General features: G+C 42.1%; 2 protein-coding genes across 4 annotated transcripts; one reads left to right on the forward strand and one right to left on the reverse strand.

Annotated features, from left to right (window-relative positions):
• Window positions 1-15,001: 15,001 nt before the first annotated feature.
• LOC139562746 (AP-2 complex subunit alpha-2-like) lies at window positions 15,002-37,699 on the reverse strand. Of its 3 annotated transcripts, XM_071380728.1 has the most exons (24): window positions 37,498-37,699; window positions 36,102-36,170; window positions 34,105-34,247; window positions 33,723-33,916; window positions 33,417-33,546; window positions 33,040-33,141; window positions 32,754-32,862; window positions 32,453-32,603; window positions 32,165-32,333; window positions 31,861-31,998; window positions 31,503-31,685; window positions 28,857-28,954; window positions 22,156-22,387; window positions 21,586-21,759; window positions 21,254-21,424; window positions 20,697-20,884; window positions 20,451-20,522; window positions 20,218-20,300; window positions 20,020-20,109; window positions 19,349-19,472; window positions 19,054-19,170; window positions 18,849-18,918; window positions 17,799-17,933; window positions 15,002-16,452 (listed from the first exon to the last, which is right to left on the reverse strand). In XM_071380728.1, the coding sequence occupies exons 1-24, from the start codon at window positions 37,562-37,564 to the stop codon at window positions 16,375-16,377; spliced, it is 3,087 nt and encodes a 1,028-aa protein (XP_071236829.1). In that variant the 5' UTR covers window positions 37,565-37,699; the 3' UTR covers window positions 15,002-16,374. The 3 variants fall into 3 exon arrangements, with proteins under 3 accessions (XP_071236829.1, XP_071236831.1, XP_071236832.1); XM_071380730.1 differs by lacking the exon at window positions 21,254-21,424 and having other exon boundaries at window positions 19,349-19,471; window positions 20,019-20,109; window positions 37,498-37,698; XM_071380731.1 differs by lacking the exons at window positions 20,451-20,522; window positions 21,254-21,424 and having other exon boundaries at window positions 37,498-37,698.
• Window positions 37,700-50,593: 12,894 nt separating this feature from the next.
• LOC139563102 (tryptophan 5-hydroxylase 1-like) lies at window positions 50,594-58,646 on the forward strand. Its single transcript, XM_071381384.1, has 11 exons — window positions 50,594-50,787; window positions 52,358-52,513; window positions 53,151-53,343; window positions 53,704-53,804; window positions 54,388-54,455; window positions 54,709-54,905; window positions 55,094-55,229; window positions 56,603-56,729; window positions 56,844-56,939; window positions 57,045-57,178; window positions 57,309-58,646. Exons 1-11 carry the CDS (start codon window positions 50,686-50,688, stop codon window positions 57,481-57,483), a joined length of 1,485 nt encoding a protein of 494 aa, XP_071237485.1. The 5' UTR covers window positions 50,594-50,685; the 3' UTR covers window positions 57,484-58,646.
• The last annotated feature ends 2,302 nt before the right edge of the window (window positions 58,647-60,948 follow it).

Consider the following 60,948-nt stretch of genomic DNA (forward strand, 5'->3'; position numbering starts at 1 on the left):
ATGTCAGCCCATCTAGCCATGTAAGACAAGAGAATTTAGACTCTGCACTGACGCCCTAACCTCTTAATTGAATGGTGTAGCAATCTAACCATCCCATAGCTCATTAATCACTTGAAAAAATGGCCATTAAATGGTCATTCCCACTTCATTCACTGCCACTCCTTAGACTCACCAGGGTAAATATTTACGCTGGTCATAGCAATGGTTGCGGTGCCAAAATGTGTAAGCATCACGTTTCCAAGAACAGGATCTGGATCCTGGCACTCATGAATACATGTCCATTTAATAAGTATTAAAGCTGTATTTAATGTCATTGATGTGATATAATTATCATTTGAAACTAATCATTTGATGGGAGACCTCCCTGATATGTAGGTCAGTAGGCCTTATATTTAGCCATGAGTTATCATAACAACAATTTCTCAAGAGCAGTGCAAAGGAGAATTATTTAATCAAGCCTGCTGTAAAACAAAAAATATATACACTACCAGTCAAATGTTTAAGAACAACAACTCATTCAAAGGTTTTTCTTTCTGTCACGCCCTGACCATAGTTTGCTTTGTATGTTTCTATGTTTTGTTTGGTCAGGGTGTGATGTGAGTGGGCATTCTATGTTGTATGTCTAGTTTGTCTGTTTCTATGTGTTTGGCCTGATATGGTTCTCAATCAGAGGCAGGTGTCTGTCGTTGTCTCTGATTGGGAGCCATATTTAGGTAGCCTGTTTTGTCATTGTGGGTTGTGGGTGATTGTTCCTGTGTCTGTGTTTTTCCATACGGGACTGTTTCATTTTCGTTCTTTCACTTTGTTGTTTTTGTTCAGTGTTCTATTTTCTTTATTAAAATATGAACACTTACCACGCTGCGCATTGGTCCTCCGATCCCTCAGAAGAGGAGGAAGACGAGAGTTACACTTTCTTTTTATTATTTTCTACATTGTAGAATAATAGTGAAGACATCAAAACTATGAAATGACACATATGGAATCATGTATAAACCAAAAAAGTTAATCCATTGAATGAGTAGGTGTTCTAAAACTTCGTATTTATTTGTACAGTGAAGCTAAAATGTTTAATATGGCTCTATACTCCAGCATTCTGGATTTGAGATCAAATGTTTTACATGAGGCAATAGTACAGAATGTCACCTTTTATGAGGGTATTTTCATACATATTTGTTTTACAGTTTAGAAATGATCAGCAATGTGTCCCTCTCTCCGATATTTTGCACGCAGAGCTTTTCATTTTAGTTAGAACCCATAGGTCTGTGGTTAGAACTCCATGGGTGGAGTGGGGATTTCTTTCTGGGAGGAGATTGTCAGAGTACATTGCGTGTCACTGAGAGCCAGACAAACCTGGGCGTTAGTCTATGTATTTTTTGTAACCAAGCAGACAAAACAATATGTTGCCATAACTAAACAAAGTGTGGTAGCTACATATGCTACATTTTGTGTGATGTTATGATGTTGACAACTGAAAAAAGCAACAAAAGAAGTTTGTTGCATATCTTAACTTTACAAGTGGGAGCTTTTCATTCCCACTTTAGATGTTAATGCCGTTACCTAAACAAGGCTTTGTTAATCTCCCAAGAAGTAACAATATTCTTCAAATGTTTGTTTTTTTAAAGAGTTTTTGCTATACATACTTTATACGTAGCTATAAAGAATTTAGAAACCTCAGATTTGTTTGAGGAATTGTGGAATGTTCGAGCATAAGTTCGTACTTTGGGTTCTATCACCAATGACAAGGTACTGGTTCAAAAGCCCTACCCACCTCTAGATACACAGGTGGAGTGGCTGCCCGCAGGGAGTGTCAGGAAGCAGTGACTCAGATTTGTTGCAACAGTTCTGGACATTAGACCTTATGTGGTGAAACACTTAACATATACGTCTGTTTGCATATGCAATTACACAGTCTCCGCTGGGTGTCCATACTTCAATATTTGTCTGCCCTTTTCTTCTGCAAATATTTGTAGCTCATTGGTGCCCTCCAAGTTACACATGAATTACACTTGGTGAGCAAAAAAAAACTTCCAATCTCTCACACTAATATTAGCATACACCACTTTGCCAAAATTACAGTCCAACATTATCTTTAAAACATATAACAAAAAAATAACATGTATGTAAGTTGTAACAACTGGACAGATGGATAGACCGTCCGACCAACAGACAGATCTCACCCCTGGAGCATTGTGGGAGTCAGGGCAAGGGTCATGTGGCTAGGACCTCACGCAATGAAGGTCGAAACCCCTCTTCCTCAATTGTATGTGGCTGCTTTAACATATACGTACTCTATACGTACTCAACAACAGTCTAATGTTGAAAAACAATTATAGAACATGTCTCATTGTTACAATGAACCCATTACTATCTTGACTTCTCATATATGATGCTTGGAAATGTGGATTTTGCATGTTGCTAGGATTTTCTCTCTCAAGCTCAGTTGGGACAACATCAGGTTACAGCATTACCAAACAATGATAAACTCCTTCAACCAAGTTGTATTGGACATGGGAAATTATAGACTGAACAAAAATGCAAAAGCAACATGCAACAATTTCAAAGATTTTACTGAGTTACAGTTCATATAAGGAACTTAAGCAACTGAAATAAATGCATTAGGCCCTAATCTATGGATTTCACATGACTGGGAATACAGATATGCATCTGTTGGTCACAGATACCTTAAAAAAAGGTAGGTATAACGTATACACCAGGAGTCAGAAAGCAGGTGCAGAAGGTGAGTTTAAAACTGAACAGATATAAAAGAACAAACATGGGAAGCGTGCTGAACGTGAGAGAAAACCAATAACATCTAAGGACTGATGACAACTGAGGGCTAAATAAAGGGGGAGAAATCAGGTTATGAATAAAGTCCAGGGTGCCTAATGATGGGACGCAGGTGTGCGTAATGATGGTTGCCAGGTGTCCGTAATGAAGAGTTAACAGTACCGATGGTTAGTTAACCGGCGACGTTGAGTGCCGGAGCGGGAGTAGATGGGACACTCCTCTTCAATGGCTGTGCGAAGTTGCTGGATATTGGCAGGAACTGGAACACGATGTCGTACACGTTGATCCAGAGCAAATATGCTCAAAACATGCTCAATGGGTGACATGGAACGTCTCTTATGACCGAAAAGAGCTTCTGGACATCAGAACTGCGATCGCTCACCTCAAACTGGACGACGAGTTCTTCTTCAATGAGTCAGACGGGAGGGATATACTACTACAGATACCCGACCAGGCCCAGATCCCTGTGATTCCCTGGAGAAGGAAACTGAGATGTACTGGAAAAAGATCAGGGTGCCTTGCGAGGATCAGGTGACAGGTGGCTAATCTGCCCCTGCCTTCCTTCCTGTGAACAACAGCTGGTGCACGATATCTATGTTTTGCTCGCCTGAGGTAGAGTATCTCATGATAAGCTGTAGACCACACAGCTCCTAGTGGACAGGGACTTTAATGCAGAGAAACTTAAATCAGTTTTGCCTAATTTCTATCAGCATGTTAAATGTGCAACCAGAGGGAAAACAATTCTAGAACACCTTTACTCCACACACAGAGACACGTACAAAGCTCTCCCCCGCTCTCCATTTGGCAAATCTGACCATAATTCTATCCTCCTGATTCCTGCTTCCAAACAAAAATTAAAGCAGGAAGCACCAGTGACTCGGTCATTAAAAAAGACGTCAGATGAAGCAGATGCTAAACTACAGGACTGCTTTGCTAGCACAGACTGGAAGATGTTCTGGGATTCTACTGATGGCATTGAGGAGTACACTGCATCAGTCACTGGCTTTATCAATAAGTGCATCGAGGACGTAGTCCCAAAGGTGACTGTACGTACATATCCCAACTAGAAGCCATGGATTACAGGCAACATCCGCATCGAGCTAAAGGCTAGAGCTGCCGTTTTCAAGGAGCGGGAGACTAATCTGGACGATTATAAGAAATCCCACTATGCCCTCAGACGAACAATCAAACAAGCAAAGCATCAATACAGGATTAAGATTGAATCATACTACACCGGCTCTGACGCTTGTCGGATGTGGCAGGGCTTGAAAACTATTACGGACTACAAAGGGAAACCCAGACGCGAGCTGCCCAGTTACACGAGCCTACCAGACGAGCTAAATCCCTTTTATGCTCGCGTCGAGGCAAGTAACACTGAAACATGCATGAGAGGATCAGCTATTCCGGACGACTGTTTGATCACGCAGCCGATGTGAGTAAGACCTTGAAACAGGTCAACATTCACAAGGCCGCAGGGCCAGACTGATTACCAGGCCGTATATTCTGAGCATGCGCTGACCAACTGGCAAGTGTCTTCACTGACATTTTCATCCTCTCCCTGTCTGAGTCTGTAATACCAACATGTTTCAAGCAGACCACCATAGTCCCTGTACCCAAGAACAGTAAGGTAACCTGCCTAAATGACTACAGACCCGTAGCATTCACGTCTGTAGCCATGAACTGCTTTGAAAGGCTGGTCATGGCTCACATCAACCCCATTATCCCAGAAACCCTTGACCCACTCCAATTTGCATACCGCACCAACAGATCCACAGATGATGCAATCTCTATTGCACTCCACACTGCCCTATCACACCTGGACAAAAGGAACACCTATGTGAGAATGCTGTTCATTGACTACAGCTCAGCGTTCAACACCATAGTGCCCTCAAAGCTCATCACTAAGCTAAGGACCCTGGGACTAAACACCTCCCTCTGCAACTGGATCTTGGACTTCCTGATGGGCCACCCCCAGGTGTTAAGGGTAGGTAACAACACATCCGCCACGCTGATCCTCAACACAGGGGCCCCTCATTGGTGCATGCTCAGCCCCTCCTGCACTCCCTGTTCACTCATGACTGCACGGCCAGGCACGACTCCAACACCATCATTAAGTTTGCTGATGACACAACAGTGGTAGGCCTGATCACCGACAACGATGAGACAGCCTATAGGGAAGTGGTCAGAGACCTGACCGTGTGGTGCAAGGACAACAACCTCTACCTCAACGTGATCAAGACAAAGGAGATGATTGTGGACTACAGGAGAAGGAGGACCAAGCACGCCCCCATTCTCATCGACGTGGCTGAAGTGGAGCAGGTGGAGAGCTTCAAGTTCCTTGGCGTCCACTTCACCAACAAACTAACATGGTCCAAGCACACCAAGACAGTCGTGAAGAGGGCACGACAAAACCTATTCCCCCTCAGGAGAAAATATTTGGCATCGGTCCTCAGATCCATCACCGGGCCAAGCCTCCTGCCATCCAGGACCTCTATACCAGGTGGTGTCAGAGGAAGGCCCTAAAAATTGTCAAAGACTCCAGCCACCCTAGTCATTGAATCAAATCACATTTTATTGGTCATATACACATGGTTAGCAGATGTTAATGGGAGTGTAGCGAAATGCTTATGCTTCTAGTTCCGACAGTGCAGTAATATCTAACAAATTCACAATGACTACCTTATACACAAATGTAAAGGGATGAATAAGAATATGTACATATAAATATATGGATGAGCGATGGCCGTGTGGCATAGGCCAGATGCAGTAGATGATATGGAATACAGTATATACATATGAGATGAGTCATGGAGGATATGTAAACATTATTAAAGTGGCATTATTTAAAGTGACTAGTGAAACCTTAATTAAATCCATTTCTTAAAGTGGCCAGAGATTTAAGTCTGTATGTTGGCAGCAGCCTCTCTATGTTAATGATGGCTGCTTAACAGTCTGATGGCCTTGAGATAGAAGCCGTTTTTGAGTCTCTCGGTCCCAGTTGCGCCTTCTTCTCCACGCTATCTGTGTGGGTGGACCATTTTCAGTTTGTCCGGGATGTGTACGCTGAGGAACTTAAAACTCTCCACTACTGTACCGTAGATGTGGATGGGGGGTGCTCCTGTTCTCTCTGCTACCGCACAGCAAGCGGTACTGGAGCGCCAAGTCTAGGTCCAAGAGGCTCCTAAGTAGCTTCTACCCCCAAGCCATAAAACTCCTGAACAGCTAATCAAATGGCTACCCAGACTATTTGCATTGCCACCCCCTCTGAAACGCTGCTGCTACTCTCTGTTATTATCTATTTACAGTCACTTAAATAACTCTACCTACATGTACATATTACCTCAATTATCTCTACACCAGTGTAGATCAATTATCTCTACACCAACACATTGACATTGACTCTGTACTCTTATTCTTATATCTTACTTTTTTGGGGTATTTTCTTAAAACTGCATAGTTGGTTAAGTGCTTGTAAGTAAGCATTTCACTGTAAGGTCTACACCTGTTGTATTCGGCGCATGTGACAAATAACATTTGATTTGATGTCTGTTGAGTATGCAGGCCATGGAAGAACTGGGACATTTTCAGCTTCCAGGAATTGCAACATTGGTCTGTGCATTATCATGCTGAAACATCAGGTGATTAGCAAGAGCAAGAGCACGCCTGCTTCTTTCCCAAATAGGCTATTAGGCCTAGTATAAAAAAAATATCAAAATAAATGTCCTGTAGCTTTTGCAGCCTATAGCTTTTCCTGGGATTTCATGAGAAGAGGAATGCCTATTGCGGAAAGGCTTGCATAGCCTATAGCCTTTTGGGCAAGGGAACAGTTGGAAGAAAGTGGCTAGTGATGTGTAGCCGAAGTAAGACGCTAAATATGATCTAGATATTAGGCTATTCATAAATTAAATATTAGGGCTATAGGCTAAACATTTACCTGTCAAAGCCCAAGAAAAATAACAGTTAACAGATTATGAAATTACAAATTTATAGGGCGTTCCTCCAGGCTGCGCTCAAAGCTTCACAATCCATTAGGCCTAGGCTTACTTTTTTAGAAAATAAAATTATTAAACCTGGGCTACAACAACACAGTGCAATGAGGAATGTATTATTGTTATCAAGTGAATACATAATTATTGTAAACTGATGTAGGCTAATTTGAATATCCCCTCACACATTCACTGCAGTTTATAGCCTAAACTAGAGTTTTGTGCTCACTTGAAAACAATAACGTTCTTTATTACATTGTGTTGTTGTAGCCTAGGTAGGATACATTTCTTGTCCCTAAAAAAATGTAACAATAAAGTTGCTTTTCCATCTGTGTACCGGGAACTGGGAGGGATCACAATCAGCTCAACCTCCGGAGCGCACATAGGGAGCCTAAACTATGTCGTTATGTGATAAACCTTTTTTTCTTTCGCTGTGTAAATTGACTGGATATATTCACTCAATCAATCACATTTATTTATAAAGCCCTTATTACGTCAGCAGATGTCACAAAGTGCCTTACAGAAACTCCGCATAAAACCCCTGCAGTATTAAGTCTAACATTGAGTTTCTGAATTATGGGCTAATATGCATACGCTTCTCATTTAGGCTATATGCTACATCTCGAGCCTGTCTGTCTTCATTGTTCTGTTGCGCAATTGCGCACCTGGCCACTCCGCTGCCACGGATATTCCTTTTAAATCTTGTGGAGTCCCAGGAAAAGCCAGACTACAAAAGCTTGTTGGACACTTATTTCAAATTATTTTCATTAGCCTATCGGAGGAAAGATACGCGTTTGCTGTTGCTTGTTGAATGTAAAATAGGCTACAGCATTAACGGGCGGGGAGTTGGAAGGAGAAGCTAATATTTTCCTAAAGTAGGCCTATCTTAACACTTGGCTACATCCTGACAAAATAGGCCTACACCATATGAGTGGCCTGCTAATGTAACTTTATGGACCTTCGCTAAACTGTCAAGAATGCACCCAAACTGATCGAAATGGTTGCAATATCCGGCCTAGGCCTATTAAGTAATTTTGCCATGAAACAAAACAGGACATATGCCTATGTCATTTGGTATGAGGGCCAGTAGGAGGCACCCTTTCCTCTGGTCTAAAAAAAAATATCCCAATGCCCCAGGGCAGTGATTGGGGACATTGCCCTGTGTAGGGTGCCGTCTTTTGGATGGGACGTTAAATGGGTGTCCTGATTCTCTGTGATCACTAAAGATCCCATGGCACTTATCTGAAGACCCCGGTGTCCTGGCTAAATTCCCAATCTGGCCCTCATACCATCACTGTCACCTGATCATCCCCAGTTTACAATTGACTCATTCATTCCCCATCCTCTCCCCTGTAACTATTTCCCAGGTCACTGCTGTAAATGAGAATGTGTTCTCAGTCAATTTACCTGGTAAAATACGGGTAAAAAAAAAATTAAAAGTAAAAAAACATTTTAATAACCGCTCAAAAGCCTGGCTTTTTGAATGCATATTAATTTCGAAATAACTGCATCTTGCCTGCCTTATTGGGAAACCATTTCAATCAGTTAGCCTACAAGGTCCAGGCACATTAGCAGGACAGTAATATGGTGTGTATTTTGTCATGATGTATCAGCTAACAGAAACATGCTAATACAGGGATTTCTAGTGGCGCACAAATAGCCGCGGGAAGTAGGTGTGCTGAGGGTGCTGCAGTACCCCCTGAAAAATCTGAATAAAAAAAATATTACAAGGGCTGTATTAGCTGAGTGATATACACGTCTGTAGTGTAACAGCTTTAACTTTAGTCCGTCCCCTCGCCCCGACCCGGGCGCGAACCAGGGACCCTCTGCACACATCAACAACTGACACCCACGAAGCATCGTTACCCATCGCTCCACAAAAGCCACAGCCCTTGCAGAGCAAGGGGAACCACTACTTCAAGGTCTCGAAGCGAGTGATGTAACCGATTGAAACGCTATTAGCGCGCACCACCGCTAACTAGCTAGCCATTTCACATCCGTTACACTCACCCCCCTTTCGACCTCCTCCTTTTCCGCAGCAACCAGTGATCCGGGTCAACAGCATCAATGTAACAGTATAACTTTACGTCCGTCCCCTCGGGCGCGAACCAGGGACCCTCTGCACACATCAACAACCGTCGCCCACGAAGCATCGTTACCCATCGCTCCACAAAGGCCACAGCCCTTGCAGAGCAAGGGGAACCACTACTTCAAGGTCTCAAAGCGAGTGACGTAACCGATTGAAACGCTATTAGCGCGCACCACCGCTAACTAGCTAGCCATTTCACATCCGTTACAGTAGCATAGAAAAACATTTTAAAAAATCAGCATCTCCGCTTTGTTAAAAAAAGCAGTTGTACGATTAAAAACAGTATCTTGCAGGATTCAATAGTCGGATTTGTAAGAGTTGTTGCTCTCTCCGTTTCTCTGCGATCATCATTCTAATGGAATGCAGAAAGAACAAAACCCTGTCCTCAAAAATGTACATCAAAAGGTGCAAGGTTATGGCAAAGACCCAAAACATCCACATCAAATATTTGTTCTTGATCAAATAACATGGAAAACAACCACTTTATGTGCATTATTAATTTACCATCCTTACAAATCACTTAATGTAAATGTACATTACTGTATAGTACATAGGCTGGTCATCTAGGTTTGTACCTGTGGACTTTCCATCAGCATGAAGAAGAACAATGCACAATACAGTAATTGAGTACATTGACGCATCAAGTGGTTTGTGATGATGTGGCTCAGTTGGTAGAGCATGGTGCTTGCAATGCTATGGGTTTCGGTTCGACTCCCACGGGGCACCAGTACAAAAAAGTATGCACTCACTACTTTACGTTTCTCTGAATAAAAGGTGGCCATACAGCATTTACTGGGATACGGCCTCTGCAAAAGTCAGAGTTGTTGTCAAGGAAGTAAGTTTGTATTTATACTGGACCTCCCGCCTCCATCAACCAATCATGTCTATACGGAGCCCTCCGCATTGAAACAACATTTGGGTTGCCACAGCAATGCAGTAAGAAGCTCAATATGACCTCTGCATGCCTCCAAATGCTGGTAACCACTCATAAACAAATACATTTAGTTTACATTTTTTTCATAAAGTAGTCCACTGGGCCTTTACTAGTCCTGTATTAGCAGACCAATATAGACGTCTGTAGGCGGGCAAAACAAATATAATCTGCATGGCAGCCTCCCCCACTGGCAAAAAAAGTTGTATCCATAGTTTCAGCATTTGGCTTCCATGTTCTAAAAGCGTTCTAAACTTTGGTGGATTACCTATACTGAACAAAAATATAAACGCAACACATAAACGCAACAAGTCTTGGTTCTATGTTTCATCAGCTGAAATAAAATATTCCAGAAATTTTCCATAAGCACAAAAAGCTTATTTCCCTCAAAATGTAGGCACAAATTTGTTTACATCCGTTAGTGAGCATTTATCCTTTGCCAAGATAATCCATCCACTTTACAGGTGTGGCATATCAAGAAGTATACCTTGTGCTGGGGACAATAAAAAGTCACATGGAAATGTGCAGTTTTGTCACACAACGCCACAGATGTCTCAAGTTGAGGGAGTGTGCAATTGGCATGCTGACTGCAGGGATGTCCACCAGAGCTGTTGCCAGAGAATTGAATGTTCATTTCTCTACAATAAGCCACCTCCAACATCGTTTTAGAGAATTTGGCAATACGTCCAACCGGCCTCATACCTACAAACCCTGTGTAACCACGCAAGCCTAGGACCTTCACCTGCGGGATCGTCTGAGACCAGCCACCCGGACAGCTGATGAAACTGTGGGTTTGCACAACCAAAGAAGTTCTGCACAAACTGTCAGAAACTGTCTCAGGTAAGCTCATCTGCATACTCATCATGCTAACCAGGGTCTTGATCTGACTGCTGTTCAGCGTCGTAACCGATGTCAGTAGGCAAATGCTCACCTTCGATGGCCACTGGTACACTGAAGAAGTGTGCTCTTCACAGATGAATCCCAGTTTCAACTGTACCGGGCAGATAGCAGACATTGTGTGGGGGAGTGGTTTGTTGATGTCAACGTTGTGAACAGAGTGCCACATGGTGGCGGTGGGGTTATGGTATGGGCAGACATAAGGTACAGACAATAAACACAATTGCATGTTATCAATGGCAATTTGAATGCATAGAGATACCGTAACAATACTGTGACGAGATCCTGAGGCCCATTGTCCTGCCATTCATCTGCCACCATCAGCTCATGTTGCAGCATGATAATGCACGGCCCATTGAACACGTTTGGGAGGCTCTGGATTGACGTGTACGACAGCGTATTCCAGTTCCCATCAACATCCCGCAACTTTGCACAGCCATTGAAGAGGAGTGGGACAACATTCCACAGGCCACAACCAACAGCCTGATCATCTCTATGCGAAAGAGATGTGTCGCGCTCCAAGAGGCAAATGGTGTTCACTCCAGATACTGACTGGTTTTCTGATCCATGCACTACTTTTTTTTTTAAAGGTATCAGTGACCAAAAACAGATGCATATCTCTATTCCCAGTCATGTGAAATCCATAGATTAGGGTCTAATGAATTTATTTCAATTGCCTGATTTCTTTATATGAACTGTATCTCAGTAAAATCTTTGAAATTGTTGCATGTTGCGTTTATATTTTTGTTCAGTGTAATTTACCGCATGATGTCACCATCGAAGGCCAAAACTCCATCCCACCAAAACTGGCTGAAATTTCAGGTTGTCTTTTCAAACCGCTCTTAAACCTAAAGGGCATTATAATTTGCACAATTTCAGTGTTATTCCAACCTCATAGTGTGGAAATATACAGAGTGTACAAAATATTAAAGACACCTGTTCTTTCCATGACAGACTGACCAAGTGAATCCAGGAGAAAACTTTGATCCCTAATTGGGGTCACTTGTTAAAATCCTCTTTAAATCAATGTAGAATGATTTTTACGCCTTGAGACATGGATTGTGAATGTGTGCCATTCAGAGGGTGAATTGGCAAGACAAAAGATTTAAGTCCTTTTAAACGAGGTATGGTTATAGGTGCCAAGCACACCGGTTTGTGTCAAGAACTGCAACGCTGTTGGGTTTTTCACAGGCAAATTGACACCTGTGGGAAGTATTTGAGTCAACATGGGCCAGCATCCCTGTGGACCGCCTTCGACACCTTGTAGAGTCCATGCACTGACAAATTGAGGCTGTTCTGAGGGCAAAAAGGGGTGCAATATTTTGAACACCGTATTTAAATCACAGGGAATCACGTTTTTGACTGCACTGGGCCTTTAATGTATGTTTTCAGGGAAGCAAATATAAGATTTTGCCCAAGTATTATGTGCAAGTAAGCCTATACTGAATTTTCACACGTGTGCTTGGGGATCGTATCATGTGCTATTGATGTGCTATCGTGTAGTGGAGGTGTCTGAAATTGTGCATGTTCATGTGGGCTTCCCCTCCTATTTGATTCTACAGCTGTGATAGAACAGACAGATTAATAAAATATATCAGTTTGTATCAAAGTTTATCAGAGGTAGCTGATTGCTATCCAACTTTTGGCATTGTGCTATTGGGTGAGCACTGTTTAACAAACAGGAGTGGTGCTATTGAGTAAATGGGGACCAGGGAGGAACCACAAACCACAGATGGGTGTGGCTTAAAGCCTAGGTCCGGCTGGGACTCTTGACAAGATATCCTGAGGGGTATACTACAAAGCCGGATCAATGAGTTAGCCAGCTAACTTGCCTAAATATTCTGAACTACCTACTTATTTTTTGGAAAGATAAGCTTGACATGGGCATGGTCTAATTGATTCAAAAACCAAAAATACATATTTAAGCTTAGCTTTCAATAGTTATTGTCACGTTCGTCGTCTGGAGGAGAAGAAGAGGACCAAGATGCAGCGTGGTAAGCGTGTATTTTCTTTGTTTTAGTACGGTCAGGGCGTGAGTTGGGTGGGTTATCTATGTTGGGTTTTTCGTTTGGCCTGATATGGTTCTCAATTAGAGGCAGGTGTTAGTCATTGTCTCTGATTGGGAACCATATTTAGGTAGCCTGTTTTCTGTTGTCTTCCGTGTCTGTGTATTCCACACGGAACTGTTTCGGTTTTCAGTAGTTCACTTTATTGTTTTGTATCTCAGTGTTCAGTTTGTTCTACTAAAGATTCATCATGAACACTTACCACGCTGCGCTTTGGTCCTCCTCTCTTTCTCCAGACGAAGATCGTGACAGTTATTTAATAGTAATTTAAGTTGTTTTATCAAAGTTAGCTTGGCCAACTCATTGAGCCTGCTTTGTAGTATACCTCTCAGATGTGTTGGTGATTCTAGAAAATTCCTTAATCTTTAAAAAAAAAATCAGTCAATATTACATTGCATTTGCTACAGTATAACCAAATACCAGTACTATAGATCCCATGTGAAATATAATGGTGAAACATACTAAACATAATAACATTTCAGTAGCGTTTTACATTCCAGGACGGGATTATGTGCTAATAACATGGTAATAGTAGGGTAACAACATAGTTACACTCAATGAAGACATTTTGCCCAGTTACCCCGTAATTGAATCAGAATTATATTATTCAGGGTAAATATCTATGCATAAAATGAAACTGCTCCTCCCTACACATCACGGAACTAATTGTGGCCGTCACATATTCCACTATTAGTCAAGTTTTCATTCAACATTTTCCAAGTGTACAAGCATAGGGCTAACCCTGAAACTCAGCTCCTTTCCTGAAACATCATTAAACTGCTGTGTGAAGAGTACTCTCTAGCGGCCAAGAGATAATAAACCACTGTGTGCTGGAGGAAATGTCTGTTTTTCCATCACGGATAAGTTAAGGGTCCTATACCCCGCTTACCAAAACAAAGAACAGATTCGTAATTCTGATAATCATCGAAACCATCAACATGTCCAGAGTTTGTAATTGAATGTCTTGTTTAAGTTGAACACTTTCAGACACACCAACCACCTATTTTATGAGCATAAAGGTGCTCTCTCTGGCATATAGGAATAACTGGGTTACACAAACCTAATGGCTGCATGTATTACATATACACTGTATATTGCATTCTACCATTTCAATTGAAAAAAGTATAATCTGGTGAATGTTCTGATGGTACACCATCAACAACCTAAAACCTTTGCCAACTGTGTAAATAGCCTATTAAATAAATAAAACATAGAAGAGTTCCAGCCTTTGTTCTAGAAGGGTTCAGTAGTGATGACAGATGCTGGTGTGATTGTGTAATATCTATGATTACACAACAGGTGGGTCTAATCCTGAATGCTGATTGGTTAAAACCCCATTCCAGCCAGTGTCTATTCCACAAGTTCCCACAGGCTAAATCTATGACATTAAAATGCCTATTTACTCTCTTCCATCTGACTGTGCAATCCACTGTCTCATCAGCCCAGCCAGGCACTTAATAAACTTGTTCTCCACAATAAAAAGCATCTAGACATAATCATTTCTTTTAGACTAATATTTCGCTTTCAACAGCGGAGATTTGTATAAAACTTGCTGTATGTCTCTCCAACATTGTTTCAATATTCAAATTCTCCAGCTGTCCCATAGTAATGAACATGTCGGGACGAGACAGAGGCAGCGTTTCTCAGCCAATCGAAATCATATATTAGCTGGCATCAATTTTTATGGATATATACAAAGAAATGTCAATTGAAAAAAGGTCAAATGAAACGAAGTGCAGCTAGTTTTCAGTCTTTCCAGCTTCAGTTTGAAGTGATTGTGTTGGCTAGCTCCTCTGAACAAGTGTCCTGACGAGTGAGCACATTTTCGAAGCCAGGCAAAACCACGCCTGATTAGCTCATTGTTATGGATGTATCCAAATAAATGTCACTAGAAAACGAATGCAAATACAGCTACTTTGCTGTTATTATGGATGTATCCAAATAAATGTCACTAGAAAACGAATGCAAATACAGCTACTTTGCTGTTATTCTGGCAGCACTTTTTGACATGACTAAGTTAGCCATAGTTGGCTAGCTAGCAAGCAAAGGAGAAGAACGTTGCCAGCCAGTATGGCAATGGAACATTTAGAACGAACAACTGGGTCGCGTCCATAGATACAGAACAAAAAGACTGAACTGGGTCTAGCATCCAAACCGATAGAACTAAAGGCCTGCCGGCTTGGGTAGCAACCCTAGATTTGTGACGGGACTATATTTTGTGGAAGGATGAAATAGTATGAATACATTCATAAAAATAACCTTTTTAATCAAAATATGTCAATCATTAATTGAAAATGTTGTTAACCCGTTGTATAAAAGTGCTAATGCCCTCGAAGCCGGTGTTTGGAGGATATATTGGCACGGTTTGCCAGCCCTCGACTTCGCCTCAGACCTAACAACACCAGTGCCAATATATCCTCCAAACACTGGCTTCGAGGGCATTAGCACTTCAACAATAGGACATGTCTAGGTCAAGAGTAAAAGTGACACAATCAACTTTAATTGGCAACACATGTAATATCATTGGGAGCAGAGAAGCCTTGGCCGTTGATACAGATTTAGTTTTTAACCCATATAACTTAAAGGCACTGGGACAGGAAGTGATTCAGTATGTACCTACAAGTTAATCTAGTTAGCCAACAGCCATACGACTGCAAAGGCCACAGGCGTCAAGAAACCCTGTTGTAAATTGGGCGTTGCGTACGCTTATAGTTCTTCAGTGCTCTATTAAATGGCCTGTCTTTAAAAAAATATATATTTCATTAGATACAAAACATGTCCGAGAGACATATTAGATACGAATAACCCCCTGATTTGGGACAGAGAACAACTTTGGTTGGACAAACAATTGTATGCATATTTGAACATAATGCCGCCACTTAATTTCTTAGTGGTTTGTTTTTGAACATAAGCACACACACACATTACTAGCAAGAAGATGATTTCTCATAACAGTCCCTTAATATCTACATAATGACCGCTGCAATTTAAAATCTTATCCCCATACACAAAAAATCGTACACAATGGCTAAGGTTTGCCAATAGGGTCATCACGTGTTCAGGAACAGGGCTTGTTTTCAGGTAAGACAAGAGCAGAGAAGACAGCAGCCATCCTTAGAACTAAATAAGACGACATCTTTTCATGTATGCTTGTGTAACTGTAACCCCGGATCTGAAACACAAAATAGGTACATCTATGGACACAATCATTGCTCAGTTGGAGAAGAGGGTCAGACAATTAAGGCATTTTCTTGCCAGTCCCCCCTGAACTCCAATTCTTCCAGTAAATATGTCTTTAAAGAACAGGGAGAGGACTAAGCCCTTTCCACAACAAAAGCAAAGCCGTAAATATTCTGTGTGCACATGGACATAAGGCAGATTTAACGCAGTGAAATATTCGTAAAGTAAGTGAAAGTCATTTGATATACAGTACATTTATAATAAGTCAAATATAAAAAAAAAATTACACTGTACACTGTATCAATTCCAATTTAAATGAGACAGACGGGAAGGATAAGTGTGACATGTTTGTTATGAACCATGTGGTGTCTTCACAAGTGGCAGGGGGAGCTTGTACAGCTCTGTGGTATATCAGTTAAGACCTGATCTGGAAGCAGTTCAGAATTGTTCTGAGAGCAGATCACACAGGCGCTGTGACACAGTATCTCTGCTTGTTCTTAGTGTTAAGCGGTACATCTGAAAAAATAAGAGAGAGAGAGAGGTTAAATAGGTGAGAAGGCTGTTCATTGACTACAGCTCAGCGTTCAACACGATAGTGCCCTCAAAGCTCATCACTAAGCTAAGGACCCTGGGACTAAACACCTCCCTCTGCAACTGGAACCTGGACTTCCTGACGGGTCACACCCAGGTGGTGAGGGTAGGTAGCAACCCCACCGCCACGCTGATCCTCAACACAGGGGCCCCTCAGGGGTGCATGCTCAGTCCCATCCTGTACTCCCTGTTCACTCATGACTGCATGGCAGGCACGACTCTAACACCATCATTAAGTTTGCTGATGACACAACAGTGGTAGGTCTGATCACCGACAACGTTGAGACCTCCCTATAGGCTGAGATCAGCGACCTGGCCGTGTGGTGCCAGGACAACAACCTCTCCTTCAACGTGATCAAGGAGATAATTGTGTACTACAGGAAAAGGAGGACCGAGCACACCCCCATTCTCATTGATGGGGCTGTAGTGGAGCAGGTTGAGGGCTTCACGTTCCTTGGTGTCAACATCACCAACAAACTATCATGGTCCAAACACACTAAGACAGTCGTGAAGAGGGTACAACAAAGCCTATACTCAGGAGACTGAAAAGATATGGGATGGGTCCTCAGAACCTCAAACAAAATTATACAGCTGCACCATTGAGACCAGCCTGACTGGATGCATCACTGCCTGGTATGGCAACTGCTTGGCCTCCGACCGCAAGGCCCTACAGAGGTTAGTGCGTACGGTCCAGTACATCACTGCGGCCAAGGTTCCTGCCATCCAGGACCTTTATACCAGGCGGTGTCAGAGGAAGGCTCCAGCCACCCTAGTCATAGACTGTTCTCTCTTCTTAACAGCTTCTACCCCCAAACCATAAGACTCCTGAACATATAATCAAATGGCTACCCAGACTATTTGCATTCCCCCCCCTCTTTTACACTGCTGCTACTCTGTTTATTATCTATGCATAGTCACTTTAACTCTACCTACATGTACATATTACCGCAACTAACCGGTGCCCCCACACATTGACTCTGTACCGGTACCCCCTGTATATAGCCTCGCTATTGTTATTTTACAGCTGCTCTTTAATTATTATTATTTTTTACTTAAGATTATTTTATTTTTTTAACTGCATTATTGGTTAAGGGCTTGTAAGTAAGCATTTCACTGTAAGGTCTACAGCTGTTGTATTCGGCGCATGTGACAAATACAATTTGATTTGAAATAGGTTGGTCAAATACCTTGTCTGGATATTGAAAAATAGTTGGTGACAGAGTACTGGGGTGGAGAATAATTCTCACTGGAGGGAGGTGAGGGCTACATACCTGTGCTTGAGTATTAGGCTCCAGTCTCAAGAGGCAGCCAACCTGGGTGGTCTTCGTATGGATGACACCAGCGCCCACAAAGTTGGAGGGGTTTGGATCTACCCCATCCAGCAAAGCAGCACCAAACCCCATTATCTGGAAAACAAAAACAGACACCAGATCAAGGTTAAGACTATCGACAACACAGCCCAACATGCTGACTAGAACGGGCGCTCGTGCGTCATCACGCGCATATTGATTTTGTCAACTCACACAAGACACGATCAGGACACGCATGTTGAAATATCAAAACAAACTCTGAACCAACTATATTAATTTGGGGACAGGTCGAAACACATGAAACATTCATGGACATTTAGCTAGCTTGCTGTTGCTAGCTAATTTGTCCTGGGATATAAACATTGGGTTGTTATTTTACATGAAATGCAGAAGGTTCTTTTCTTCCTGGATCTGTGTAGAATTTTGAGTCACACAAAATTTTGTGTTCTCTACTCTGACAACAGCTGCAACAACGAGAGCATCCTGATGGGTTGTATCACTGCCTGGTATGGCAACTGCTCGGCCTCCGACCGCAAGGCACTATAGAGGGTAGTGCGTGCAGCCCGGTACATCACCGGGGCCAAGCTTCCTGCCATCCAGGACCTCTATACCAGGCGGTGTCAGAGGAAGGCCCTAAAAATTGTCAAAGACTCCAGCGACCCTAGTCATAGACTGTTCTCTCTGGTACCGCACGGAAAGCGGTACCGGAGTGCCAAGTCTAGGTCCAAGAGGCTTCTAAACAGCTTCTACCCCCAAGCCATAACACTCCTGAACAGCTAGTCAAATGGCTACCCCCCAAAAAACATGTGGACATCTTTTGCAACACTCAACACCTTGTAGAGTCCATGCCACACAGGAGGTGTGGTCAGCATGTTACACAGTATTGCTAGTGAAGTCAGGGTGACCTTCATTCAGTTTCTTCACTTCTGTCTTTCATTTCTATCAACAACAACAAAAAACACAAGTCAAGACAAAATCTCCATAGCAATTCTAATCATAAAGGGATCTCACCTTGGCTTTGGTAACCTCTGTGTCCATGGAATGCTTTGCTTTGAAAATCTTTTGTACCTCTTGCTGAGGGCTGTGGGTAGAGAAAGTCAGTCACATACCACTAGCAGTTTCACCCTCAGCTGTTAAGGATGTGTAAGTACACTAGGTTTTACCTTAGTAAATATATATATGACCAAGCATATAGCAGAGATATATGTTTCCTTACGCTCCAAGTTGTTTCCAGCGCTGAAAGAAGTCCTGCGATGTCATCTCTGTAGGCTGGAAAAACTTGTTTAAAGTAATAGGCAGTTTAACAGCAATGTTCTGGAGAGTTCCCCCGTACCTGTGTGTAGAAACAGGAGTAAAACAACGCTCAATAACTGCGAAATCGATACAGTAGCATTTCCAACAACGTTCATGCAAACATTTATCACATATCTAGCAAATAGTTGCACCCTGAAACAAACTCCAATATGCAATGTATTATAAAAGCATATAAAAGGAAGAAAATAAGTTCTTACCTAAACTGAATGTTGAGCACAGGTGCATCCACAAAGTCAGACATACACTCAATGTTGAGTATCTGCTGGAGTTGTGCACCCCCGTCCACAGTGGGGTCTGCAGGCTTGGCATGGACATTCAGTTGTAGGGGAACAGTTAAGAAAAAGGCACAATAGGGAGCAGTAAATGGCCACCCTTAAACAATACATAATACAGTGGGGCAAAAAAGTATTTAGTCAGCCTAGCAACAGCCCCAAAACATCACTGCTCTAGAGGAGATCTGCATGGAGGAATGGGCCAAAATACCAGCAACAGTGTGTGAAAACCTTGTGAAAACTTACAGAAAACGTTTGACCTCTGTCATTGCCAACAAAGGGTATATAACAAAGTATTGAGATAAACTTTTGTTATTGACCAAATACTTATTTCCCACCATAATTTGCAAATAAATTCATAAAAAATCCTACAATGTGATTTTCTGGATTTTTTTTTCTCATTTTGTCTGTCATAGTTGAAGTGTACCTATGATTCAAATTACAGGCCTCTCTCATCCTTTTAAGTGGGAGAACTTGCACAATTGGTGGCTGACTAAATACTTTTTTGCCCCACTGTATAAACTGGGAGGGATTTATTAAAACAGCATTCGGAAATGATTGATGAAAATTACATAACAGCTTCTAGTAAAGGATATGAGCCTGCAGAGTATCTTGGCAGACCACAGAGGCAGCAAAATTCATGAACTGTGTTGATGTCTTGTTACCAAAGAACACATACATCCGACCTGTATGTTGAAAAAAAAGAGAATTAATTCAACCTTAAGATCTAATGGTCAAAACCTGATCATAATCACACTTAGGTGCATATGTATTTTTTGCTGAGGCCTACTCACCCAAATTCTGTCTGAATTCAGACTTCAGTCCGATCTGGAGGAGCTGGTTCTCGTATAGGACACCATTGTTCTTGCAAACAAACCTGGAAGGGAATGGCGCAAGTGGTAAGCATCTCATATCTGGTATCTTGGGATTAATGTACTGTATTGACTCCCAGGATTGGATTCCAACCAGTATACCAAGAGTCCCCCAGCAAGTGTTTTGAACAGACTCCACTGCTGACGTCTCTTACTTGTCTTCAGGTTCCTCTGCAGTGGGCAGAGTGGCGTTGGCATATGCTACTTGTGGAGTATTCGGCAGGAAACTGAAGCCAAGAGTGAGATGCACAGCGAGAATGTAAAGGGCAAGAGGAGCACATTCACACCAGGTTTTAGTAAGCTCCATGACTGATCAATGTAGTTAAAAAGCCCCTCCCTCCCTCCCTCCCTCCCTCCCTCCCTCCCTCTGATATTTGACCCACTGACACACTCTTTCTTACCTGGAGAAGTTCTCATCTGCAACAGGCCCCACTGCCACGGGTGTCTCTACAGGAAAGGCTGCTATGTTTTCAGAGAAGACATCCACCAGCAGGCTTGTCCCCTTGGAGGCAGGAGGGGCAGAGTTTTGTGTGGTGATGGTGCTGCCCAGGCCAAGCAGGTCTGTGGAGGGAGTGGGGGACGCGGCCACCTTAGGAGAGGTAACGGTCACAATTACTTCACTTCGGAAGTTCAAGATCTGAACCCATCAACCGCTCCAATTGGTCTTACGCTGATGAAAGTACAGAGCAACACACACACACCATGCAAAACAAAACAAACCTCTGTGGGAGGATCTATAATTATTAGGACTATACTTAGGACTCAAAAATAAAAATGATCCTTAAAAACCTAAGAGTATATACTGCTAAGTAATCAAGCTCACACAAAAGCAATGCGTCATCTTAGCATCTGGAATTGTCTTTATTCCATGAGCAGATCAGATTACATGATGTTGCTAGGACAGTGTATTAAGGTTAGGGAAGTGACAAGTGAAAAACCCAGCATGAGCATCCAGAACCTGAAAGAGGGGCCCAGCAGAGAGCAGCACAGGGACAGCAGAGGCCTGGGGGGGCATGGGGGTGAGGGGGGCCTGCAGGAGGTAGGAAGAGGAGACCGGACGTGGCCGGTTGGTGGGGGGTGCGGTCGAGGCGGGGGCCAGAAGATCCCCAACAAACGAGAGAGGAGAGCTCTAATGAACAGAGGAGGAAACAGTGAAGGCAGGACAGAACGAGAGAGCTGACAGTTACGGAAGAGCAGAAAACACCAGGACAGAAAAATAGGAAATGTACACACTGAAAGGAGAGAAATAGGAGGCTCTAATAAGTAAACAACACATGACAACAGTAATACCTTGGCATTTGAGGTAGTGCTGCTATGGTCTGCAGTACCCCCATTGGCACTACGTTCTTTGCGGTTCTCATCCAAATCGGGATGCAGGTTTCCTGGTCCCTTCTTCCTCTTGAGTTTGGCCAGTATAGAGGACTCCCTCTCAGGGAAGGGAGGCATCTCCTCCAACACCGTGGCCTTGAGGGGAGCACAGAATGAATGGGGAATGAAGAGCATGACCTGGGGTGGAGGAACTGGAGGCTCTACAGTGTCCTTTTCTGAATTACAGTCTATCTACCAACAAAGATTTTCTGTGGGATGTATTCTGAACAATTAAAAACTAAACAGCTAAGTGTAATATAAAACTGTTGTTTTTAATTACATGAAATGTAAAAGTGTCAATCTTGCCCACCTGCTAGCTCGCTGCCATAGAGGACCACAATGGAAATAAGCATTCAGGCTTTGTTTTTTTATGCTAGTTAATTTTTTATGCATGTAATGTCTCCAGCAGAGCATACTACTACTTGTAATGATCTAATAAATGCAATCAATCAGGGTTATAATGGCACAAATGCAGGGTGGAATGTCACCGACCAGTATGTCAGTGCTGGCGATGCAGCTGAGGCGCAGGTACTCCACAGCACGCTGCTGTAGCTCAACGTCTGCGTTGCGGAGCTGGCTGTCTGAGCGCAACACCTCCTGGATGGTGCCCTTTACCTCAGGGAACAGGTTGATGAACTTGATGTAGGCTGAGAGCAGCAAAGCCCGGGTGGGCACCGAGCACAGGTGAAACTTGGAGTGGAGGAGGTCAAACTGGATGAGTGGACTAAGGAGTTAGAGCAAGAAGGACAATGGATGACACACAGTGAGTAACGTCTGTTCTCAGCTCCAAAGTAGAGGTCGACCGATTATGATTTTTCAACGCCGACACCGATTATTGGAGGACAAAAAAAAAGCCTATACCGATTAAATCGGATGATTAAAAAAAAAAAAAAAATTGTAATAATGACAATTACAACAATACTGAAAGAACACTTTTATTTTAACTTAATATAATACATCAATCAAATCAATTTAGCCTCAAAATAAATAATGAAACATGTTCAATTTGGTTTAAATAATGCAAAAACAAAGTGTTGGAGAAGAAAGTAAAAGTGCAATATGTGCTATGTAAAAAAGTGAACGTTTAAGTTCCTTGCTCAGAACATGAGAACATATGAAAGCTGGTGGTTCCTTTTAACATGAGTCTTCAATATTCCCAGGTAAGAAGTTTTAGATTGAGGTTATTATAGGAATTATAGGACTATTTCTCTCTATACCATTTGTATTTCATATACCTTTGACTATTGGATGTTCTTATAGGCACTTTATCTTATCTACTAACATAGATAGGGCTCTAACTCCTCTAGCTCCACAATGAAATAGGGTGCAGGCCAGGCAGCAGGCTGTTAGCCAACCTGCCAGCTTAGTGGAGTCTGCCAATAGCACAGTCAGTGTAGTCAGCTCAGCCATCCCCATTGAGACTGTGTCTGTGCCTCGACCTAGGTTGGGCAAAACTAAACATGGCGGTGTTCGCCTTAGCAATCTCACTAGGATAAAGACCTCCTCCATTCCTGCCATTATTGAAAGAGATCGTGATATCTCACATCTCAAAATAGGGTTACTTAATGTTAGATCCCTCACTTCAAAGGCAGTTATAGTCAATGAACTAATCACTGATCATAATCTTGATGTGATTGGCCTGACTGAAACATGGCTTAAGCCTGATGAATTTACTGTGTTAAATGAGGCCTCACCTCCTGGTTACACTAGTGACCATATCCCCCGTGCATCCCGCAAAGGCGGAGGTGTTGCTAACATTTACGATAGCAAATTTCAATTTACACAAAAAAAAATGACGTTTTCGTCTTTTGAGCTTCTAGTCATGAAATCTATGCAGCCTACTCAATCACTTTTTATAGCTACTGTTTATAGGCCTCCTGGGCCATATACAGCATTCCTCTCTGAGTTCCCTGAATTCCTATCAGACCTTGTAGTCATAGCAGATCATATTCTAATTTTTGGTGATTTTAATATTCATATGGAGAAGTCCACAGACCCACTCCAAAAGTCTTTCGGAGCCATCATCGACTCAGTGGGTTTTGTCCAACATGTCTCTGGACCTACTCACTGCCACAGTCATACTCTGGACCTAGTTTTGTCCCATGGAATAAATGTTGTAGATCTTAATGTTTTTCCTCATAATCCTGGACTGTCGGACCACCATTTTATTACGTTTGCAATCACAACAAATAATCTGCTCAGACCCCAACCAAGGAGCATCAAAAGTCGTGCTATAAATTCTCAGACAACACAAAAATTCCTTGACGCCCTTCCAGACTCCTTCTGCCTACCCAAGGACGTCAGAGGACAAAAATCAGTTAACCACCTAACTGAGGAACTCAATTTAACCTTGCGCAATACCCTAGATGCAGTTGCACCCCTAAAAACGGAAAACATTTGTCATAAGAAACTAGCTCCCTGGTATACAGAAAATACCCGAGCTTTGAAGCAAGCTTCCAGAAAATTGGAACGGAAATGGCGCCACACCAAACTGGAAGTCTTCCGACTAGCTTGGAAAGACAGTACCGTGCAGTACCGAAGAGCCCTCACTGCTGCTCGATCATCCTACTTTTCCAACTTAATTGAGGAAAATAAGAACAATCCAAAATTTCTTTTTGATACTGTTGCAAAGCTAACTAAAAAGCAGCATTCCCCAAGAGAGGATGGCTTTCACTTCAGCAGTAATAAATTCATGAACTTCTTTGAGGAAAAAATCATGATCATTAGAAAGCAAATTACGGACTCCTCTTTAAATCTGCATATTCCTCCAGGGCTTAGCTGTCCTGGATCTGCACAGCTTTGCCAGGGCCTGGGATCGGGAGAGACACTTAAGTGTTTTAGTACTATATCTCTTGACACAATGATGAAAATAATCATGGCCTCTAAACCTTCAAGCTGCATACTGGATCCTATTCCTACTAAACTACTGAAAGAGCTGCTTCCTGTGCTTGGCCCTCCTATGTTGAACATAATAAACGGCTCTCTATCCACCGGATGTGTACCAAACTCACTAAAAGTGGCAGTAATAAAGCCTCTCTTGAAAAGCCAAACCTTGACCCGGAAAATATAAAAAACTAATCGGCCTATATAGAATCTTCCATTCCTCTCAAAAATTTTAGAAAAAGCTGTTGCGCAGCAACTCACTGCCTTCCTGAAGACAAACAATGTATACGAAATGCTTCAGTCTGGTTTTAGACCCCATCATAGCACTGAGACTGCACTTGTGAAGGTGGTAAATGACCTTTTAATGGCGTCAGACCGAGGCTCTGCATCTGTCCTCGTGCTACTAGACCTTAGTGCTGCCTTTGACACCATCGATCACCACATTCTTTTGGAGAGACTGGAAACCCAAATTGGTCTACACGGACAAGTTCTGGCCTGGTTTAGATCTTACCTGTCGGAAAGATATCAGTTTGTCTCTGTGAATGGTTTGTCCTCTGACAAATCAACTGTACATTTCGGTGTTCCACAAGGTTCCGTTTTAGGACCACTATTGTTTTCACTATATATTTTACCTCTTGGGGATGTTATTCGAAAACATAATGTTAACTTTCACTGCTATGCGGATGACACACAGCTGTACATTTCAATGAAACATGGTGAAGCCCCAAAATTGCCCTCGCTAGAAGCCTGTGTTTCAGACATAAGGAAGTGGATGGCTGCAAACTTTCTACTTTTAAAGTCGGACAAAACAGAGATGCTTGTTCTAGGTCCCAAGAAACAAAGAGATCTTCTGTTAAATCTGACAATTAATCTTGATGGTTGTAAAGTCGTCTCAAATAAAACTGTGAAGGACCTCGGCGTTACCCTTGACCCTGATCTCTCTTTTGACGAACATATCAAGATGTTTTTTCCATCTACGTGACATTGCAAAAACCAGAAATTTTCTGTCCAAAAATGATGCAGAAAAATTAATCCATGCATTTGTTACTTCTAGGTTAGACTACTGCAATGCTCTACTTTCCGGCTACCCGGATAAAGCACTAAATAAACTTCAGTTAGTGCTAAATACGGCTGCTAGAATCCTGACTAGAACCAAGAAATTTGATCATATTACTCCAGTGCTAGCTTCCCTACACTGGCTTCCTGTTAAGGCAAGGGCTGATTTCAAGGTTTTACTGTTAACCTATAAAGCGTTACATGGGCTTGCTCCTACCTATCTTTCCGAGTTGGTCCTGCTGTACATACCTATACGTACGCTACGGTCACAAGACGCAGGCCTCCTAATTGTCCCTAGAATTTCTAAGCAAACAGCGGGAGGCAGGGCTTTCTCCTATAGATCTCCATTTTTATGGAACGGTCTGCCTACCCATGTGAGAGACGCAGACTCGGTCTCAACCTTTAAGTCTTTACTGAAGACTTATCTCTTCAGTAGGTCATATGATTGAGTGTAGTCTGGCCCAGGAGTGTGAAGGTGAACGGAAAGGCTCTGGAGCAACGAACCGCCCTTGCTGTCTCTGCCTGGCCGGTTCCCCTCTCTCCACTGGGATTCTCTGCCTCTAACCCTATTACAGGGGCTGAGTCACTGGCTTACTGGTGCTCTTTCATGCCGTCCCTGGGAGGGGTGCGTCACTTGAGTGGGTTGAGTTACTGACGTGATCTTCCTGTCTGGGTTGGCGCCCCCCCTTGGTTTGTGCTGTGGTGGAGATCTTTGTGGGCTATACTCGGCCTTGTCTCAGGATTGTAAGTTGGTGGTTGAAGATATCCCTCTAGTGGTGTGGGGGCTGTGCTTTGGCAAAGTGGGTGGGGTTATATCCTTCCTGTTTGGCCCTGTCCGGGGGTTTCTTCTGATGGGGCCACAGTGTCTCCTGACCCATCCTGTCTCAGCCTCCAGTATTTATGCTGCAGTAGTTTATGTGTCGGGGGGCTAGGGTCAGTTGGTTATACCTGGAGTACTTCTCCTATCTTATCCAGTGTCCTGTGTGAATTTAAGTATGCTCTCTCTAATTCTCTCGTTCTCTCTTTCTTTCTCTCTCTCGGAGAACCTGAGCCCTAGGACCATACGTCACGGCAAACCGGGCATGATGACTCCTTGCTGTCCCCAGTCCGCCTGGCCTTGCTGCTATTCCAGTTTCAACTGTTCTGCCTGCGGTTATGGAACCGCCACCTGTCCCAGACCTGCTATTTTCAACTCTTAATGATCGGCTATGAAAAGCCAACTGAAAATTATTCATGATTATTATTTAACCATGCTTGTCACTTATGAACATTTTGAACATCTTGGCATAGTTCTGTTATAATCTCCACCCGGCACAGCCAGAAGAGGACTGGCCACCCCTCATAGCCTGGTTCCTCTCTAGGTTTCTTCCTAGGTTTTGGCCTTTCTAGGGAGTTTTTCCTAGCCACCGTGCTTCTACACCTGCATTGCTTGCTGTTTGGGGTTTTAGGCTGGGTTTCTGTACAGCACTTCGAGATATTAGTTGATGTACGAAGGGCTTTATAAAATAAACTTGATTTGATTTTGATTTAGTATTGCCAGTGTAACAGTATAGCTTCCGTCCCTCTCCACGCCCCTACCTGGGCTCGAACCAGGAACACATCGACAACAGCCACCCTCGAAGCATCGTTACCCATCGCTCCACAAAAGCTCCCTCTACTAGGGGAACAACTACTCCAAGTCTCAGAGCGAGTGACGTTTGAAACGCTATTAGTGCGCACCCCGCTAACTAGCTAGCCATTTCAGATCGGTTACACCAGCCTAATCTCGGGAGTTGATAGGCTTGAAGTCATAAACAGCGCAATGCAAAGAGCTGCTGGGAAACGCACAAAAGTGCTGTTTGAATGAATGCTTACGAGCCTGCTGCTGCCTACAACCGCTCAGTCAGACTGCTCTATCAAATCATAGATTTAATTATAACATAATAACACACAGAAATATGAGCCTTAGGTCATGAATATGGTCAAATCCGGAAACTATAATTTCGAAAATAAAACGTTTATTCATTCAGTGAAATACAGAACCGTTCTGTATTTTATCTAACGGGTGGCATCCATAAGTCTAAACATTCCTGTTACATTGCACAACCTTCAATGTTATGTCATAATTACGTAAAATTCTGGCAAATTAGTTCGCAACGAGCCAGGTGGCCCAAACTGTTGCATATACCCTGACTCTGCATGCAATGAACGCAAGATAGTGACACAATTTCCCTTGTTTAATATTGCCTGCTAACATGAATTTCTTTTAACTAAATATGCAGGTTTAAAAATATATACTTCTGTGTATTGATTTTAAGAAAGGCATTGATGTTTATGGTTAGGTACATTCGTGCAACGATTATGCTTTTTTCGCAAATGCGCTTTTGTTAAATCATCCCCCGTTTGGCGAAGTTGGCCGTCTTTGTTAGGAAAAAATTGTATTCACAGTTCGCAACGAGCCAGGCGGCCCAAAGTGCTGCATATACCCTGACTCTGTTGCACAGAACGCAAGAGAATAGACACAATATCCCTAGTTAAAAGAAATTCATGTTAGCAGGCAATATTAAATAAATATGAAGGTTTAAAAATATATACTTGTGTATTGATTTTAAGAAAGGCGTTGATGTTTATGGTTAGGTACGCATTGGTGAAACGACAGTGATTTTTCCCCGAATGCGCTTGTTAAATCCCCCGATTGGCGAAGTAGGCTATGATTCAATGATAAATTAACAGATACCGCATCGATTATATGTAACGCAGGACAAGCTAGATAAACTAGTAATATCATCAACCATGTGTAGTTAACTAGTGATTATGTTAAGATAGATTGTTTTTTATAAGATACGTTTAATACTAGCTAGCACCTTACCTTGGCTCCTTGCTGCACTCGCATAACAGGTAGTCAGACTGCCACACAGTCTCCTCGTGGAGTGCAATGTAATCGGCCATGATCGGTGTTCAAAAATGCCGATTACCGATTGTTATGAAAACTTGAAATCGGCCCTCATTAATCAGCCATTCCGATTAATCGGTCGACCTCTACTCCAAAGGATATTATTGACTGTACATTTCTCCAATCACTGGAGGCTGCTGAGGGTAGGACGGCTCGTAATTGCTGGAATGGAGACAATGTAATGGAATAAACCACATGGAACCATGCTTTTGATACCATTCCAGCCATTATTATGAGCCGTCCTTCCCTCAGCAGCCTCCACTGTCTCCAACTGAGAATAACAGTGGATCACTGAAATATATGGCATTGATTGGTTACTAACCTTGACCTTGAATCTCCTGCAATCAAGTTCCCAAACTCCCCTAGAATGTACCCTCCGACCTTTACCAGGTTCTCATGGCAGGCTGGGGCCTGGAGTGCCTGTGGAAAGGAAAGAGTCAGAGTTACAGTTGAAGTCAGAAGTTTACATACACTTAGGTTGGAGTCATTAAAACTAGTTTTTCAACCACTCCACAAATTTCTTGTTAACAAACTATAGTTTTGGCAAGTCGGTTAGGACATCTGCTTTGTGCATGACACGAGTAATTTTTCCAACAATTGTTTACAGACAGATTATTTTCAATTATAATTCACTGTATCACAATTCCAGTGGGTCAGAAGTTTATATCCACTAAGTTGACTGTGCCTTTAAACAGCTTGGAAAATTCCAGAAAATGATGTCATGGCTTTAGAAGCTTCTGATAGGCTAATTGACATAATTTGAGATAATTTGAGTCAATTGGAGGTGTACCTTTGGATGTATTTCAAGGCCTACCTTCAAACTCAGTGCGTCTTTGCTTGACATCATGGGAAAATCAAAAGAAATCAGCCAAGACCCCAGAAAAACAATTGTAGACCACCATAAGTCTGGTTCATCCTTGGGAGCAATTTCCAAATGCCTGAAGGTACCACGTTCATCTGTACAAACAATAGTACGCAAGTATAAACACCATGGGACCACGCAGCCGTCATACCGCTAAGGACGGAGACGCCTTCTGTCTCCTAGAGATGAACGTTCTTTGGCGCGAAAATCAATCCCAGAACAACAAAGGACCTTGTGAAGATGCTGGCGGAAACGGGTACAAAAGTATCTATATCCACAGTAAAACGAGTCCTATATCAACATAACCTGAAAGGCCACTCAGCAAAGAAGAAGCCACTGCTCCAAAACCGCCATAAAAAAAGCCAGACTACGCTTTGCAACTGCACATGGGGACAAAGATCGTACTTTTTGGAGAAATATCCTCTGGTCTGATGAAACAAAAATTGAACTGTTTGGCCATAATGACCATTGCTATGTCTGGAGGGAAAAGGGGGAGGCTTGCAAGCCGAAGAACACCATCCCAACCGTGAAGCACAAGGGTGGCAGCATCATGTTGTGGGGGTGCTTTGCTGCAGGAGGGACTGATGAACTTCACAAAATAGATGGCATCATGAGGCAGGAAAATTATGTGGATATATTGAAGCAACTTCTAAAGACATCAGTCAGGAAATTAAAGCTGGGTCGCAAATGGGTCTTCCAAATGGACAATGACCACAAGCATACTTCCAAAGTTGTGGCAAAATGGCTTAAGGACAAAAAAGTCAACGTATTGGAGTGGCCATCCCAAAGCGCTGACCTCAATCCTATAGAAAATGTGTGGGCAGAACTGAAAAAGCGTGTGCGAGCAAGGAGGCCTACAAACCTACAAACAGTTACACCAGCTGTCAGGAGGAATGGGCCAAAATTCTCCCAAATTATTGTGGGAAGCTTGTGGAGGGCTACCCAAAACATTTGACACAAGCTAAAAGGCAATGCTATCAAATACTAAGTGAGTGTATGTAAACTTCTGACCCACTAGGAATGTGATGAAAGAAATAAAAGCTGAAATTAAATAATTCTCTCTGCTATTATTCTGACATTTCACATTCTTAAAATAAAGTGGTGATCCTAACTGACCTAAAACAGGGAATTATTACTAGGATTAAATGTCAGGAATTGTCAAAAACTGAGTTTAAATGTTTTGGCTAAGGTGTATGTAAACTTCTGACTTCAACTGTATGTATGAAATAGGATAATGGATTGGAGTGTGTGGGTGGTTGGGGATTTGGGAGCAACACAACAAAACGGTATCAAGCAAATCCCACACAAACTCCTACCAGAGTGGAGGGATACGGGGCTGAGAACATATCAGTCAGCAGATCTTAACATGCACATGAGGGCATTTCCATGATGGGTATGTCATGAAGTTGAGATTCAATCTGGACAGACCAGTATGTGGGGTAGCAAGTCTGAATATGGGGACAAATGTAACTAAAATAAAAAGCAGCTGAAACTATGGTGGAACAGACTAAAGGAAAAATGGGAAGGCGTCTCACTGGTTCTGAAAGTATGTATATCTGCAGTAGACATCAATGTATCTGATGTCAGAGTATGCAGTGGTAGAGATAATGGGCAATGAAGGAGGAAAGACACTGAAGAGGAGGGAGGGCTCAAGACTACACATCCATAAAACTGGGATGGAGGGATGGAGCAGCAGTCTGCATGGGTCTGTTTTAGGATCTTACAGTGACCTACCAGTGAGAGACAGTGAGACAGACACAAGCAGAGACTGAAGAGAGAATCAAGTCATCTCATATTGCTGTACCAAAAAGCACAAGGCGGGCTCATAGTTTCCTCCCTGAGAAGACAAAGACAGGTTTAGTGGTGAATAGTGAATGACGCTATCCATCCCCCTGACCTCACAGGTCACATCCAAGCAGGCAGAGCCTGTGATGAGCATCGGAAGTGAGCTGCTTAAAACTAATATGATTAAGGAAACACACCTATATCAGAACAGAAGCACCATTAGTCAATCCAGACAGACAAACATTAGGTTACAATGAGTTAGGTAGATGTTCCCCCATGGCTCGTTTAAAGACAGATTATTCATAAAAATAAAATAAGCACCTCGAACACTGTCTTGGCAGCATAACCTTGCACTTCATCTCTGTTGATGACGATCTGGATGACGCGGTACCAGACCTCGTCACTGACATAGTCCCCAGCGAAGCGGATCAGGTTGAGGATGGTGTCAACATACCAGGTGTAGTCAACTGCATACTTCTCTGCCAGGATGGCCACCTTTAGCACCTGTGGTGAGAGGTAGTCTTATCAGATCAAAGAACGATGGCATTCATGTTTTTATTTAGTTCTGTGGAACGTATTCTTCCAAATTATCTCAGTGGCATTTAAAACATGAAGCCATCATAAACTTTTGGTTGGTGAAATTATTAGAGAAATGGTTAGATACTGGGTTAGAACTCACTATCTCCTCTCTGATGGAGTAGTCTGCCGTCTCCAGGTACCTGAGCATCTCTGCTACAATCTGTTTGGCGTTGCTGCGGTCACACATGGCATAGAGCAGGTCCACAGCACGCTGACGCACACTGACATCTCTCTCTGACTGCAGGATTCAACCAGGTCAAACACAAACATCAGGACTAAAGCAGAGTCACATTAACAGGAACAAAACAGACACAGGCATACATACACTATGTACTCAAGAAAACACTGAGTACTAGGATTGGCATATGTAGCTTGTGAATGCAGGTACAAGTGTGTTAGCGTACTTTGAGGGCATTTATGACCGTCTCGATGTGCGTCTTAACGGCCTCATGGGAGAACTCGGAGCTGGCTAGGGTGCACATGCTCTCCAGGGCCAGGTAGCGCAGGTTAGTCTCCCGGTGCTGGAGGAACTGGCCCAGCTGGTTACAGGCCCGCACCAGCAGAGTGGGCTCGCTGTTGGGAGAAAGACATTGGTGCCATTGTCACCAGGACAGTCCAACGCAACACATACAAACTGCATTTCTTGAATACATTGGTCCTCTGTAGCTGCTGCAACTGGGAGAGGGACTGACCTGTCATGGTGGATGATTAGACTGATGGCCTCAAACAGCACAGCGTTCTTAGCGTTGGAGTGCTGCACCTTCTTCGACTTGGGAGGCTCCTGGGCCTTGTTCAGGATGGTTTCCAGACACTCGGTCAGACGGCCCCGGATCGCACCATCCTCTGAGGGGGCAGGAAAGGGGGAGGAAGGGGGTCGCAGATGAAAGCACAACTATGTTCATCCCGGCAACACTACAGAGCTTTTCTGAGTAATATTATGTTCATATAGTCAAACACCCACACGCATGTCATCATGCTCACACAGCTTCTTACCAGGCGGAGGATAGCACTGTAGGAGACGCAGGAGCTTGACAGAAAGCCAGGGAGCTGCAACAAAATAGTAGGTGTAGTCCTGCAGGTCAGTGGAGGCCGAGGAGACGATCTAGAGAACATGAGACATGACTAACACATTACGCCTCAAGCAAACAACTGACTAATATCTAAGGTTAATAATGATATTCAATGGTCAAAAGTAGACATTGGACAAAACCTGAAATAAAACGTAACATATTGATGAAAGAAGAAGAAAGAAAAGTCCTGCACGCGGCCATATGATTACCCTGCTGAGTCTGGCTACAGCCAAGGAGACAGAGGTCTTGAAGTCCTCTGGGCTCTTCTGTGCCAGTGTGGTAATCAGGCTGGTGGCAGCGGTCACAACACCCTGCGCAAAAGTAATACAACTGCCATTACACACAAACAGCTAATCATTAATATTACACTATACACAAACCAATCCAATGTTTTTTGCATGCAACGTTTTCCCCTCATTACGCCTACAAACTATTAATTTAGCTCAAACATAGCCCTAACAATGAAGACAGAAAGACATGGTGAAAGAATCCTCTCCTCCACACCCCACCGATCCAAATCTCCCTCACTAAAACCAAAGGTCCATAGTCCTCGCATAATAACCCCTGGCCCCATGGCAGTCCGTACCAGGTGCTGGTCATTAAGCAGATGAACCACCCGGGCGGTCCACTCCCCCATGAGTACTAGGTCTGGAGAGGTCCTGTTAAGACGCAGTAGGCACAGGGCAGCACTCTGCTTCACACTGTCCATAGTGTCCCTGCAAGACAAACCCTGGCAAATTATGACAGCACATCAGCATCACTTACCTGGTACATAGCTTAATTTTTTTAAAGTGAAAAGGCCTGACTGAAAGTTACAGCCTCAAATGTTAAACTGACAGAGAGGGTACCTCGGTCATTAGGATGTCTGCTCCACACCACTACCCTTTCTTACCCAGCCACCAGAATGCGGGGCACCTCAGCTGCAAAAGCCTCAGCCATCTCCCTGCTGCCCACATTGGCAATGCAATGCAAGGCCAGGTTCATGAAAGTGGGATTCCTGCTGGACAGGTCATTCTTTATGGCATTGTTGATCAGGCTGATGAGGTCACTGTTTGAGTTGACCAACACTGAGATGAACAGGTAACCCTGTGGATTTGGATAGAAACAAAGCGTTTATCAAACCTGAAAGGAATTAAATGGAAGTTATCATAATAGCTTAACATAAACCTTGAGGATAGATTGGACAAAACACTGTGTTTATAACACAATTAGATACATAACTTAATCCACTCACAATCACACAAACAAATTCAAAGACCGGCTTCTCTACTCACAATTTGTTTCTCTGTGTACTTGTTGGAACTGAGCAGGTTGACTGCCTCCATGTGGCCAAAGTCGATGTCATGGCCAAGAAGGAATATGAAAAGCAGCTTGCAGACATATTTCTTCTTACTGTATCCATCTAGTGCTTTGTCTCCTGCAGCAAAACAGAAAGGTCATTGTCATGACTATGAAGATTTAGAAGCAAAAAAAAAAAAAAATATTCTTTCTTTCCTTCCTTTTAAGGCAAGCCAAGTCACCATGACTGATCACATGTGTTTGAGAGCACGGAGCATTAGTGTTCTTCCCTTCTAAAAGAGAAACATGCTAACCACTCCTATAAAGGGAACAAAAACGTGAAACCCACTTAGGAATAGATAAAAGTATGGCATTCCATGTTGCTAGGTAAATCAATCCCACAACCGACTGTAGTTGAGGAGAGGGTGAGTCAGCACCACAAGACAGGAAGCTGAGTGCAGCACTTTTTTCACCTTGGTGAAAGAGGGCAAATGGTGGGAGGCCAAATGAGTGCAGCTGTGCAACGAAAATAATGACGGATTCAGAATGTTGCACAAATAAATAAAGTATGTCCAATGCCGCTTACAGGAAACCTGGAAGTGCGCTAACAAATGTAGACCAACGCACATTATAGCATGAAGAGCTGCAACAGCATTCTGAAAGTGGGGGTTTAATGGAGCCCCCACCCCTGTCTGGAACCCCACCTCCATTGTGTGTGGGACGTTGTCCCATGAGAGAGATTAGGAGGGGCTCCACATTAAGGATTAGTTTCTCTAAAATAAGGCTATAATTCTCTCTCTCGTTTATGAACTTTCCGCGTAAACTAAGTATTATCTGGTTCAAAGAAAGATAAACATGAAGATGTTTATATCACAATCATAAAACCTTTCATGAATGTGTGTATTGAGAGAGAAAGAAGAGGAGAAAGACAGAAAAGGAGAAGAGAAAAACAGCATAAAAGATTTTCTGTAGAGCTCTACAGGAAGTTCCTCTGGAAAACAGAGGAAAGGATTCCAGCCTGCTGACATACTTTGCCCCCCTCAGTTTCCTGACAGAACAGTTGACTCAACAACTCTCCCTGTCTGGCTATGCCCTTTAGCTTCTCCCTGCCTCACTGAACCTATATAGCCTATCTCTAGGGATAGTTAGGGACCGTCAATAAATGATACAATGTAAATGGCACAATACTTTATGAATTTAAACAATTTATAGTTGGTGGGTGCGTTTTATGTCATTGAAATGTGGAGTTATTGACCTTTTAAAATATTGTCCCATAGGGATATCGAATGTGAAACCAAATTGATCATGGGTGTTACAATTGGGTCATATGCAGCTGTGCTCCAAATTTATGATTAGCCTACTTGGGTACTGCCAGCTGTGGGCAGGATTCAAATAAACCCAAACAACAGAAAACTGTTACAGTACCCTTCATTCCATGAGATAGTAAAAAAATATATAATCATCTCACAACTCTCAGTTTTGGACAAGACTGACTTCATGACCAAAATTTTCCTATTTACGATGAATTACATTTTGACACTAGAATACATATTCAAAATAAGAAGTTGCTTTTTAGGGGTAGTCATTCTTTAACCAAATAGCCTGCCTCAGTGGTAGCCTAAGTACTCCATCAGTTTGGAAGGCAAGCCTTTCCATACAAATGTGTTGTTTCATGATAAAAATGAGCTGGGCCATAAACCCATCAAAAGCAACATTGCCGGTAGGCCCTACATGTTTTCTAGCCCCCAAAACACAAGTCACTTGATTTTATTGAAGCCACTATCCATTTTCACTTTGGAACAGCAGACTTATTTTAGGCTAGATAGAACAGGTGGTAGAGAACACTTCTGACATTCAGCGTAGCTGCATGGTGATCTCCGGGGAGGGCACTGTTAATCTAAGTGACTAGTGCCAGTGTCCACAAACATTATGTGGAACCATCAGACACCAACGTGTGTTCACACCCAGATTTAAGGGCTTTTGCTTGACTTACCTTTAAATTTTGAGCGGATGTTGGCCAACTCTTTGTTAATTCTCTTGATCTCTGCTTCTTTACTTTTACCTGAAATGGAAAATAAAACATGTTATATGTTCAATGTCACCTGTATGGGCCATAAGTTCTGCAGTTGCAAGCCTGAACAACAGCACTTGTGGATTCGAACAGTTTGGCTGTACCACAGTACTCATAGACTGGGCTAAATTATTGTTTATTTTATTTTCTGCAAAGTATGTGTATTGATGTGCCTATGCACCATGAACTAGGGAGGTGAGGTCTGGAAATAAATTGGATACCCTTCAGGAGCAATGGTCGTAGTAGTAAGATGTCTAAATTACGGCATGGATTTATGTCAGGAGAGCATACCTGGGTCGGGAGGATCAGACCCAGACCTACGGTTTAGGATCAGTTTTTCTGCATGGCTCTGTAGCATGCCTCATTCACACCTACATTGAAGTTATAGAAAGTTGGTAACCTTCACTGTCTCTGCTATGGATTTACGCAGGGAAACTAGTGCTCTAAATAGACTAATTTGCTCACAGAGCACATTTAGACTTCCGTAGTTCTAGTCTAGGTGAAAGTTCCCAGTCCCACCACCACAAAACCCTGCACTGCAGCTGGGTTTTTTGATGGTAGTGTATGCAATCCAGCGACTAGTATTATTGTTATTGTCGAAGGAATACACACTCATTAATAGACAGAGCATGATGTTAGTTGCTAGAGAGAAAAGGGAGCTAATTAGTTAGCTTGTCAGTCAACATTTGTAGGAGGTAACTAGTTTGCTACTAGATTAGATATACCCAGCACCAAAAATGTGTAAATTATCAATCTACAACGATGTAACATCAGCCAGCCAAAATGATGAATGTCACAATGCCATTTTTTTTAATTTCCTGACTGTGTGACCCACGCCCATTGGCTAGTTTGCTAAACTAGCTAGTTTAGCGTGACATTAAACCAGCTAGCTAAGTATAACTAGTACAGTAAAATCTTGACTTGGCTGTCTGTAGCTAGCTATTTACCTTTATTTCACATGTTGGAAGTTTGTTTATGAAAACATAGTTAGCTACCGTCCTTTGCGGACTATTTTTGCTTCAATCTCTAGCTAACGTTGGCTAGCTATCATGGCTAACGTCAGTTTGCTCGCTAACTTAACTCTGTTAGCTACAGTACCGTTAACTGACGTTGGCAGGTTAGCTATTTGCTAGGCAACTGGGTAGTTAGCTAACTACCCACTCGTTGTTTATTTTTGTTAATTAAGTAGCAAGCTAGTTAAATATGGCGCGCGTGAGCCTTTACGTGGGATAGCTTGTTTCATAGCTAGCCTTGCATTCCTCCCAAATGAACTGTAGCTAGCAGCTAACTAATCAACAAGTCAACATCAACTACTCACAGTTCCTAATGTCCGATATAAACACAGCGAGGCCACGCATTCCATCTCCTTTAGAGACTGCAGGCATTTTGTTCCACGCGATATTTATTTGTTAGCCTATTCTCTGCAGTCAGACCGTAAATAAACTTTATTTCAGTTGTTCGGGAGTAGGTTTCTGTTAAAGAGGCGGAGACATGCCCAGTAGAGACTGGGGACTCAGGATGTGTAAACGTCAGAGAACAGGCATTTTTAGAGTGAATGAGCCAACTCAAGATTCCCAGGGCGTGAAAAGTGGTGCAGTAGGCCACTCATTTCAAGTACAGTGATTGTTGTTATTGATGCACGGTGAATGTTGTTTCAGAAATACTTTTAGTTAGTATAATCTAGCAGACAGACAGAGAGAGAGACAGCAACAACAACAAATTGACGGATAAACACAGATACATGTCACTTTATTATGTGGATTCAGTCATTTTGACTGCATGGTACTGCAATCTATGTGCAAGTTATCCCTTTTTTGTATCTTGCAGGCCTATTCAGTATGTATTTATTTTGAGAGAATTTTCAACAAGTTTCATCATGTGTGAAATGTGTGTCCATGTTGAGATTGATTTTCTTTCCCCTTGGTCCTTCACATGGTGGTGCTGCTGTCACCACTTGGAAATCTTGTTGTTAAATAGAGTATGGTTGCATCCAAACACAAACCCTTTGTGTGGGGGGAGGGGGCAGATGTATCATGCACAGTTTCATGAATGATGATGCAGTCTTATAATTAGAGACAGTGGTAGGGCCTATCTCTGTTCCTCTTCCTAAAGCATGGACCCCTATTTGCCTACAGAAGGAAGAGAGACTGAATTAAACAGCCACCGTCAGGTTCATGGCCATACAGTTAATATGATTTGACTTCCCGTACACTGTTGCCCCAGAGCTTTCCTTTAGCTGTCATTCATCCTGTGGATCCATGTCTTGCACAAAATGGACCTGACAGCCTGAATTTCCATTGAACCATGCATTCATATTTTCTCATATTGTCCACTCTCTTGACTGCACATGTTTGCCCTCTGCCCTCCTACGTCAAACCTGTCTTTCTGTTTTCACGTGGCTCAGCCATGGCTATACTGTTTATATGGAAAACAGTTATGGCGAGACAAGATGCAGCTCTCACAGAAGAAGTGAAATATTGTCCAGGTGAACTGATACAGACAGTCAATTATTGCATACAAATGTATTCATGTGCGTACATGAGATCCTCCCTTACCCATCAACCCAGACTCATCACCGTATCAGCCATTGCAACATCAGTGACAAATACGGTGCACTTCAATTAGGTCCCTCCACGTAATTTACAAAGTCTGCTCATACTGCATATCTAGTGTCAACAGTCCTATAATTACACCATGTTCCTGGAACAGTGATTTGCATGCTTATTGTGTAATCTGATCGAGACAGTTGGCCAACATGTTTTTTTTTTAGATGTTTACAGTAAGAGGTATTTCTTAACCTTTGTTTTACACAAGTCTATATCTTATATAAAGGTGGCAGACAGGTGTTCAATTTTTATCAAATAGGTTCCAATGGATACAGGGGGAGAATAGAAGCTTCATTATGGTTGTCACATGGGTGATAGATGCAGAGGCACAGGATGAAAAGCAGGTTTTCTGATAATCAGATGGGTGAGCATAGCTTTCCTCCCCCATAATAGAAGACTCTTCAAAAAGGGCTCTGACAAAAGACACTCTCCTGCTGAAAGAGAGGTGCATACACTCAGTCTTTTTAATTAACATCTCCTCTACACGTGAATCTAAGCCAAGGTATACAAAAAACATTGACAATGTAGCACAAATAATATAGGACTATACCTAACAATTAAACATCATTTTCAAACCTTTGCATAGTAGGGTAAATGTACATAATTTTACCAAAGTCTGTTCCTATTATTCTATTCGTCTCGACCAGGTATTCCCAAACTGGGATTCCCCGGTATGTGCAATGTCGTCGGGGGTATGCCAAATAAAAATGTGATTCACATAAAAAAATTACATTTCTTTTTTTTCTTCACATTTTCAAACAGTCCATTTGTATTTTCCAACTAGGCTATACAATTGGGTGAGGTATTTTCTCGCCTGAGTAGCCTCGTTTCACTGCCCAAAATAAAATGAAACCATCTAGAGTTCAGCGAAATAACAACACAATGTCAAATACAGGTAGTCTGATCAAATAATTAACATCCAATCACATTAACCGTTACTATCTCGCGGGAATTCCACTAACGGTCCGTATGTAGCCATACGTGCTGCTCATGTTGGTATCTGTACTGATGGAGGAGCAAAGGCCATGACAAGGAAACATAGTGGAGTGGTAACGCGCGTGCAAGCAGTTGCTAGGGTTGCAAAGAGTCGGAAACTTTTCGGAAAATTTTCCATGGGAAGTTAAGCCCTGGTATTTGGGGATTTTTGCTTAAATTCATTAAAAAAAGATAACTTATAACAGTGAACCTTTTTTTGTGGGATACACATAAGGCAATTCTAGGTCTTTGGTTAAACTATCCCCAATTCAATGGAATTGCAACTCTCTGCATGCACAGTGCACTCTTCCATCACATGTACAGCTGATTCTCAAGATCTTGCACACTAATGAGATGCTATTGAGCCCACACTACTACACTGTCTGAGCCAAGGACTACATGCTTTCTGGTAAGTTTTGAGTACAATACTGGGTGGGGTGAATATATTTTATTTGACATGCGTACATGATTTTTTGTTAACTAGTAAATATAGACTACAGCAAAGTGTGTTTAAATAATTTCTAACTTGTTAACAATTTCTGCTAGTTCGTTTTTGATACCATGTGGGTTTTAGCTTGCTTCAGACTGCTAACTGAGGAGTGTTAATTCACCTGTTTCCGTACATGTTTCATTTTAAACATTTATCTTACAAAGGAGTTGTTTAATCTAACTGCTTAGCTATTTATCTGTACATGGATGTAACGGCTCTCGTTAGTAGAAGGAAGAGTGGACCAAGGCGCAGTGTGGTAGGCGTACATCGTCTTTTTATTGACTACACTAAAACAAAATAAGGACAAAAAAACGAAAGCGAACAGTTCTGTCAGGCACAGACACTAAACAGAAAACAAGATCCAACCAAACCCCAAAAGGAAAATGACAACTTATATATGATCCCCAATCAGAGACAACGATAGACAGCTGCCTCTGATTGGGAACCACACTCTGCCAAAAACAAAGAAATAGAAAACATAGACTTTCCCACCCGAGTCACACCCTGACCTAACCAAACATAGAGAATAATAAGGATCTCTAAGGTCAGGGCGTGACAATGGAATTGTATTTGGGGTTTTTTACTCATTTTTTTCTAATCTTTACAGGAAAATGCCACAGGCACTATCTGATGTGTGGAGACATTTCACTGCAGCTAATGTGGAAGGGAAAGCTGTGTACATTTGCAAATACTGTGCCAAATCATATGTGAAGAATGCAACAAAGATGCATAATCATCTGGCCTAGTGCATAAAGTTCCCTCAGCGCTGACAACAAGCAACCTCTGACAACAAGCAACCTTCTATTCGAGGTGAATCAGACACCTTATCGATAGCAACAGCTCATGGTAAGTTTTTTTTACTCAATTGAGGAACGTAGTCAGAGAAATGCTGATGAATGTCTTGCTCGAGCTGTGTGTTCAACTGTTTCACCTCTGATGCTCACAGGCAATGTGTATTGGAAGAGATTTCTGAATGTTCTTCACCCAGCATACACCCCTCCAACCAGACATGCCTTATCTACTCATTTGCTGGATGCAGAGTTCAACAGAGTTCAAGTGAAGGTCAAGCAAATCATAGGGAAAGCAGACTGTATTGCAATCATCTCTGATGGGTGGTGTCACGCTTCTCGTGGGCTGAAGGAAGAGGAGACCAAGGTGCAGCGTTTAAAGTGTTCATGATTTAATCCAAAAGAACAATCGAACAACGAAAGAACGAAAGCGAACAGTTCTGTCAGGCAAACAAAACAGCTAAACAGAAAATAACTACCCACAAAAACCATGTCGGAAAAAGCTACCTAAGTATGGTTCTCAAACAGAGACAGCGATAGACAGCTGCCTCTGATTGAGAACCACACCCGGCCAAACACAAAGAAATGCAAAACATAGAAAATGAACATAGAATGCCCACCCAAATCACACCCTGACCAAACCAAAATAGAGACATAAAAAGCTCTCTACGGTCAGGGCGTGACAGGTGGTCGAATGTTCATGGGCAGGAATAATTAACTACATCATCTTCACCCCTCAACCAGTATTTTACAAGAGCACAGACACAAGGGACAACAGACACACCGGTCTCTACATTGCAGATGAGCTGAAGGCAGTCATCAATGACCTTTGGACCACAGAAGGTATTTGCACTGGTGACAGACAATGCTGCGAACATGAAGGCTGCTTGGTCTAAAGTGGAGGAGTCCTACCCTCACATCACATCCATTGGCTGTGCTGCTCATGCATTGAATCTGCTCCTCAAGGACATCATGGCACTGAAAACAATGGATACACTCTACAAGACAGCCAAGGAAATGGTTACGTATGCGAAGGGTCATCAAGTTAGAGCAGCAATCTACCTCCCCAAGCAAAGGGAGAAGAATGAAAGCACCACATTGAAGCTGCCCAGCAACACCCATTGGGGTGATGTGGGCATCATGTTTGACAGTCTCCTGGAGGGGAAGGAGTCTCTCCAAGAAATGTCCATATCACAGTCTGCCAATATGGACAGCCCCATCAAGAGGATCCCCCTGGATGATGTATTTTGGGAGAGAGTGGTAAACAGCCTGAAACTCCTGAAACTTATAGCAGTAGCCATTGCACGGATTGAGGGAGACAATGCCATCCTGTCTGATGTTCAGGCTCTGCTTGCAGATGTAAGAGAAGAAATCCGTACTGCCCTTCCCACTTCACTGTTGCTCCAAGCAGAGGAAACTGCAGTTCTGAAATACATCAAAAAGCGTTAAGACTTCTGCCTGAAGCCCATACATGCCACAGCGTACATGTTGGACCCCAAGTATGCTGGCAAGAGCATCCTGTCGGATGCAGAGATCAACAAGGCCTATGGTGTCATCAGTACCTCGTCTCTCCACCTTGGCCTGGATGAGGGCAAGGTTCTTGGAAGTCTGGCGAAGTACACTTCCATGCAAGGGCTTTGGGATGGAGATGCAATATGGCAGCCAACATATCTCATCAGCCACCTGGTGGAAGCGACTTTGTGGATCTGAGGCTCTTTCCCCTGTTGCCTCCTTCAGCCTCCAAATCCCACCAACATCAGCCACCTCAGAGCACAACTGGTCCTTGTTTGGGAACACACACACCAAAGCACGCAACAGGCTGAACAATACAAGGTTTGAAAAATTGGTGGCTATCCGGGCAAATTTGAGGCTTTTTGAGCCTGACAACGAGCCATCCTAAACAAGGTTGGAAAGTGACTGTGAAGATGAGGCCACAGAGTCAGATTTTTATTTCTATTGGATGTATTTAATCATTTGCAATTATGTATACTTATGATAAGGTAAAAGGTTTATGTTTCTGTCTCCATATGATAAGGTTAATATATCCAATGCAAAAATATCTACATGTAAATGGTATTAATATTAATTTGCATATATTTCCGTTAATTCCCATATATTCCTGTTAATTCCCACGGAAGGTTTCCACCTCTGAATATTCCCCAAAATGTGCAACCCTAATCCCGATGCCACTTGGGTACACTGCAGCATCCACTGAGAGGCTCTTGCTGCCAAGGGAATGCCTGACAGCTTGAAAGACGTTTTGGACACGACAATGAAAATGGTTAACACTACAGTGAAAATGGTCATTTCTGCTCTATGCAATGATATGGGCAGCGACCATGTAGCGTGTTTACTTGATAGCTACCTACACAAATAGCTAGCTAGAACAAAGTGTTAATAAGATAAAAAAATATGGTGTGCTGGTTATCAAGGGGCAAAGTATTGACAAGTTGTTTTTAATTGAGAGATGAGCTTAAAGTTTTCTTTACTGACCATAATTTCCACTTGTCTGACTGCTTGCATGATGATGAGTTTCTCACACGACTGGCCTATCTGGGTGATGTTTTTTCTCGCCTGAATGAACTGAATCTAGGATTACAGGGTCTCTGCAGCTATATTCAATGTGCGGGACAAAATTGAGGCTATGATTAAGAAGTTGGAGCTCCTCTGTTTGCATTAACAAGGACAACACACAGGTCTTTCCATCATTGTATGATTTTTTTGTGTGAAAAATAAACTCAAGCTTACAGACAATGTCAAATGTCATATTGCGAAGCACCTGAGTGAGTTGGGTGCGCATTTACGCAGGTACTTTCCCGAAACGGATGACACAAACCAATTGATTCGCTATCCCTTTCATGCCCTGCCTCCAGTCCACTTACCGATATCTGAACAAGAGAGCCTCATCGAAATTGCAACAAGCTGTTCTGTGAAAATGTAATTTAATCAGAAGCCACTACCAGATTTCTGGATTGGGCTGCGCTCAGAGTATCCTGCCTTGGCAAATCTCGCTGTTAAGACACTGATGCCCTTTGCAACCACGTACCTATGTGACTCACTAGTATGAAAACTAAATACAGGCACAGACTGTGTGTGGAAAATGATTTAAGACTGAGACTCTCTCCAATACAACCCAACATTGCAGAGTTATGTGCATCCTTTCAAGCACACCCTTCTCATTAACCTGTGGTGAGTTATTCACAATTTTCGATGAACAAATAAGGTTTTTATATGTAAAATGGTTAAATAATTTATAATAAATAATTTATTATTATTATATTATTATGTGTGCCCTGGTCCAATAAGAGCTCTTTGTCACTTCCCACGAGCTGGGTTGTGACAAAACTCACTCTCATTCTTATGTTTAATAAATGTATTGTATAGTGTGTGTGTGGTAGGCTTACAATGATGGCAAAAAACTACATTTGAGAGTGCGCTGACCCTGGTGCTAGAGGGGGTACGCAGCTGGAGGTTGAATGTTTGAAGGGGTACGGGATTATAAAAAGTTTGGGAACCACTGGTCTAGACAATATTTCCCAGAGAGCTATGTACACTCCACTATGTATTTATCTGGACAATGAAGCTAAAACATTTAATTTGGCTCTACACTCCAGCATTTTGGATTTGAGATCAAATGTTTTATAAGGTATGAGGTGATAGTACAGAATGTCACATTTTATTTGGTGGTATTTTATATACATATCTGTTTACCCGTTTAGAAATGACAGCACTTTATGTCTCTAGTCCTCTATTTGAAGGTGTCAGAAGTAATTGGACAAATTGCCCTTTTAGTGTATTAAATGTAGTCAAAGGTTTAGTGTTTGGTCTCATTTTCCTAGCACGCAATGACTACATCAAGCTTGTGTCTACAAACTTGTTGGATACATTTGCATTTTGTTTTGGTTGTGTTTCGGATTATTTTCTGCCCAATAGAAATTAATGATCAATAATGTAATAGGTCATTTTGGAGCCACTTTTATTGTAAATAAGAATATAATATGTTCTTGAACACTTCTACATTAATGTAGATGCTACCATGATTATGGATAATCATGAATGCATCGTGAATAATGATGAGTGAGAAAGTTACAGATGCACGAAAATCATGCCCCCAAAACATGATCGAATGTTTTGGCAGTGCGGAGGTGATTTCAGTGAAATCACTTTTTTTTTAAATATTATTTGGTATGATATTTATCATTATGCACACTAAGCACACATCAAATTCCACAAAATCGACATTTTGCAATGGCAATCTCATCTCAGTTTTGAATCCCATTAAAAACCTGTGATTTGAATTGGAGGGCAGTCCATAGGCGCAGACAAAAGATATCAGGGATCTTGACGGATACTGTATGGAATAATGGTCTAAGATCCTTCCCAATGTCTCCAACATTTTATAAAAAGGCTCAGTGCCGTTGTTCTAGTAAGGTGAGATATTGAAAACAGGGGTGTCAATAATTTTGACCCCTACCTTTTTTGAGAAAAAAAAATCCCTTTCTCTGAGCAATTGTATTAGTATAAATAGTATAAATATATATATCTATATATATATTTTTTTGTCAATAATTTCGGACCTTACTGTATGTATTAAAATACCCTAAAATAAAATATATAATTTTCTACTGTTGCCTCAAATATAATATTTGTTCTCAACTCCGAAATTCTGGAGTACAGAGCTCAATTAAAAGTTTTACCTTCACTGTCCAAATACATACGTATGGGAGTGTATGTTCCATTGCTGTTAATTCTCATTCCATTTCTTCCATGCGTTGTAACATAATAAGGAAATGCATTAAGACATTTGAAATGGTGAGAGAATTGGTGCATGGTTTTAATAACACACCTTAAACTAGAATTCAATTCTCATCTGTCATTATATACTGAGGCCAAATTGACTGAAAGGGTGCGAAGGATTGTAGAGGGGAGAACGTGGGGGTCAATGGGTAGCGATGAACAGGATCAGAGTCCAGTAATCCCCATGCAGCCCCTCCTAAAATGAGACTCTCTCTCAGCCCCTGGCTCGCTCTCATCATCCTCACCTCCTCAGACTGACCTCTCACATGGGCTAGGTTTTAGACAAGCTTGAGCTTTTCTGAAAATTGAAAGTCTGGTTAACAGAGGGTCATTAAAGATGGGGGGACCTATTGTACATCAAATGTGTCCCTTCAATAAAAAAATCTGACAGATGAAAAGAGAGGTTTGAGCAACCAGTCAATAAACAGATCTTCGAATACATTTTTCAATGCTTGGCAAAGATTCAAACAGACAAATCTTTTAAACGTCTTCAGTGTGAAGGTCATGGTAGCCATGGAAGCGTCTCTAACATGGTTACTCACGACTCAGCCTGGTTGTTGCCGATGTGGAAGAAATGAGAAAGACACAGATTAAGTAAATCTCATGTTGTGCAATAATCCTGCTCTCCAATCTCAATGCATCTCAAAAGGCTCATCCCTTCAAGGTGCTAAACCGGGACATCACAGTTGTCTGAAATCTGTGTCTTCTCAATGTCAACTCATAATGTCACCATGCATTTATCACAAGGGTGTCTGTTGTCCACACAAAGACGTCAACGATTAAATCTGATTGCACCCTGACCCATCATTGCATTGTCAATAAAGGAGTCAAAATAGGCCCTTATTTCATTGGGCTTTATATTTTGATAGACTTAAATGTTGAACCAAAATCAACTTGCAGTAATCTATCCAGTCCAGACAAAGGTCCATGCAATTGAAAGACAAAATGAAACCTGATGCAAACCAATACGAACGTAAATGAACTTGAATGAGGGGATAATGATGAATATGCTGTCTTGCATTATACCGGATACTGATCATTAGACGGTATGAAGATGGTCCAGGCTCCATGGCTACTTTAGAGAACATGAATACACACAAGGCTTCATAGTTATATTGGCTGGAGTGTAGAGGGACTGAGCTCCATAACTACATTAGACATCATAGTGATGGATTTGACTCTGAATTGTGAGTACGTACGTATATTTGAATGGGCCAGGTCTCATATTGAGTTTCCCACAGACAGGATGTGATGTTGTGAATGTGAATGTGGCTGCTGTTTCCTAAGGATAATTGACAGAAAAGTGTGCTCTGTACATTACAAAATATATGTAAAATATGTCAGGCTGCTAATAGTAAACCTATTGGCTGGCAAAATGTGAAATTGTAAATTGTTTTATAATATTTATTTGCTAATAAAAAAAAGTGCAAGTGAGTTTGTCTTGTGTGAGAACCTAATCAGCTTAACAGTATACTATAGTAGGCTTCACACATATTTCCTATAACTAGAATAATTTCTGGGATATGACTGGTTTCCTGGTCTCATTACTGCACTTTTCCCACCACAAACTGAAGAGAGGTCAAACCATATCCATCCCCTCAGACTATCTATACTAATAAGGCTACACATGAAACCATATCCGCATTTCTAGATAGACACCCAGCCTGATCCTCAGATCTCTGTATCCCCTCACTCACAGAGGTATTCCTAGATAGACACCTAGCCTGATCCTCAGATCTCTATATCCCCTCACTCACAGAGGTCCTAGAACTCTCATTTAACACACACACACACACACACACACACACACACACACACACACACACACACACACACACACACACACACACACACACACACACACACACACACACACACACACACACACACACACACACACACACACACACACACACACACACACACACATCCACCCAAATACTGTATACAGGCTACATTGCACAGAACACCTCACACAACCAGTATTTAACTATTTTCCACAAATCTGGCTAAAACTGGCTCTTTTCCAATTCAGTCGGAGGTAGAAGTGAATTGGGGTGCTGAGTAGCCTCTTTGCACATGGTCTAATTAGATGGGTATTTGAGACGCACAAAGCAGCGCGTGGTCAGTCTTGTTTACCGGCAGACATGGTTAGCCTACGTCAATCTCTCAGTCTAGTGACCGAGGAGTGGAGGTGGAGACAAAGACCAATAAAGCAGGAGCGGTTCCGTGAGAATGTCTGAATAAAAGATTAGTCATGTGTTGCATTTATTTTCCTAAAGGAAACCATCATTATTTGCACTTTTAATGCAATTACTAACGGTGTGAGCTTGTAAACACAAGAATTGCTCATAACATCCACATCATTATTATAATAAGACCACTGTTCATTAACACATTTATGATGTTGTACCAAGCTCCCTTAGGAACATAACGCCCCCGCTCCCTCAGGTTCGTCATACAGTACCCTAACATGTGCGACTGGGTCCTGGAGTTTTTCAGGAAGTACAGTGCATTCGGAAAGTAATCAGACCCCTTGAATTTTCCCACATTTTGTTACATTACAGCCTCATTCTCATTCTGATTCAGTTGTTTTTTCCCTCATCAATCTACACACAATACCCCATAATGACAAACCAAACAGGTTTTTAGATTAATTTTTTAAAATTAAATATAAAAACGGAAATATCACGTTTACATACGTTTTCAGACCCTTTACTCAGTACTTTGTTGAAGCATCTTTGACAGCGATTACAGCCTCGAATCTTCTTGGGTATGATGCTACAAGCTTGGCACACCTGTATTTGGGGATTTTCTCCCATTCCTCTCTGCAGATCCTCTCAAGCTCTGTCAGGTTGGATGGGGAGTGTTGCTGCACAGCTATCTTCAGGTCTCTCCAGAGATGTTTGATCGGGTTCAAATCCGAGCTCTGGCTGGGCCACTCAAGGACATTGAGACTTGTCCGGAAGTGATTCCTGCGTTGTCTTGGCTGTGTGATTAGGGTCGTTGTCCTGTTGGAAGGTGAACCTTTGCCCCAGTCCGAGGACCTGAGTGCTCTGGAGCAGGTTTTCATCAAGGATCTCTCTGTACTTTGCTTCGTTCATCTTTGCCTTGATCTTGACTAGTCTCCCAGTCCCTGCCGCTGAAAAACATCCCCACAATATGATGCTGCCACCACCATGCTTCACCGTAGGGATGGTGCTACGGTAGGTTTCCTCCAGACGTGACGCTTGGCATTCAGGCCAAATAGTTCAATCTTGGTTTCATCAAACCAGAGAATATTGTTTCTCATGGTCTTGGCAAACTCCAAGCGGGCTGTCATGTGTCTTTTACTAAGGAGTGTTTTCTGTCTGGCCACTCTACCATAAAGGCATGATTGGTTGAGTGCTGCAGCGATGGTTATCTTTCTGGAAGGTTCTCCCATTTCCACAGAGGAACTCTAGAGCTCTGTCATAGTGACCATCGGGTTCTTGGTCACCTCCCTGTCCAAGGCTTTCTTGGTGGTTCCAAACTTCTTCATTTAAGAATGACGTAGGCCACTGTGTTCTTGGGGACCTTCAATGCTGCAGACATTTTTTGGTACCCTTCCCCATATCTGTGCCTTGACACAATCCTGTCTCTGAGTTCTACGGACAATTCCTTCAACCTCATGGCTTGGTTTTTTCTCTGACATGCACTATCAACTGTGGGACCTTATATAGACAAGTATGTGCCTTTCCAAATCATGTCCAATCAATTGAATTTACCACAGGTGGACTCCAATCAAGTTGTAGAAACATCTCAAGAATGATCAATGGAAACAGGATGCACCTGAGCTCAATTTCGAGTCTCATAGCAAAGGGTCTGAATAGTTATGTAAATACAGTATTTTTTTAATATTTTTTTTTATAAATGTGCAACAATTTCTAAAAACTTGTTTTCGCTTTGTTATTATGGGGTATTGTGTGTAGATTGCTAAGGATTTGTTTTTGTTTCATCCTTTTTAGAATAAGACTGTAAAGTAACAAAACGTGGAAAAGGTCAAGTGGTCTGAATACTTTCCGAAGGGATTGTATAGGCCTAGACTGCGATGGGAAGTGAGGCAGGAGTATCTGTCACCACTATTTAATATACTCTTAGTTACATTCATGTTTGGTCTTTTCTGTGGCCTTTACTCAGCAGGTGTCTTTCAAAACGTTATCTAACCACACTCAAAAGAGAACAAGAGGAAGACTACAATGACTAATTGTATACCAAACAAATGTGAAAATGTCAAGGTCTACAACAGGTCACGTTTTGTGTGTGCGTTATAGATAGATCTCTTATTTTGGAAGCTGCAAAACCGTCCAGAAGTAGGGGAACTGTCCATTACGCTGTCACGCTGAAATTGTTATAGGGATGAGTAGTTGGGATTGTGTTGTTAAACATTTAATTTATGTACAGTATGTGATATGACATCGATATAAAAAAAACCTAGACCTGAGATGTTTTGTTGTTGGTGTAGGCTGTATGATAGGCTTACATTGCCCAACAGTACCTCATTATTAAAGTCTACTGATTCCCTTCATGAAAGTGAATATGTTGTAATCATCAGTGTGTGACATTAATGTGAGATTAGTTGTATAACTATTACCATGTCACATTTAGGCATATAGTGGTGATATTTTCCGCGTCGTCCTGACTCGTGTTCTCCTCCCCCTCCCCTCCCCTCCCCCCACCACATCCCCACCCCCTCCTTCCACTCAGTGTTCATAAATACTGAGGCGCATTGTGCTTTGAGTGAGAGACTCGTAGGTATATCATAGCAGTTACAGCAGTAGTGGACTGCTTTACTTATTCTCACTCAAACATTTAAATCAAAGGACTTTGACATGTATTCAAACAAGATTGACGGGCCGCGCAGAGGAAGGTCTTTCGACTCTATGAGTTCTTCATTGCATACTTGTTACGAGGAAAAGCAACTGAATAATGAGGTGAGTTATATTTATATTGTAAGTAAATAATAACTGGCTAAACTAAACTATTTTTTTTTTTCATGGAACAATACAAATGAACAGTTACTTTACGTTGAATTGTGACTTGTATTTAGGTGTCATTAATAAGCTTTTGGCAAATGATTGAATAATCAAACTTGAAGCATTTTACTTTTGACTTCAATTATCTCAATTATCACACATAAAGGATTTACTTTCGTTGCGCCAATCTGTAATCTTACCCTAAACTTCATTAGTTCATTTATTTTCTGTTCCCATCAGAGTGTTCCCCTCCCCTCTGGTTAGGTTTAGCTAGCTCTCTTAGGTGTGCCATAAGCCACCTCAATCTGGAGACAAATGAGATGCGTAGCCTACGTAATACAATAAGGAGGTCATTGTAATATAAATAGAATAAAGTGAAATAAAGGAGCTCGCAGTCATAACTTTTCAGAATGCTTACGCCTCAGATCTTCGCAGACATCAGACTAGGTCAAATAAAGTTATTTGTCTGCGTTCACAACGAGCCACTGCATCTTGATTTAGGCATATCATTGACATATACACTAAAACCACGCACGTAATTGATAAACCTTTGCAAGTTTGTGTACAACATGTTGATTTTAATTGTATTTCCTGTCAGTAAATGTACATTTAATTTAGATTAATTAGCCTATTCCAAAAATGCTTCAAATATTCTGATGATCGACATAGACTGGCCCCAAAAGACATTTGGCATCAACTGAAATCAAACCGACAAAATCAACAATTTGAACACCTAAAGATGATAAAAGAATACGTCCAGGATATGTTACCTTGATGAATTTATTCCTGCGCTGAAAGTAGCCATCTATAATCCCGAGTTGGATTTGGATTGGAGAGCGCTATCATTCGTCACCAAATGCGATTACTGCAGCAGATCTCTTTACAATGAGACAGACACAACTCAGCATTGCCAAAATAAATTTTGCCTACCAGAAAGATATTCGACAGTTTAATGCTTCCAACCTATAGGCTAATTAAGTGTGTGGCAAATATTTAGACCTAACAATATTAGTCTAATTGATGATCTTGGTTAGTTTGTCCCTATACTTTATTTGCCGTCACAGTTTTAAAGTTGCGTCTGCGCGCAGCCAAGTGTTGTCGCTGTCCAGTGCTGAAATCTCGAAGTAGCCTGATTAGGCGGAGTATTCAGTTTGCGTTCAGCTGCAGTGAATACTATGATTGTTTACTCTTAATTTACACTTTGGGGGCTTTGGTTGTGTAAATACATTGTTTGATTTAGTTGCCCTTTCTTTGTGAGACTAGCAAACTCTTGTTCAAATACGGCTATTACGCACAGGATATTGAACAAATCCGTATGACTATCAGTCCATCTAAAACGCAGCTTGTCCTTTCAAACAAATTGTCGTTGGAGGTGATGTGCTTTTCCAAAACAATTAACTTCCTGTTCAGCCTTGATAAATGATGTATCATAGCCCAAAACACTGCTAAATCCTTACTTTCCACTAAAAGGCCTAGCCAGCTCCGAGGTTTGATTTTCATAAATATTTTCCCTCTCTATTCCCAACAGATGAAAAAATGTACATTCAGCAAGATCGACGAGAACAAGGACAACAAGAGTTCATCTTGGGAGAATGGTCGGTCTTTAGAAAAGGGTCGCACAGCCATCGCCTTCTCCCTCAAGAATGAAGTTGGCGGGCTAGTTAAGGCACTAAAACTTTTTCAAGTAAGGTTGAATATTTTAAAGTAGGCTATCACATACCAAACGGGTGATGGTAGATACCAGTGTTGGGAAGTAGGGAACTACATGTAGTTCCACTAGTAATTTAACTGCATTTTGCAGTAGTTTGGTGGTAGTTGACCGCAATTCAAATCTTGGTAGTGTTTTCAGTACTTTTTGGTGCATGTAGCGGTGTAGCTAAGTACTGGAACTACAGACTACTTTTTTTGTTGCAAAAAATTAAATATGGGTGAAGTAGGAAATCATTTCCTTAATTTTTCAGCATTGGACTTGCCTAATTCTCACTTGAAACATAGTTTTTGTGTTTAATAGGCCAAATTACACATTCTGATAACATCTGACTCCAAAGTGATCTGTTCATGCAACTTGTAGTCTATGACATTTCAAATGTTGATATGATCATTTATCAAGAAGTAGTTTGGATGTAGTAACTTTAGTTAATTAAACTATATTTTCCTTAAGGGTAGTTTTAGTGTAGCTTAACTTCCTCCAGTGTGAAGTAATTTGTAGCTTTGTAAACAATTTTTTCAGAGTAACTTCCCCAACACTGGTAGAGACATTATCATGTACATCAACATAAATTACATAACTTTAAATGTCTTGTAATTATAATCATCACCAGGAGAACCACGTCAACCTTGTTCACATCGAGTCCCGAAAATCGAGGCGGCGTGGCTCAGAGTTTGAGATCTTTGTTGACTGTGACAGCAGCCACGAGCAACTCAAGGAGCTCACTGAGCTGCTACATAAGCACGCTGCCAACGTAGTTGATATGGACCATGACCAACCTGACAATTCCAGCCTGCCTGAAGAAGGTAGGCCTAGCTGCTGCTTTTGAAATTATTTCAGAGTCCCTAAAGTCTAGCCGGGTAGGCCTATTACCTATTACCAGACTAATTACCGCTTCGTGTAGCGAAAGAGAGACTTTCGGATTGTTGTACGAGGTTACTAAAGGGTCAGTGCTATCCGGAATCCTTGGGACGTCCCTACCCCAAACCCTAACCTTAACCCCTACCCCTACCCTTACCCGAACCATAACCATATCCCTTACCTCAACCATTTTAGATATAAACTTCAGTGGGATAAGGATGTCCCAAGGATCCTGGATAGCCCTGGACATTACTAAAATCTAGTGTAGAGACCATCCCAGATCATCCCATGTTTTTTTGTTTCAGACACTGAAGATATTCCCTGGTTCCCAAAGACAATCTCGGACCTGGACATGTGTGCTAACCGTGTCTTGATGTATGGCTTAGACCTGGATGCTGATCACCCAGTAGGCATAGCGTCTAATATGCTCTGGTTAATTATGTTCCATTCTAGTTGCAAGCCTGTCTGACCATAGATATCCTATAATTATTTTTTAAATATATTTTTTAATGAGTGTGGCAGTCACGCTCCTTTTGTAATTGTTGAGCTTTTATTGAAGAGAAAGAACACTGTTGGAAAGACAGGGAAGACAGAGAAGACAGGGAACATAGGGAAGATAGGGGGAGTCAAAGGGCAGTGGGCCTGATTTGAATCCATGCTGACTCTGGTATACATGTGTGCCAGGGTCAGCGGCTTAGACCACCGTAGGCCACGAGATATCCTATAATTCATAATATAGGATCTCTATGTCTAAGACTCTCACTGACCTACTGAAACAGGAGGCAAACTTGTGATAATGGTACAACTATCAAAGCCAGTTAGAACTACACTGATTGTATTAGAGTGGCAGATGGAGGATTAGACTAATACTTATATTGTGATAAGCGGAACACTTACGGAATAGCCACTCAGTAAGTCAGGGCATGGGTTGCTGTCACATGTGCATGAGTTGCTGTCACACATCAATTACTTATCTTTTCTGTCTGCAGGGCTTCAAGGACAACGTCTATCGCAAAAGAAGGAAACACTTTGCTGATCTTGCCATGAGCTACAAACAGTAGGTCATATTATCATGCTATGTGAGATCTGATTTGGAAAGCTATGACACTATGTGTATTTAATACTTCAATGTCCTAATGCACACAGGTATAGTTAGACATTTCCACTATATTTAAGAAAAAGGTAACCTTTATTTAACTAGGCAAATCAGTTAAGAACAAATTCTTATTTACAATGATGGCCTACAGCATCATTGTAGCGCTACTCTCTTTCATTATCTTTCTTTCTCTCTCTTTCTCCCTCTCTTTTAGTGGGGAACCAATTCCGCATATCGAGTTCACAGAGGAGGAGGTGAAGACCTGGGGTGTGGTCTATCGGGAGCTCAATAAGCTGTATCCAACCCATGCTTGCCGGGAGTACCTGAAGAACCTGCCACTGCTTTCCAAGCACTGTGACTGCAGGGAGGACAACATCCCCCAGCTGGAAGATGTGTCACACTTCCTCAGAGGTGAGACAGGCAGAGTCTGCCGCTGTACATGACACCACACAGTCTCATTCAGTCTGATGCTCAGGTTTATCAGCATAATGAAGGCTATTGTAAAATGAAGAGTGTGGATTAAGGGGTATCAAATTAGATGTTGCTGAATGTGTCGTGGCCTTTTACATGAGTAAAAATATATGTGTGTGTTTCATCAGAACGCACAGGCTTTATCATTCGACCCGTGGCAGGTTACCTCTCCCCACGAGACTTTCTGGCAGGTTTGGCTTTCCGGGTTTTCCACTGCACTCAGTATGTTCGCCACAGCTCTGATCCTCTCTACACACCTGAGCCGTAAGTACCCCTTGACACATGTTACATTAATAAGGAGAAGTTGGTCTTGGCAAATGTTAATTTACTTTCATTGTTGAACACATCCATCTGATGTTGAGTATATTAGTGTAATGTTCATAGTCACATAAACATAGCAGTATATAACCATACCAAAAATCATCATAAAGGAACATAGAGTATCATTCCATATAAAGAGCCTGTATTTGATTGAACAAGCCCGGTCTGTCACATCCCTAAGCAAACTTAACTCTTCCGGCTGATTGCAACTCAAAAGGATATTTTCCAAAGCTACATAATAATACATTCAAATCAAATCCCATTTTATTGGTCACATACACATGGTTAGCAGATGTTATTGTGAGTGTAGTGAAATGCTTGTGCTGCTAGTTCTGACAGTCCAGCAATATCTAACAAGTAATATCTAACAATTCCACATCAAATACCTAATGGAATGGAATACGGAATGGAATGGAACAAGAATATATAAATATAAATATATGGATGAGCAATGACAGAGCGGCATAGGCTAAGATGGAATAGATAGTATAGAATACAGCATATACATATGAGATGAGTAATGCAAGATATGTAAAAATTATTAAAGTGATATTATTAAAGTGACTAGTGTTCCATTTATTAGAGCGGCCACTGATTTCAAATCTGTATGTAGGCAGCAGCCTCTCTGTGCTAGTGATGGCTGTTTAACAGTGTGATGGCCTTGAGATAGAAGCTGTTTTTTTAGTCTCTCGGTCCCAGCATTGATGCACCTGTACTGATCTCGCCTTCTGGATGGTAGAGGGGTGAACAGGCAGTGGCTCGGGTGGTTGTTGTCCTTGATGATCTTTTTGGCCTTCCTGTGACATTGGGTGCTGTAGGTGTCCTGGAGGGCAGGCAGGTAGTTTGCCCCCGGTGATGTTTGTTCAGACCGCACTACCCTCTGGAGAGCCCTGCAGTTGTGGGCGGTGCAGTTGCCGTGCCAGGTGGTGATACAGCCCGACAGGATGCTCTCAATTGTGCATCTGTAAAAGTTTGTGAGGTTTTTAGGTGACAAGACAAATTTCTTCAGCCTCCTGAGGTTGAAGAGGCACTGTTTTGCCTTCTTCACCACACTGTCTGCGTGAGTAGACCATTTCAGTTTGTCAGTGATGTGTATGCCGAGGAACTTAAAACTTTCCACCTTCTCCACTACTGTCCCGTCGATGTGGATAGGGGGGTGCTCCCTCTGCTGTTTCCTGAAGTCCACGATTCATTGATTGTTTCAAAAATCAAATGGAAGAACACTTGGTTACACTGTCACAAAGTTGCACATGTCTGCCCACAAGTTTAACAATCCACATACTGTATGTATGTGTGTGTTTATGTGTGAATTACAGAGACACATGTCATGAGCTTTTGGGTCATGTCCCTCTGCTGGCGGAGCCTAGTTTTGCCCAGTTCTCCCAGGAGATAGGTCTGGCTTCTCTGGGGGCCTCAGATGAGTCTGTCCAGACGCTGGCCACCGTAAGTGCTGTTTCCATGATACCAATATCCAAACACTGTGTTTGAATTTAACTATTTTTTTTGTCTAACTGATATATTTAAACGTTGTTGGCTTTTTGTGTTTTTGTTTTACAGTGTTACTTTTTCACAGTAGAGTTTGGCCTGTGTAAACAGGAGGGAAAGATGAGAGCCTACGGCGCAGGACTTCTCTCCTCTATCAGTGAGCTGAAGGTAAAAGCATTTAATATTCATATTCATATTCAAACACCATTTAAAGCGTAAAAACACCATCTGATGCAAAGGAAGAATCCTAAGATACTTTCCCCCCTCATACAGCATGCACTCTCTGGCAATGCAAAGATCATGCCCTTTGACCCCAAAGTCACCTGCAAGCAGGAGTGCATTATCACTACATTCCAAGATGTCTACTTTGTGTCAGAGAGTTTTGAAGAGGCCAAAGTCAAGATGAGGTAGGTCATGACGTTGTTTCTTGGCTGTTTTGTGGGCAGATAAACTGTTAGTGGGCTAATAAACTATTCTTTCACCTTTCCAAACCTGGGCTGTGTTATGTTTTGTCATCATCTGTTCTTATGCACACAGAGAGTTTGCCAAGACCATCAAGCGTCCGTTTACAGTGAGGTACAACCCCTACACCCACAGTGTGGACGTGCTGAAGGACACATCCAGTATCAACAGCATGGTGGAGGATCTGAGACATGAACTGGACATCGTGGGCGACGCCCTACAGCGCCTTAACAAACACTACGCTGTCTGACCTGCCTGCCTGGCCCTCATACTTGACAAGGGTTGCAAAATTCTGGTAACTTTCCCAACATTTACAGGTAGTCCAGAAATCCCGGTTGGAGGATTCACAGAATCAGGAGGAAATAAGCAAGATATCTGATATCCTCCAAACAGGATTTTTGGAAAACATGGGAATTTTTGGAAATGTTACAACCATATATACCTGACACAGCCCTGTACTGCTGTCTGTAGTTGTCTAGTTGTCTACTAGTTGTCTACCACCTGATCCTTACCAAGCAGCTCACTGCTTTAATCCTACTCACTGATATCCCCAAACAGCCTTTTACCTACAAAATAAATGATAACTCTTAAAATTCAAACTTTATATTCTCTTCATTAAATTATTAACCAGTAGTTTACTTTGAAATTCAATACATTTTTGAGTTTGTCATTTGAATAATGATATTGACTAAGGATGATTAGAATGTGACCGAAACTGACCTTTCCTTGGCTCTTGCTTATAATTACTAATATTCTCTTGTTTTTTATATACTGTATTTCTTATCTATTGAAAGTTCTATGTTAATGCAACAGGAGTCTTATAGATATTGTATTGTACTCTATTGGCATACACCGTTTCAATAAATGTGTGAATGTGCTAGTGTGGATGTAAAGTTACATGCTTGTGTGTATAGTGATTGACAGTCTGTGTACATGTATTATCACATTGCACAAAGCATAGAAATATGGTAGTATTATAAAATTGTGTGTGTGTGTGTGTGTGTGTGTGTGTGTGTGTGTGTGTGTGTGTGTGTGTGTGTGTGTGTGTGTGTGTGTGTGTGTGTGTGTGTGTGTGTGTGTGTGTGTGTGTGTGTGTGTGTGTGTGTGTGTGTGTGTGTGTACCTACCTTATCGGCCTTCTGCTGCTGCTGCTGTTGACCTCCAGTGGTCTATTTTGCATAATATGTTCAAGGAAGGAATTTATGTGCATGTATTAGTGTTTGGATGATGATATGAATGTACTTCTGATAACTCTTAAAATTGAAAAATCTATAATTTGTGTAAATAGATCCCTGGTAAACCAATCCTTCCATTGGGAAGTGTGTGTCTGTATTCTGGGTGTCTAGTTATAGTGAAATATTTACAGTAGTTGCTTTGTTCTGTTTTTCTTCTCATTAAATGTACTCCATGTTCACACACTGTGTTATACTATGTGCTAAAATTATAATGATTGCTAATAATTACTAACCATCATAATTCAAATTTCCTTAGCGAACACTTAAAAAGATAGCCACATCCAGCTAGCCACATCCAGCTAGCCACATCCAGTTAGCCACATTCAGGAGGATATATGTAAAAGAAACATGTAAAGGAGGATGTTTCATCAGCTGAACAAAAATATCCCAGAAATGTTCCACACACACAAAGCTTATTTCTCTCAAATTTTGTGCACAAATTTGTTTACATCCCTTTAAGTGAGCATTTTTCCTTTGCCAAGATAATCCATCTACCTGACTGGTGTGGCATATCAAGAAGTTGATTAAACAGCATGGTCATTAACAGGTGCACCTTGTGCTGGGGACAATAAAAAGCCACTCTAAAATGTCCCATTTTGTCACACAACACAATGGCACAGATGTCTCAAGTTTTGAGGGAGTGTGCAATTGGCATTCTGACTGCAGGAATGTCTTTACCTAAGCTGCCACTAACGTCGCTTTAGAGAATTTGGCAATATGTCCAACCGGCCTCACAACCGCAGACCACGTAACCACGTGTAACCACGCCATGTTGGCAACGGGGTTATGGAATGGGCAGGCATAAGCTACGGACAATGAACACAATTGCATTTTATCGATTGCAATTTGAATGCACAGAGATACCGTGATGAGATCCTGAGGCCCATTGTCGTGCCATTCATCCGCCGCCATCACCTCATGTTTCAGCATGATAAGGCACAGCCCCATGTCGCAAGGATCTGTACACAATTCCTGGAAGCTGAAAAGGTCCCAGTTCTTCCATGACCTGCGTACTCACCAGACATGTCACCCATTGAGCATGATTGGGATGCTCTGGATTGACATGTACAACAGCGTGTTCCAGGTCCCGCCAATATCCAGCAACTTCAAACAGCAATTGAAGAGGATTGGGACAACATTCCACAGGCCACAATCATCAGCCTGATCAACTCTATGCAAAGAACATGTGTCGCGCTGCATGAGGAAAATGGTGGTCACACCAGATACTGACTGGTTTTCTGATCCACGCCCCTACATTATTTGTAAGGTATCTGTGACCAACATATGCATATCTATATTCCCAGTCATGTGAAATCCATAGATTAGGGCATAATTTATTTAAATTGACTGATTTCCTTATATGAACTGTTAGTCAGTAAAATTGTTGAAATTGTTGTACCTTTAAAGTAAGCTAAAAGAATGTCTCAAGCAACACAGAGTTAGATTGAGATTGTTTTACAGAAGACGCTCTATTCTTCACCGGCTGCAATATAAATCGATGGCCAGAGGGGGGAGGGATTGCATAACCTTTTGGAAAAATAGTAACTCTCACAGATGGCAGGAGTGGTCAACCTTGGTTAAGGCCTAGTAGCATTTGTGCAATGAATCGTTTTTCAAAGTTATGATGAGCCTACAATTGGCATCACACAGAACAGGCACTATATGCATTAATTGCCTATGGAGTATTTGTTCTCAAGACACACCCCACACATTGGGGTATTGATCAGAGTGCGAATGCAGGATGGACAGGAAGCCATAAGGTGGTTTGATGCAGGATCAGGTGAGGTAGACTGGAGAATTGGACCTGGAGCCTTGGCCTGTGCTGTCATCTATCTCACTGCTGTGATAATGGTTTTCCCCCATACTCCTAGGATATACTATTGCAAACATTTACATTTACATTTACATTTAAGTCATTTAGCAGACGCTCTTATCCAGAGCGACTTACAAATTGGTGCATTCACCTTATGATATCCAGTGGAACAACCACTTTACAATAGTGCATCTAACTCTTTTAAGGGGGGGGGGGGGTTAGAAGGATTACTTTATCCTATCCTAGGTATTCCTTAAAGAGGTGGGGTTTCAGGTGTCTCCGGAAGGTGGTGATTGACTCCGCTGACCTGGCGTCGTGAGGGAGTTTGTTCCACCATTGGGGTGCCAGAGCAGCGAACAGTTTTGACTGGGCTGAGCGGGAACTGTACTTCCTCAGAGGTAGGGAGGCGAGCAGGCCAGAGGTGGATGAACGCAGTGCCCTTGTTTGGGTGTAGGGCCTGATCAGAGCCTGAAGGTACGGAGGTGCCGTTCCCCTCACAGCTCCGTAGGCAAGCACCATGGTCTTGTAGCGGATGCGAGCTTCAACTGGAAGCCAGTGGAGAGAGCGGAGGAGCGGGGTGACGTGAGAGAACTTGGGAAAGTTGAACACCAGACGGGCTGCGGCGTTCTGGATGAGTTGTAGGGGTTTAATGGCACAGGCAGGGAGCC

Source organism: Salvelinus alpinus, chromosome 33 (genome assembly GCF_045679555.1).
Source record: "Salvelinus alpinus chromosome 33, SLU_Salpinus.1, whole genome shotgun sequence".
Taxonomy (NCBI): domain Eukaryota; kingdom Metazoa; phylum Chordata; class Actinopteri; order Salmoniformes; family Salmonidae; genus Salvelinus; species Salvelinus alpinus.

Excerpts from the sequence above, each read along its gene's own strand:
- LOC139563102 (XM_071381384.1), top strand. The coding sequence starts at position 50,686 with ATGTATTCAAACAAGATTGACGGGCCGCGCAGAGGAAGGTCTTTCGAC. Across the intron at positions 53,805-54,387 it reads ACCTGGATGCTGATCACCCA|GGCTTCAAGGACAACGTCTA; the intron begins GTAGGCATAGCG and ends TTCTGTCTGCAG. Across the intron at positions 57,179-57,308 it reads GAGGCCAAAGTCAAGATGAG|AGAGTTTGCCAAGACCATCA; the intron begins GTAGGTCATGAC and ends TTATGCACACAG.
- LOC139562746 (XM_071380728.1), bottom strand. The coding sequence starts at position 37,564 with ATGCCTGCAGTCTCTAAAGGAGATGGAATGCGTGGCCTCGCTGTGTTT. Across the intron at positions 18,919-19,053 it reads CGCTGGAAACAACTTGGAGC|CCCTCAGCAAGAGGTACAAA; the intron begins GTAAGGAAACAT and ends CTCTACCCACAG. Across the intron at positions 17,934-18,848 it reads CAGAGGTTACCAAAGCCAAG|ATAATGGGGTTTGGTGCTGC; the intron begins GTGAGATCCCTT and ends TTTGTTTTCCAG.